Here is a 60948-nt window from a genome sequence, read left to right as displayed (position 1 = left end):
GATGCGAGCGCTACGGGTGGTCAGTTGGCCAACTATCAAATTTTTAAATTGACCGTTAAATCGGTGTACGATGGGAATTATCAGAGTGTTACGTCTGTTTGTCTGTGCTACATACATTCTCACGATTATTATGTGTAAAAATTGTGGAAATCCATTCACTACACTGGGAGTTATCATGTCATAAAGTTGAAAACCCATGAAAAAGTGTATGAAAAAGCCCCGCATGACGGTATTGCGCATTGCGCAGTTAAAAGTGCGACGAGGAAGTGCGGAATCTCAAATAAAAGTGCGATTTGGTGTCAGATCGTTTCGGTGTCTTCATCGCACTTATTCATTAGCTCATGATGAATAAGTGCGGTGAAGACACCGGAACGATTTGATGCAATATCGCACTTTTATTTAAGATTCCGCACTCTGTCGCAGTCCAGTTGGCAATGCAATATACTATATATCTTTGTACTGCCACATATCGCCCCAAATTTGACTAGCACACTATTTTTAGTATTAATCTTGGAGGTTTGACTATACACAGGGAAAAATTTCTACTCAGTGGCTGAGTTGGTCTTACTCAGAAATCGAAAAATCCTTTGTTTTCTTACTAAGTTTCCTTTAAAAGTGGGACAACCCATTGCCAGTCATTGAGTAGAAATTTTTCTCGGTGTATGCTGTTCTGATATTGGTTATTGCAGGGACGCTTAACAAAATAGTTTTCACACGATCCGTTAATTTGTTTTCAATTTCTTACAGTTACTTTACTCCTGTCAACCATGGTTCTTTCATCATTCCAGTTATCATGGCACTTAAATAGCAAGCCACATCATCATGAACTTCAACATCTTGTTCACCGTTTTGGACTAGCCCCAACAGCAACCATATTGTTATAATTTTCATATTTTTATGTATCAGTTTGGCAAAAACTATTAAAATCACAAGGGAGGGGTGAGGGGTTCTCTTTACCTGGATACTACGACACATCCGAAAATATATTAACTGGTTAACCATGTCCTCTCGGAACTGCAACGTAATGCAATGCAGGTCTTCCTTAATAATTTTGTTAAATTCATATTTGAATAGGTTCACCATGTCCTCCCAGAACTGCAAGGTGATGCAATGCAAGTCTTCCTTAATAATTTAGTAAAATTAATGGTTGAATAGGTTCACCATGTCCTCCCAAAACTGCAAGGTGGTGCAATGCAAGTCTTCCTCAATAATTTAGTTAAATTCGTAGTTAAGTAGGTTCACCATGTCCTCCCAGAACTGCAAGGTGATGCAATGCAAGTCTTCCTTAATAATTTAGTTAAATTCATAGTTACAAAGGTTCACCATGTCCTCCCAGAACTGCAAGGTGATGCAATGCAAGTCTTCCTTAATAATTTTGTTAAATTCATAGTTACAAAGGATCACCGTGTCCTCCCAGAACTGCAAGGTGATGCAATGCCGGCCTTCCTCAATAATTCAGTTAAATTCATAGTTAAATAGGTTCACCATGTCCTCCCAGAACTGCAAGGTGATGCAATGCAAGTCTTCCTTAATAATTTAGTTAAATTCGTAGTTAAGTAGGTTCACCATGTCCTCCCAGAACTGCAAGGTGATGCAATGCAGGCCTTCCTTAATAATTTAATAAAGTTAATGGTTGAATAGGTTCACCATGTCCTCCCAGAACTGCAAGGTGATGCAATGCAAGTCTTCCTCAATAATTTAGTTAAATTCGTAGTTAAGTAGGTTCACCATGTCCTCCCAGAACTGCAAGGTGATGCAATGCAAGTCTTCCTTAATAATTTTGTTAAATTCATAGTTACAAAGGTTCACCGTGTCCTCCCAGAACTGCAAGGTGATGCAATGCAGGCCTTCCTTAATAATTTAGTAATATTAATGGTTGAATAGGTTCACCATGTCCTCCCAGAACTGCAAGGTGATGCAATGCAAGTCTTCCTTAATAATTTAGTTAAATTCATAGTTACAAAGGTTCACCATGTCCTCCCAGAACTGCAAGGTGATGCAACGCAGGCCTTCCTTAATAATTTAATAAAATTAATGGTTGAATAGGTTCACCATGTCCTCCCAGAACTGCAAGGTGATGCAATGCAGGTCTTCCTTAATAATTTAGTTAAATTCGTAGTTAAATAGGGTCACCAATCAACTTTCCAACTTTGAATTATAGGAAGAACTTCTGATTCTAAATCTTTAAATTAATGTAGGCTTGTTTCTACACAAGAGCAGATCTAGATGATTTCTAGACCAACATTTGAAAAGGGCGGAAGAGCCAAAATGTAAACAAATCACATTTTCTGATATTTCAAGAGAACATATCAAAAATAGTTGTCTCCTCTCGAAATTTCCCTAAAAATATTAATCCATCATCGTTGAAAGCAAATTAAAATAAAGGCGTAATTCCACACTACTATCGCTTGTCGGTAATGTGTTGTTCCGCCCAAGATATTTGCATTGGATAAAAATGCTTTAAAATGCTTAAAATGGTAAACAGTTGTGAAAGAATAGCTAAATCAATCTATTTATCATTTTAGTTTATCATTTTTTTTTCAAAATGTCAAGTTCTTATTTATATTTAAATTACAAATTGATTTTACTCCCTCATCGAAACGCATGCGTCATTCCGCCCCGCTTCATCGCCTGTTGAAATGTCAAAGTGGAAATCCGACGTGCACTTATTACTGTTGTTGCTCCCAGTTTGTTGTTACGCCCGGGTAATTTTATTCGTTTTTTGTTCATTTCATTACGTTCGCGGCCCATCAATGATGAATTTCGGTGATAATATCCCTTCGCCGTGTCTTCGAATTCTGGAATCCCAATCCAGATGCCAAAAACCAGATATTCCTCCGCGGGCAGGAGCTTCCGTTTGTTTGCATCTGATGAAAAAAAACACCCCAACAGCAGCAGCACAAAACTGAAAGCATCCTTATGCTCCTCCGGTAAGTGAATCCCATTGACCAGGTAAATTGGAATCAGAGTGATTATTGTTACTTCGTCCGGCCGGTGGAACGACAGGTTCGTAGGTGCACTAATCGATAAATAATTACTAATTAGGTATTAGTACATACAGGTATCGAGAGAAAGATTTTGAATGACAGATGGAACTGTTCCGAAGTAGAACTACACTGCATATGATCGCATATCAGTCCCATATTTGCTGGCTTTCCTATGGGACAGTTATGCGATCACAGGCAGTACAGGAATGGAAATTAGATATACCTAGTGCGTTTGAAATATCGTATTTCACTGCTAATTATGTAGAAGATATTTTAAACCTTGACATTCTGCTGGTCTGCCGGTCGCTCGCCACACTCGGAAAATATGTTTGTTATTTTCCAACGTTAATTTAATGCACTCTGCTAGTTGTAGTGTTTATAATCTTTCTATTAACTTAAAAAAGTACTCGGGCGTAACAACAAAAGGAAGCGGCAGCAGGTACTAATTGCCGGGCGTAAATCCAGTGTTGGCTGTCAAGCGGCGAAGCATGTTAGGCGTAATGACGGAAAACTTTCAATGTGGGTGTAATGCAGTTTTCTTTAATTTTCTACACAAATATGCACTTTTTGGTAGTTTTTGACACCACATCAGATAGAAAGCATTATTTTCATTGTAATTGATGAATCAATCATAACTATTCTCCATAAATTGTAAAATAGGAATAAATTTTCGATTGAAAAACTTTGTATTGCATTTTCTCGATTCGAAGATTTTGGAAATCCGCCTTTTTCACATGTTGGTCTAGATTTATTTTAGCTCTCAATTGTGTGCCCCAATTTTCAGACTTTTCATAGGTTTGAATTTGAAACAAACACATTGGGGCGCTATCAAAAGCGGCTTTGAGAAGCACTGGAGAAAAGCATTAATGTGTACTGGTGCAGGGCGTGATATCACAAACAGTTGCTTTACTGTAGATACACGGGTAACATATAAAATAAGGTCACAGACAAACAGACGTAACACTTGCGAAATTTCCATCGACCACGCTTTTAACGATCATTTTAAATTTTCATAGTTGAGGCTTTCACAACCAGAGGCGCGCGCATCGTTTTTCTATGCATTTGACGTTTCAAACTAGCGCCTTCTGTTGACGATATGGCACAACACAGTGATTCGTGCAACTTTTCCACCAGGTGATGGTAGTGTGAACTGGGCGATGGATTTCCATGAAAATCGTTCAAGGTGTTACGTCTGTTTGTCTGTGATAAGGTCATTTACGATAATTTATTTATTGATTAAAGCCTAGTACTCAGATCGTAAGAAATGAGGTCAAGGAAAAAACAGCATTTTTACCAAAGTAATTTTGACAGTCGATCTTGAGAGAGAAAAAAGAAAAAAAAATCGACGAAACAACTTGTTTATCAATTTTGTTTATCAACAATGAATCTACGCTCATACTCACTTGGTCTGGAACGCAGCACAGTGGAAGATTGACCAGCATTGTGACCCGTTGATATTCCGGCCGGACAAGCGCAACCGGAAGAAAGGTTATATCATGATTTCCAGCTGGTGGTGCATACGGTGGCGGACATGTAAACCAGTTCCCTTGCCTGTGGCGAGGTCGGATCATTTGAAATTGTGATGCAGTTGGTCAAGTTCGAGTGGAAGCTGACAATTACTCCCAAGAATAAAAATCCATCGGGATTACGGGATGAAAATAGATGGATTACCAGCCGCGGAAAATAGCTGCGAAAATGTATCTAAAGTTTGCTCAAATATAAGCTACAAATTCCCAGGAAAAAAAATGCGATTCGGTGGAAGTTCTTAGTGATTTGGCAGGGGATTTACTCCAGCAACATCTTCAGGGATTTCTCCGGGAATCCCTTCGAAAACACGTCCAGGGATCCCTCGAGGAATTCCTCCGGCGATTCCTTCAGGAATTCCTACGAGTATTCCTCTAGGGATTTCATCAGAAATTTCTCCGGGGGTTCCTCAAGCAATTCCTCCAGGAATACTTCCCGAAATTCCTCCAAGAAGTCATCCGTGCATTCCTCCAGGAATTCCTTCGAGGACTGCTCCAGAAAATCCTCTAGTAATACCTGAAGGATTCCACCGTAAATTCCCCAAGGAAATCCTTCATGAATTTCTCCGAGGATAGCTTCAGTAAGTTCTTCGCCTTTTCCTCCGGGGATTCCTCCAGAAACTCCTCCGGGGAAAACTGCAGGGATTATACATAAAAAAAATCCTCCAGTAATATTTCCAATAGTTCTTCCTGGATGATGGTTATACCGCCAGGCTTACGTTTATGATAATAAATTACAATTACAATAACAAAAAAATCCTCCGGGAATTTCTTTAGAAATTCTTCCAGCCATTCCTCCAGAAATTCTAACAGGAATACCTCCAGAAATTCCTTCCGGGGAATCCTGCATGAATTCCTCCGGGGATTCATCCAGGAATTTCTCGGAAGATTCCTCCAGGAATTCCTCCGGGGATTCCTCCAGGAATTCCTCCGCGGATTCCTCTAGAAATTCCTCCGCGGATTCCTCTAGAAATTCCTCCGCGGATTCCTCCAGAAATTCCTCCGGGAATTCCTCCAAGAATTCCTCCGGGGATTCCTCCAGGAATTCCTTCGTGAATTCCTCCAGAAATTCCTCCGGGAGTTCCTCCAGAAATTTCGCCGGGAATTCCTCCAGGAATTCATCTAGGAATTCCTCCGAAAATTCTTCTAGGAATTCCTCCGCGAATTCCCCCAGGAATTCCTCCGCGAATTCCCCCAGGAACTCCTCCGCGAATTCCCCCAGGAATTCCTCCAGGAATTGCCCCAGAAATTCCTCCACGAATTCCTCCGGGAATTTCTCCAGGAATTCCTCCGCGGTTCCTCCAAGAATTCCTCCGGGAATTCTTCCAAGAATTCCTCCGGGAATTTCTCCAGGAATTCCTCCGGGAATTCCTCCAGGAATTCCTCCGCGGTTCCTCCAAGAATTCCTCCGGGGATTCCTCCGAGGATTCCTCCGGGGATTCCTCCAGCAATTCCTTCGTGAATTCTTCCAGGAATTCCTCCGTGAATTCTTCCAGGAATTTCTCCAGGAATTTCTCCAGGAATTCCTCCAGGAATTTCTCCGGGAATTCCTCCAGGAATTTCTCCGGGAATTCCTCCAGGAATTTCTCCGGGAATTCCTCCAGGAATTCCCCAAGGAATTCCCCCAGGAATTTCTCCAGGAATTCCTCCAGAAATTTCGCCGGGAATTCCACCGGGAATTCCTCCAAGACTACCTCCGGAAATTCATCCAGGAATTCCTCCGGAAATTCATCTAAGAATTCCTCCGAAAATTCATCTAGGAATTCCTCCGCGAATTCCCCCAGGAATTCCTCTAGGAATTCCCCCAGGAATTCCTCCGGGCATTCCTCCAGGAATTCCTCTGGGGATTCCTCCGGGAATTCCTCCAGGAATTCCTCCGGGAATTCCTCGGGGGATTCCTCCAAGAATTCCTCCGGGAATTCCTCTGGGGACTCCTCCGGGAATTCCTCTGGGGATTCCTCCGGGAATTCCTCTGGGGATTCCTCCAAGAATTCCTCTGGGGATTCCTCCGGGAATTCCTCTGGGGACTCCTCCGGGAATTCCTCCGGGAATTCCTCCAGGAATTCCTCCGGGAATTCCTCCAGGAATTCCTCCGGGAATTCCTCCAGGAATTCCTCCGGGAATTCCTCCAGGAATTCCTCCGGGAATTCCTCCGCGAATTCCTCCAGGAATTCCTCCGGGAATCCCTCCAGAAATTCCTCCGGGAATCCCTCCAGGAATTCCTCCAGGAATTACTCCAGGAATTCTTCCAGGAATTTCTCCAGGAATTTCTCCAGTAATTCCTCAAGGAATTTCTCCGGGAATTCCTCCAGGAATTTCTCCGGGAATTCCTCCAGGAATTTCTCCGGGAATTCCTCCAGGAATTCTTCCAGGAATTTCTCCAGGAATTCTTCCAGGAATTTCTCCAGGAATTCTTCCAGGAATTTCTCCAGGAATTCTTCCAGGAATTTCTCCAGGAATTCTTCCAGGAATTTCTCCAGGAATTCTTCCAGGAATTTCTCCAGGAATTCTTCCAGGAATTTCTCCAGGAATTCTTCCAGGAATTTCTCCGGGAATTCCTGCAGGAATTTCTCCGGGAATTCCTCCAGGAATTCCTCCAGGAATTTCTACGGGAATTCCTCCGGGAATTCCTACAGGAATTCCTCCAGGAATATCTCCAGGAATTCCCCCAGGAATTTCTCCAGGAATTCCTCCAGGAATTTCTCCAGGAATTCCTCCAGGAATTTCTCCGGGAATTCCTACAGGAATTCCTCCTAAAATTCCTCCGGAAATTCCTCCAGGAATTCCTCCAGGAATTTCTCCAGGAATTCCTCCAGGAATTTCTCCAGCAATTCCTCCAGGAATTTCTCGAGGAATTTCTCCAGGAATTCCTCAAGGAATTTCTCCAGGAATTCCTCCAGGAATTGCTCCAGGAATTCCTCCAGAAGATTCCTCCAGGAATTCCTCCGAAAAATCCTACAGGAATTCCACCGGGAATTCCTCCAGGAATTTCTCCAGGAATTCCTCCAGGAATTTCTCCAGGAATTTCTCCAGGAATCCCTCCAGGAATTTCTCCAGAAATTCCTCCAGGAATTCCTCCAGAAATTTCTCCAGGAATTCCTCCAGGAATTTCTCCAGGAATTCCTCCAGGAATTTCTCCAGGAATTCCTCCAGGAATTTCTCCAGGAATTCCTCCAGGAATTCCTCCAGGAATTCCTCCAGGAATTCCTCCAGGAATTTCTCCAGGAATTCCTCCAGGAATTTCTCCAGGAATTTCTCCAGGAATTCCTCAAGGAATTTCTATAGGAATTCCTCCAGGATTTTCTCCAGGAATTCCTCCAGGAATTACTGCAGGAATTCCTCCAGGAATTTCTCCACGAATTCCTCCAGGAATTTCTCCAGGAATTCCTTCCAGGAATTCCTCCAGGACTTTCTCCAGGAATTTCTCCAGGGATTCCTCCAGGACTTTCTCCAGGAATTCCTCCAGGAATTTCTTCAGGAATTCCTCCAGGAATTTCTCCAGGAATTCCTCCAGGAATTCCTCCGGAAATTCCTCCAGGGATTCCTTAGGGGATTCCTCCAGCAATTCCTTCGGGGATTCCTCCAGGAATTCCTTCGGGGATTCCTCCAGGAATTCCTTCGGGGATTCCTCCAGGAATTCCTTCGGGGATTCCTCCAGGAATTCCTTCGGGGATTCCTCCAGGAATTCCTTCGGGAATTCCTTCGGGGATTCCTCCAGGAATTCCTTCGGGGATTCCTCCGGAAATTTCTCCAGGAATTCCTCCAGGAATTTCTCCAGGAATTTCTCCAGGAATTCTTCCAGGAATTTCTCCAGGAATTCTTCCAGGAATTTCTCCGGGAATTCCTCCAGGAATTTCTCCAGGAATTCTTCCAGGAATTTCTCCGGGAATTCCTACAGGAATTCTTCCAGGAATTTCTCCAGGAATTTCTACAGGAATTCTTCCAGGAATTTCTCCAGGAATTCTTCCAGGAATTTCTCCAGGAATTCTTCCAGGAATTTCTCCAGGAATTCTTCCAGGAATTTCTCCAGGAATTCTTCCAGGAATTTCTCCAGGAATTTCTCCAGGAATTCCTCAAGGAATTTCTCCGGGAATTCCTCCAGGGATTCCTTCGGGGATTCCTCCAGGAATTCCTTCGGGGATTCCTCCAGGAATTCCTTAGGGGATTCCTCCAGGAATTCCTTCGGGGATTCCTCCAGGAATTCCTTCGGGGATTCCTCCAGGAATTCCTTCGGGGATTCCTCCGGGAATTCCTCCGGGGATTCCTCCAGGAATTCCTCCGGGGATTCCTCCAGGAATTCCTCCGGGGATTCCTCCAGGAATTCCTCCGGGGATTCCTCCAGGAATTCCTCCGGGGATTCCTCCAGGAATTCCTCCGGGGATTCCTCCAGGAATTCCTCCGGGGATTCCTCCAGGAATTCCTCCGGGGATTCCTCCAGGAATTCCTCCGGGGATTCCTCCAGGAATTCCTCCGGGGATTCCTCCAGGAATTCCTCCGGGGATTCCTCCAGGAATTCCTCCGGGGATTCCTCCAGGAATTCCTCCGGGGATTCCTCCAGGAATTCCTCCGGGGATTCCTCCAGGAATTCCTCCGGGGATTCCTCCAGGAATTCCTCCGTGGATTCCTCCAGGAATTCCTCCGGGGATTCCTCCAGGAATTCCTCCGGGGATTCCTCCAGGAATTCCTCCGGGGATTCCTCCAGGAATTCCTCCGGGGATTCCTCCAGGAATTCCTCCGGGGATTCCTCCAGGAATTCCTCCGGGGATTCCTCCAGGAATTCCTCCGGGGATTCCTCCAGGAATTCCTCCGGGGATTCCTCCAGGAATTCCTCCGGGGATTCCTCCAGGAATTCCTCCGGGGATTCCTCCAGGAATTCCTCCGGGGATTCCTCCAGGAATTCCTCCGGGGATTCCTCCAGGAATTCCTTCGGGGATTCCTCCAGGAATTCCTCCGGGGATTCCTCCAGGAATTCCTCCGGGGATTCCTCCAGGAATTCCTCCGGGGATTCCTCCAGGAATTCCTCCGGGGATTCCTCCAGGAATTCCTCCGGGGATTCCTCCAGGAATTCCTCCGGGGATTCCTCCAGGAATTCCTCCGGGGATTCCTCCAGGAATTCCTCCGGGGATTCCTCCAGGAATTCCTCCGGGGATTCCTCCAGGAATTCCTCCGGGGATTCCTCCAGGAATTCCTCCGGGGATTCCTCCAGGAATTCCTCCGGGGATTCCTCCAGGAATTCCTCCGGGGATTCCTCCAGGAATTCCTCCGGGGATTCCTCCAGGAATTCCTCCGGGGATTCCTCCAGGAATTCCTCCGGGGATTCCTCCAGGAATTCCTCCGGGGATTCCTCCAGGAATTCCTCCGGGGATTCCTCCAGGAATTCCTCCGGGGATTCCTCCAGAAATTCCTTCGGGGATTCCTCCAGGAATTCCTTCGGGGATTCCTCCAGGAATTCCTCCAGGAATTACTCCAGGAATTCTTCCAGGAATTTCTCCAGGAATTTCTCCAGTAATTCCTCAAGGAATTTCTCCGGGAATTCCTCCAGGAATTTCTCCGGGAATTCCTCCAGGAATTCTTCCAGGAATTTCTCCAGGAATTCTTCCAGGAATTTCTCCAGGAATTCTTCCAGGAATTTCTCCAGGAATTCTTCCAGGAATTTCTCCAGGAATTCTTCCAGGAATTTCTCCAGGAATTCTTCCAGGAATTTCTCCAGGAATTCTTCCAGGAATTTCTCCAGGAATTCTTCCAGGAATTTCTCCAGGAATTCTTCCAGGAATTTCTCCAGGAATTCTTCCAGGAATTTCTCCAGGAATTCTTCCAGGAATTTCTCCAGGAATTCTTCCAGGAATTTCTCCGGGAATTCCTGCAGGAATTTCTCCGGGAATTCCTCCAGGAATTCCTCCAGGAATTTCTACGGGAATTCCTCCGGGAATTCCTACAGGAATTCCTCCAGGAATTCCTCCAGGAATATCTCCAGGAATTCCCCCAGGAATTTCTCCAGGAATTCCTCCAGGAATTTCTCCAGGAATTCCTCCAGGAATTTCTCCGGGAATTCCTACAGGAATTCCTCCTAAAATTCCTCCGGGAATTCCTCCAGGAATTCCTCCAGGAATTTCTCCAGGAATTCCTCCAGGAATTTCTCCAGCAATTCCTCCAGGAATTCTTCTTCCTCCAGCAATTCCTCCAGGAATTTCTCGAGGAATTTCTCCAGGAATTCCTCAAGGAATTTCTCCAGGAATTCCTCCAGGAATTGCTCCAGGAATTCCTCCAGAAGATTCCTCCAGGAATTCCTCCGAAAAATCCTACAGGAATTCCACCGGGAATTCCTCCAGGAATTTCTCCAGGAATTCCTCCAGGAATTTCTCCAGGAATTCTTCCAGGAATTTCTCCAGGAATCCCTCCAGGAATTTCTCCAGAAATTCCTCCAGGAATTCCTCCAGGAATTTCTCCAGGAATTCCTCCAGGAATTTCTCCAGGAATTCCTCCAGGAATTTCTCCAGGAATTCCTCCAGGAATTCCTCCAGGAATTCCTCCAGGAATTTCTCCAGGAATTCCTCCAGGAATTTCTCCAGGAATTTCTCCAGGAATTTCTCCAGGAATTTCTCCAGGAATTCCTCAAGGAATTTCTCCAGGAATTCCTCCAGGATTTTCTCCAGGAATTCCTCCAGGAATTTCTCCAGGAATTCCTCCAGGAATTACTGCAGGAATTCCTCCAGGAATTTCTCCAGGAATTTCTCCAGGAATTTCTCCAGGAATTCCTTCCAGGAATTCCTCCAGGACTTTCTCCAGGAATTTCTCCAGGGATTCCTCCAGGACTTTCTCCAGGAATTCCTCCAGGAATTTCTTCAGGAATTCCTCCAGGAATTCCTCCAGGAATTTCTCCAGGAATTCCTCCAGGAATTCCTCCGGAAATTCCTCCAGGGATTCCTCCGGGGATTCCTCCAGGAATTCCTCCGGGGATTCCTCCAGGAATTCCTCCGGGGATTCCTCCAGGAATTCCTCCGGGGATTCCTCCAGGAATTCCTCCGGGGATTCCTCCAGGAATTCCTCCGGGGATTCCTCCAGGAATTCCTCCGGGGATTCCTCCAGGAATTCCTCCGGGGATTCCTCCAGGAATTCCTCCGGGGATTCCTCCAGGAATTCCTCCGGGGATTCCTCCAGGAATTCCTCCGGGGATTCCTCCAGGAATTCCTCCGGGGATTCCTCCAGGAATTCCTCCGGGGATTCCTCCAGGAATTCCTTCGGTGATTCCTCCAGGAATTCCTTCGGGGATTCCTCCAGGAATTCCTTAGGGGATTCCTCCAGAAATTCCTTCAGGGATTCCTCCAGGAATTCCTTCGGGGATTCCTCCAGGAATTCCTCCGGGAATCCCTCCAGGAATTCCTCCAGGAATTTCTCTAGGAATTTCTCCAGTAATTCCTCCAGGAATTTCTCCGGGAATTCCTCCAGGAATTTCTCCAGGAATTCCTCCAGGAATTCTTCCAGGAATTTCTCCAGGAATTTCTCCAGGAATTCTTCCGGGAATTTCTCCAGGAATTCTTCTAGGAATTTCTCCAGGAATTCTTCCAGGAATTTCTCCAGGAATTCTTCCAGGAATTTCTCCAGGAATTCTTCCAGGAATTTCTCCAGGAATTCTTCCAGGAATTCCTCCGGGGATTCCTCAAGGAATTCCTCCCGAAAATCCAGCAGGGATCCCTCCAGGAATTTCTCCAGGGATTCCTCCAGGAATTCTTTCAGGGACTCCTCCAGGAATTCCTCCGCGGGTGCCTAATAGAATTCTTGTGGCATACCTTAGGTCAGGAAATTTTTCGGTGTTTCCTCCAGGAAGTCTCGGGGATTCTCTGAAAATCTCCTGAAGAATGCATGGAAGAATCCCCGGAGGAATTCCTGGAATAATTTTCGGAGGAATTCCTGAAAGAATTCGTGTAGGATTCCTCAGGAGGATTCCAAGAGAAATCCCCGGAGAAGTTGCTGGAGGAATCCCCGGTAGAGTTCTTGAAGCAATCCCCAGAGGAATTCCTGAAGGAATCATCTGGAATAGGAAGAATTTTCAGAAGAAATCCCGTCGAACATCAAGAAGAAATTCTGAGGAACTTCTGGAGAATTTTCCGAGAAACTTCTGGATGAATTCCTGAAAAAATCCTGGATAGATTCCTAGATTTCTGGATTAATTCCTGGAGTAATTTCTATCAGAATTCCTGGAAAAATTCTCTAGGAATTCGTGGCTGAATTCCTGGATTAGATCCTGCAGAAATTTATGGAGGAATCCTCGGAGGAATTTCTAAAGAATCCACGGTGGAATTCGTGGAAGTATTTCTGGAGCAGTTCCTGGAAAATATGGATGAATTCGTGGAGGATTTCCTGGAAGAGTTTCTGGAAGAATTCCTGAAGCCATTACTGAAAGAATTACAGGAGAAATTCCGGGAGGCTATCCTGGTAGAATTCCTGGAGGAAATCCAAAAATATTTCCTGAAAGAATTTCTTGAACAATTCCTGGAGAAATATTTGGAAGTGTTACTGCTGAACTTCCTGGAGGATTCCAAGGAGGAATTTTTATATCAAATTCCTGGAAGAATTGCTGGAAGCATTCCTGGAAGATTTTATGAAGGAATTCCTGGAAGAATTCCTAGTGAAGTAAATTCCTGAAAGAATTCATGGAGGAATTCCTGCAGCAATTCCTGAAAGTATTCCTGAAAGAATTTCTTTAGGAATTCCTGGAGAAATCGCCGGAGGAATACCTGGAGGAATTCCCGTAAGAAATTTCAGGAAGAATCCCCGGAGGAATTCCTGGAGAAATTCTCGCAGGAATTCCTGGAGAAATTCTCGGAGGAATTCCTGGAGAAATTCCCGGAGGAATTCCAGGAGTTATCCCCGAAGAAATTCCTAGGAGAATCCCCGGAGGAATTTTTGGAGGAATCCCCGGAGGAATTTTTGGAGAATTCCTGGAGGAATCCCCGGAAGAATCTCTGGAGGAATTCCTGGGAGAATCACCGGAGGAATTCTTGAAGCAATTCCCGGAGGAATTCCTGCAGCAATTCCTGGAAGTATTCCTGAAGGAATTTCTTGCGGAATTCCTGGAGAAATCGCCGAAGAAATACCTGGAGGAATTCCCGAAAGAATACCCGGAGAAATTTCAGGAGAAATCCCCGGAGGAATTCCTGGAGAAATTCTTAGAGGAATTCCTGCAGAAATTCTCGGAGGAATTCCTGGAGAAGTTCCCGGAGGAATTGAAGGAGTGATCCCCGGAGGAATTCCTGGAAGATTCTTCGGAAGAATCCTCGGAAGAATTTTTGGAGGGATCCCCGGAGGAATGCCTCGAAGAATCCCCGGAGGAATTCCTGGAGGAATCCCCGGAGGAATTCCTGGAGGAATCCCCGGAGGAATTCCTGGAGGAATCCCCGGAGGAATTCCTGGAGGAATCCCCGGAGGAATTCCTGGAGGAATCCCCGGAGGAATTCCTGGAGGAATCCCCGGAGGAATTCCTGGAGGAATCCCCGGAGGAATTCCTGGAGGAATCCCCGGAGGAATTCCTGGAGGAATCCCCGGAGGAATTCCTGGAGGAATCCCCGGAGGAATTCCTGGAGGAATCCCCGGAGGAATCCCCGGAGGAATTCCTGGAGGAATCCCCGGAGGAATTCCTGGAGGAATCCCCGGAGGAATTCCTGGAGGAATCCCCGGAGGAATTCCTGGAGGAATCCCCGGAGGAATTCCTGGAGGAATCCCCGGAGGAATTCCTGGAGGAATCCCCGGAGGAATTCCTGGAGGAATCCCCGGAAGAATTCCTGGAGGAATCCCCGGAGGAATTCCTGGAGGAATTCCCGGAGGCAGTGGCGATTCCCTAACCTCAAATCTACCTGTTCAACGAATGTAAATTCTTGAATTTTCTCAGCAAATTAGCTTGTAAATAGTAGAGAATGACAAGAAAAGTCGTTTCCATCCATTTTCAATTTGATTCTGGTTCTGAATTCTCCGCAAATGCAAGTTTTAGGGTCGTTGAACAGGTAAAAAGTGAGGTTACGAGACGCCACTGCCCGGAGGAATTCCCGGAGGAATTCCTGGAGGAATTCCCGGAGGAATTCCTGGAGGAATCCCCGGAGGAATTCCTGGAGGAATCCCCGGAGGAAATCCTGGAGGAATCCCCGGAGGAATTCCTGGAGGAATCCCCGGAGGAGTCCCCGGAGGAATTCCTAGAGGAATCCCCGGAGGAATTCCTAGAGGAATAACCGGAGGAATTCCTAGAGGAATCCCCGGAGGAATTCCTGGAGGAATCCCCGGAGGAATTTTTGGAGAATTCCTGGAGGAATCCCCGGAGGAATTCCTGGGAGAATCCCCGGAGGAATTCTTGAAGGAATTCCCGGAGGAATTCCTGGAGGAATCCCCGGAGGAATTTTGGATAATTCCTGGAGGAATCCCTGGAGGAATTCCTGGGAGAATCTCCGGAGGAATTTTTGGAGGAATCCGCGGAGGAATTTTTGGAGAATTCCTAGAGGAATCCCCGGAGCAATCCCTGGAGGAATTTATGGGAGAATCCCCGGAGGAATTATTTAAGTAATCCCCGCAGGAATTCCTGGAGGAATCTCCGGAGGAATTCCTGGAGGAATCCCCGGAGAAATACCTGGAGGAATCCCTGGAGGAATTTATGGAGAATTCCTGGAGGAATCCCCGGAGAAATTCCTGGGGGAATCCCCAGAGAAATACCTGGAGGAATCCCCGGAGTAATTTCTGGAGGAATCCCCGGAGGAACTCATGGGGAAACCCCAGGAGGAATTCCTTAAGAAATCCCCGCACAAACTCCTGGAGGAATCCCTGGAGCAATCCCCGGAGAAATTCCTGGAGGAATCCCCGGAGGAATTCCTGGAGGATTACCTGGAAGAATCCACGGAGGAATTCCTGGAAGTTTTCATGAAAGAGCTCCTGGAAAAAGTCATGGATGAATTCCAGTATTCCTGGAGGAATCCCTGGAAAAAATACTTGAATGAATTCCTGGTTGAAGTTCAGAAGGAATACCTGAAAGAACTCCTGAAGACATTACTGAAGGAATTCTGGAGAAATTCCTGGCAGAATTCCTGGAGGATTTCTTGGAAGAATTCCCGATGGAATTTCTAAAAGAATTTCTACAGAAATTCCTGAAATAATTTCTTGAAAAAAAAAGGAATTCCTAGAAGAATTTCTGGAGGAATATTTGGAAGTTCTCCTGCAGAAGTTTATGGAGGAATTTCTTTAAAAAAAATCCCCAGAGGAGTTCCTGAAGGAATCGCCGGGGAAACCACGGAGGATTTTCTAGAAGTATTCCTGGAAAACATACGGATAAATTACTGGAGGATTCCTGAAAGAGTTTCTGGAGGAATTCCTGAAAGCATTTCTGGTGGCATTACTGAAACAATTACAGGAGAAATTCCGTGAAGATATCCTGGGAGAATTCATGGCAGTAATCCTGGAGGAATACCTGGAAGAATTTCTAAACGAATTCCCTAAATAATTCCTGAAAGTATTTCTTGAACAATTGCAGGAGGAATATTTGCAAGTTTTTCTGCAGAACTTCTTGGAGGATTCCTTGGGGGATTTTTATAGATATTCTTGGAGGAATTCGTGGGAAAATCCCCGGAGGAATATCTGGAGAAATCCTCGGAAGAATTCCTGGGTGAATTCTTGGAAGTATTTCTGGAGTAGTTCTTGTGGATACATGGATGAATTCCTGGAAGAATTTCTGGAGTAATTCGTGGTAGGATTCCGGGAGCAATTCTGGAAGAATTCCTGAAAGCATTCTTTAAGGAATGCGTGGAAGAATCTCTGGAAGCATTTCTGGAGAAGTTTAGAAGCATTCTTCGAGAAATTCCTAGAAGCATTCCTGCAAAAAAAATCCTTGGAGATTTCCTGGCAGCATTTCAGTGGAATTTCTGAAAGAATTCTCGTAGGAATTTCAGGAAAAATTCAAGGAAGAATTCCAGGAGTAATTTCTGGAAGTATTACTGAAAGAATTTCTGGATGAATTCCCGGAGAAATTCGCGGAGCACTTCCTGAAGGACGCTCCGGAGGATTTCTTAAAGGAATCCCTGGGGGAATTCTCGGAGGACTTCCTGAAGGAACCTCGGAGGAATTTCTAAAGGAATCCCATACAGAAATTTTACGAGGGATTTTTTTTTTTCATCTCAATGTGTATTTTGACAGATGCTAGTTCAGGGGGCTTAAGAATTCCTGGAAAAATCCCATAAGAAATTCCTAGAAGATTCCCAGAAGGAATTACTGGAGGAATCCCAGAAGGAACTCCTGCAGCAATTCCAGAAGGAATTCATGAAAGAATCCCAAAACTAATTCCTGGGGGAATCGCAGAAGGAACTTTTGGAGCATTCTCATAAAGAATTCCTGTATAAGGAATTCGTGGAGGAATCACATAAGGAACACTTGGAGCAATCCCAAAAGGATTTGCTGAGGATACTCCTGGAGGAATCTCATAAGAAATTTGAAGAAATCGAAAATACTTAAAAAAAATCTCATAAAGAACTACTGAATAAACTTCGAAAGAATATTAGAAGAAAAGCCTGAGCAACTTCCAGAAGTAACTCCTGGATGAATCTAATAATGAATCCCTGGAGATATAAATTGGTGTTTCCAGTTAGCCTAGTACATAGTTAAGGCTATGGATCGCCAATCCGGAGACGGCGGGTTCGATTCCCGTTCCGGTCGGGAAAATTTTCTCGAGTCCTTGTGTATCATTGTGCTTGCCTCACAATGTACAAATCCATGCAATGACAGACAAAGAAAGCCCTTCAATTAATAACTGTGGAAGTGCTCTAAGAATACTAAGTTGAAGAGAGGCAGGCCAAGTTCCAGTGGGAACGTAGAGCCATACAGAAGAATAATCCCTGGAGAAATCTATGAGGAAACCCTGGCATGATCCAGAATGATTTGCCAATGAAACTCTTGAAAAAATATTTGGAAAGACTTTTAAAGGAGCACTTGAAACACCTCCCCTCTCCTGGAGGAGTTTTCGAAGAAACTCATATACTGATTCTAGATAAAAATTCTGGAGGAATTCCTGTTACTTCAAAGCAGTGTATTCTGTATTGTAACAATAAAACATGGAAGATGTTTAGGACCGATTTTCGATGGAACTTTCGAGCGGTGTTTTGCTGCTGCATTTTAATGTCACTTTGCTGCCAGAATCTATGTTGCGGATTACCCATCTGCTTTTCCAGCAACAACTTCATTTGCGGTTTTTTTAGCTCGTTTTATTCGCCGCCTTGTCCAAATCGGTGCCTAATTCCGGCAAATGCTGCAACTCGATGCCGGCTCATAGTCACACAATCACAGGATCTCTAATTACTTTCGTCCCGAAGCTGACATCGTTAATGTTGATTCTGTTCTCCCCGGTGGCCTCATTTTCTCCGAATCCTTCTGGCGCATTGGCTACTTATGCGGGTGGACCGTCTGAACCAAATCAATAGGGTCACTTATGCTTCGCCAGCAGGACAAATCGATAGATCCAGCTCGGGGTGCAGCCGGCAGCTTATAATCCGATCCTGTCCGCCACTAGTCTGGAACTATCTCAAAGTACATAATGCGTCCGTCGTCGGCAAATAATCAATATGTCTGGTTCCTAGAGCCAGTTCTGGCAAAATGTATCGGGTTTGGTGCACTATCAAGCCGATGCGGCCAGGTTGACCGTGGAGCAGTTTGTGCCGGAGACCATGGACATTTGCGTGCCGCAATGATTGCTGTTCCGAGCAGGTTCCAGCCACTTCCTAATATTTGACCTAATAGCAATTGAACAGATTTTATAATTAGAAACCACAAAAACTATTTTGTCAAAAACTTACTTTCTAGTAAATGACTTGCTGAGGAACAAAATGTAAATAAATAAAATTTAATAAGCTCACAGTCAGTCAAGAATGTCACTTTACTTGCGGAATAATAGGTCGGAGCATTTTTCCCACAAGGAAAAAGTGACAACTGGTTTGATCGACACAATCATCACCATCATCATTGATCATCAAGTTCATCGATTATTCTGTTCCAGCTGAGTACGGCTCAAGAAATTTTGACAGAAAATCGTTTCTTGACCGTTTCTTGGCCTATCTTTTTCTACAGTACTTGCGAGGTCAGTACCGCCCCTAAACAATGTAATCGAATCACATTTTAGCGGGGTTGAAAATTGCGTAATTTAATTTCAATATAGGTAACAAATATTGATCAACACGACACCGTTACTGGTTTCATCGACGATGCCAACAACCGTTGAACTTCTTCCCTTGATAGGCAGTATTAGTCAGCATAGTTGGACACTTCTCGTAGACCGCATTAACTTGGCATTGGCCAATTTGGTGCTGTGGCACGGTTTGGCTGCGATTCGGCTCCGCGAATCAGTAACACTATCGTATCCTCCACTGAGATACAAATCGCAAACCTTCATGACAATGCTGGGCCAGTAGTCCGAACGATTTGCCTCAATAAAACGGCCAGGTTGCTTGAATTATCCGGTTCCAGTCACATCACGTTTTTTTCCGGACGCTTGACTGCTGTCCCGTGATAGGCCCACGTCGTTCGTGATGTTCGCTTTGTCGACACTCCCATAAGCCTCCGCCGTAAATAAATCCCAAAATTGTACTCGGCAGCAACCGCTCACCTTCCTCCTTTTTTGGGCAGTCAGGGCAGCATCCACTATGATGTATTGATTGATGCACCAAGCGAAAAGAAGAAGAAGTTTTGACATCCAAGCGGTGTGCCGTCGATTAGATCCTCGTCGCTGATTGGTCGATGGGTGTAAACGGCACACCGCTTGGATGTCAAAATTCTTCTTCTTACCGCTTGGTGCATCAATCAATAGGCAACAAAAAAGTTTTCCGTCTTTTCGATTCCGCAAAACTTTTCTTCGTAAATACGAAGAAATAAATAATTTTGTTTTATTTGCAGGCACCGGCACCTGAGCTGCGGACTTTGACGTTTCAGAATGTAAACAAACATACCGACATAGGGCTCCCAAGATGCGCTCATTTTTTTAGAGGTGAAATAAAAGTTCACCATGTTAGGGTTACTAAAAACTACTTCGCATGGTGATTTTTGCTACTAAAAGTGGTGAATTACCCAGTTTTTGAAAATTTGTAAGAAATTCAGTAGCGCATATAAAAAAAATCTGAAAGCGTCAAAAGTCATCAAAACTGGATATCTTTCGGAAAAAAATAAAAAAAAGGGGGGTTAGGTCAGACGGGAATAGTCTATAGAAGGATGTTTTAATGAGCCTCTGCACGAATTTGCCCTGTCCTGCTCACTCCCACAGAAAATTTGAAAACAGCCCGCACAGTAAAAGTCACATTTGACTTTTACTGTGCGAACTGTTTTCAAGTTTTCTGTGGGAGTGAGCAGTACGCCAGATTCGTGCAGAGGCTTATAGGGAGCCTGTACCAGTTATCGCACTACCTACACTCAGCGAAAAAAACTAGCGAAGTTCATCAAAATACCTTATGAAAATTTGCTATAATTATTTCTTATGTGATATGTTCTTCAGTGAGAACGGGATTCGAATGACTTGACAAGACTTTTTGATTAGAACGTTTATTAACTTAAAGTGCGTAACAAGGAATGAACCATTTCCATTTGTTGGCCGACTTTTATAGGCCACCGACCAAGCTGGTTGCTAAGGTTGCTATGGACTGATGTTGTATTGTTAGGGTAAATAATGAGTTGCTGTGATCTAACGATTAATTGATGAGTTGCTGTGATCTAACATCTCCCCCCTTTTAAGCCATCCAATAGGATTGGAATCTTGATGGTAGCCGAATCAGTCGTCGATCTCTCTCAGGTATGGAAGCCAAAACTGGTGGTGCAGGAGCTTCATCTTCAGACTCCTCCGTCAGATTCCTGAGGGTTACCGTTTGGAATGGGGATATGTGGGTGTACTGCGATAAACTTGCAGAAATACTTGTAGAGTATCCACAAACCGCTCTGCCAAGCCATTAGATTGAGGGTGGTATGGTGCTGTCCGAATGTGATTGATGCCGTAGTTTTCACAGAACTTTTGGAAATCATAACTGGTAAATTGTGTCCCGTTATCTGAAACGATGGTTTCCGGAACGCCGAATATTGAAAACGTCAGGTTTAGTAGCTTGATCGTCGTTTTGGATGTTGTTGATCGCGTTGTGTAGACATCTGGCCATTTTGTATACGGATCGACTATCACCAGGAAGTATAGACCATCTACAGGACCTGCGTAGTCTATATGGATACGCGACCATGGTTTGGCAGGAACAGGCCATGATTCCAGTGTTGTCTTCGTTGGGCATTTTCCAGCAGTAGAACAGGGTGTGCACCGCTAGACGAAGTCCTCAATGTCCTTATCGATACCGGGCAAGTAGATGAAACTTCGAGCGATTGATTTCATTCTGACTATTCCTGGATGTCCACGATGAAATTGTTTCAAAATTTGATGTCGAAACTTGCCTGGAACTACTACTCTGTCGTGGAACATTATGCAGCCGTTGATTAGACTTAGTGATTCACGCCTCTGGTAGTAAGGAACAACATCTGGATCAGGAATTGCAGCTGGACTGTTTGGCCATCCTTCTTGAATGTACTTCAAAATCAGCTGTAGTGTTTTACTAGACTTGGTAGCTTTCTGTAGAGCAGCAAACGATATTGGTACCTTGCTTATAGTGTCTGACAGGATGCTTGACATGTCCTCTTCAAGAGTAACTGCAGCTACCACGTATTCTTCTTCTGGTCGAGTACTGCGGTCGATGAGTCTGGAAAGCATGTCCGCACAGCCAAAGTCGTTTGTTTGACACATGTTCGATCTTGAAATCATAGTTCAGGAGTATCAGTGCCCATCGTTGTAGCCGGTTTGCAGTGTGTAGAGGTATTCCTTTCTTGGATCCGAATATCGACAGTAGAGGCTTGTGATCCGTCTGCAGCGTGAAACTTCGTCCAAGTAAATATTTGTGGAATTTCGTAACAGCATACACTAGAGCGAGTCCCTCCTTTTTCGGTTGACCGTAACTTGTTTCCGCTGGTGTAAGTGATCTGGAAGCATGCGTAACAAGGAATGAACCATTTTCATTTGTTGGCCGACTTTTATAGGCCACCGACCAAGCTGGTTGCTAAGGTTGCTATGGACTGATGTTGTATTGTTAGGGTAAATAATGAGTTGCTGTGATCTAACGATTAATTGATGAGTTGCTGTGATCTAACATTATGGATGCCATAAGAATACCTCGAGGAATACCTTATGAAAATTGATCGGGCTTGCTATGACAAATCTCATAAGATAGACTTATGAAAAGAACAAAAAAATCTTAAAATGATGCAGACTGGATTCGATCCATTAACGTCGGGATCACTGAGCCCGTGTTTTATCCACACGGGTACCGACGCTTGAGAATATCATGTTGCTAAACATAAATAAAAGCCAAGCTGTGAGACGATTTCACGTCATAGAGTGACCTCATGAAATTCATCCGAATCATTATGAATTATTTAAAGGCCGTTTCATGAGTTGGGCCTTATGGAAATCTTAAGGTTATTTGGCTGAGTGTAAGAAAAACTATATTTTTATAAAGATAAGAAGAAGACTATCGAATGTCATCGATATGTCAAAAGATTGATTAGTTTTCATACTTCACAGAAAAAATATAGAAACGGGTCCAAAACAACTTTTAGTATTTATTACGGCGTGTGCCAAGCCAATGATAGGAACCCTACTTTGGACTCGACCCTTGAATCATAGAGAAACAGACGTAACACTTAGAACAAATTTCATTAAAACACAGACAAACAGACGTAACACTTCGAACATTTTCCGATTCAAATTATAGTCACGGAAACACATTCGCCCAATGCTAAAAGGACTGAGTTTGGCCGACTATCAACTAGGTGGCGGTAGTGGGCAAACGTCAAACTCGAACAAAAACGATGCGAGCGCTACGGGTGGTCAGTTGGCCAACTATCAAATTTTTAAATTGACCGTTAAATCGGTGTACGATGGGAATTATCAGAGTGTTACGTCTGTTTGTCTGTGATTAAAACATCGTCACGAAAACGTAAACGCCCAATGCTAAATGTACTGTGTTTGGGCGGGCCGCCACTAGATAGCGGTAGTGAGCAAACGTCAAACAGGAGCAAAAACGATACCAGCGCCGCGAGTGGTCAATCGACCTACTACTGAAAATTTGAATCAACCGTTAAAAAGGTGATCGATCAGAAGAGAGTATGACGTCTGTTTCTCTGTGCTTGAATCTTGAAACCTTTTGACATCAATGCAGAGTTTTCAGTGTACTTATTCAAAAGGCCTTTTTTTCATCTCGATGAATTATTTCAATAAGCGCGACGCGGCGCCGCCTTCACCAACTGTCAAAAATCACATATTGCCAACCCTCCCGCTCAAAACTTCCAAGCTCATTCTTTTCCGGTGTTAAGAGGTGTCAAAATTTGTGAAATTTTCGCTAGTTACCACAGTTAGCAAATTTTACCTCGAATTAGCCACCGAACCGTGCTAGAATGGCTAAAAAGAAAGGCGAGAACTACGATAGTGATGGGGGCGATGACCAAGACTACGATGAGGAGCCGAATTTCGACGATCCGGAGGGTTTTGTGGACGACGTCACCGATGAAGGTAGGGTGCTTTCCCATACAAGTGTTTTCTTATTCTTACTAGCGGCTTGTCAGGCGGCGGCAAGCTTCAAATAGGGGGGAACGCTAGAAAAGTGTCCACGTAGCCAAAGGATAGTGACTAGATTGAATCGTTTTTTTTACGTTTTCAGAATTGCTCAGTGATTTTTTAAAACAAAAACCTTGCGAATCGGATGGTGTTGAGAATGTTATTGTCGTGGATAATATTCCTGTGGTGGGACCGGCTCGATTCCCCAAGTTGCAAGGTGTATTGGAGAAGCTCTTCAAGACTGCCGGTACGATAGTCAACATCCATTATCCCAAGGACGAAGAGGAAAACACGAGAGGCTATGCCTTCATTGAATTTAAGAACCCGGAGATGGCTGAAGAAGCTGTGAAAGCGTTCAACAACTATCGTCTTGACAAGTCGCATACGCTGCTGGTGAATCTGTTTTCCGACTTCCAGAAATACTCGGACATTCCCAAGGAATGGAGTCCACCAGAGCCCCAGCCTTACAAGATGCAAAATGATCTGTATACCTTCATGACTGAACCGGACGCACAGGATCAATTCTGTGTGATAGCTGAATCGTCACCAGGGGCGGTGCAAGTTCAATTTTGGCAAAACACCCAGCCCGAACCGGTGGAACTCCTGACCCGTGATGTAAGTATTGTTTTTTTTTTTCAGAGAGGGGTCGTCCATAAATGATATAGCATTTTGGTGGGATGCCTTGGGTCATACCAATTAAGGTGGAAATATAATGTAGGTTTTCATTTTTTCTATTGCAGCGCTTCACTGAAACCTACGTCAAGTGGTCTCCCCTCGGAACGTACATCGTGACGTTCCACAAGCAAGGTGTTGTAATCTGGGGTGGTTCCAACTTCATCAAGATCAACAAATTCCCGCATTCCGGTACGCAATATGTGGACTTCTCACCCTGCGAGCAGTATCTGGTGACCTACGGTCTGAACGGCCAGAAGATCGTCATCTGGGACATCCGGACTGGAACGGAAAAGCGTTCTTTTATGTCCGAAGGAGGTTCCAATATGTCGATGTTCCGTTGGTCCCACGACGATAAGTACGTAGCCCGGATGGGCGATAATGCTATCCATGTCTATGAAACGTCCACCTTCTACCTACTGGATAAAAAATCCATAAAGGTTCAAGGCATCCGCAACTTTAGCTGGTCTCCTACGGATAACATTATTGCCTACTGGATGTCTGAAGATCTGGAAGCTCCCGCTCGTGTGACGCTTTTGGAAATCCCCAAGAAGATCGAAATCCGTAACAAGAATTTGTTTAACGTGGCGGATTGTAAGATCCATTGGCAAAAGTCGGGAGACTACCTATGCGTGAAGGTCGATCGGTACTCCAAGTCGAAGAAAGACAAGAAGGACGCCGATGTGAAGTTCCTTGGTATGTTCTTCAATTTCGAAATTTTCCATATGCGAGAGAAGGATATTCCCGTGGATTCCGTGGAAGTAAAAGAGACCATTCTGGCGTTTGCATGGGAACCAGTTGGATCGAAGTTTGCTATCATCCATGGTGAACCGTCGGCCGCAAACGTGAGCTTCTACGAGGCCAAGAAGGGTCAGGAACCCACGATGCTGAAGAAGATGGAGAAAAAGGTTTGCAGCCATTTGTTCTGGTCCCCACGGGGGCAGTTCATTGTATTGGCCAACCTTCAGTCCGGCTCGTTTGAATTTGTTGATACCAACGATTTTACTATTATGAAGAGCGGAGATCATTATCGTGCTTCTGAGGTGGAATGGGATCCGACCGGCCGATATGTGGTGACTGGAACTTCTGGAAAGGTCAGTATGTTTATGTGTAATCATCAAAGAGCATTATGTATTATTATGGAGAGCCCATTTGAGATTACCAAATGATTGATTTTCTCTTAGTTTGCCTCCTAGATTAAAACTGGTTTAATTTTTTTCAATCGTTGGCAAATCATGTTTCAACGATTGCATATTAAATCAGAACATTGCTTAATGGTCCCAATGCTGTATTTAAAAATTCTTTAAAACAAAGAACACAGCTATTTTTTAACTAAATACCTTGATCTTATTTATATTAGATATCTAGGAATTCATACCGTTTGCTTTGGGAAAAAATGGCTGAGTTTTGGTGAAACTTAACATGTAATTTTATCTGTATCAAGTATATAACGAATTGATTTGTGCACGAAAACATTGATAGCCTAGAATTATCAAGTTTTGTAAACCCTTCAAATGAGCTCATTTATATCTCGAGAAATACCTACAATTGCGGGACCATTTTGCACCTGTACATATATTTATAGTTTGAATAGAAATTAAGCACATAAGTTTCTAATACATATAAATTTCCCGTTTTCTAGGCCAAGGAAGATCACGGCTACTACATTTGGTCCTTCCAAGGCAGGATATTGAAGCGGGTGAATTTGAAAAACTTCATCCTCTTCCTGTGGCGTCCTCGACCGCCCACTTTGCTGCCCGATGAAAAGCAGAAGGAAATTCGCAAAAACCTTAAGAAGTACTATGCACAATTCGAGAGCAAGGATCGCGTCCGCATGACCCGTGCGTCGAAGGAACTGCTGGAGAAGCGTGCCAAACTGCGCGAGCAGTTTGTAGAGTACCGCACCAAGCGTGTGAGCGACTGGGAGGAGCAGAAGTATCGTCGTATTCAGCTGAGAAACAGTAAGTTTATACGCGGAATAATGGTTAGTTCTTCTAATGCTTACATAACTTTTTTTTTCTCCCCAGACACAGACACCGACACATTGGACGCTGATCCAGATAATGTCGAAGAAGAAATTGTAGAAATTCTAGTACGTGAAGACACCACCTTGCTCGAGTAATCCGTATAAGGCAACCTGCGTTCCTGACTTCTATGCAGATTTTTTTCTCATGAGATAAAGTCTGCATAGAACTCGTTGCCTCATACTGAAATCACGCCAAGATCCGCGTTCCGTTCGTGAGCACTGAAAACAATTATAATTCGGAAGAAAGTGTAATCCTTTGTTCTTGTGGCGAAAAGAAAATTCCAGAAAATTAAAGCATAATAGTCTTCAGCTCAGTTAAGAAACACTGAGAAAGTATAAAACAATAGCACAGTTTTCTTATTAGGCCACGCGTGTGGAAGTTGATTCATAAGTTGTATTTCAAATTGTAATATGAGGCACTTAACTAACCGTATAAATTATAATAAATGGTTCATAGCTTATCATAAAACTGTTTTCGTTTTCTTGGATTTACCAAAACAAAAAAAATAGAACATGGTTTGTTCGACCCCGCTCGATGTCATTCTACTCTGAGTGTTGAATTTCTAAAAATCACGAATTTGTAAGCTATATAGGGACCAGTTGGGCTGGGGGACCTATTTTGGGCAGTTGCTGCTATAACTCAGTCAATTTTGAACCAATTGACTTGATTTTTTGAACACTTACAGTATTTAGCAATGTACAAAAATTGAAGTCAATTGGTTAAAAAACTGACTTAATTATAGCCCAAAATCGGTGTCTGCTCAAATGGTCCAAGACCTTATGTGTACCGTGAGACAGCTCGACTGGATTATCAAATTTATTGTAATTTGATATGTACTCCTTACAGCCCACCACTTCCGACATTGTGTCTAACGCAGCGGAAGTAAAAAAACATGTCGCTAATTCGGTTTTGAACCGAAATGATAATGTTTTTGACTCCGGTATAATGGAAGTTATCCATTTTTTTCCCATATTAATGACACGCCTATACCAATAGCATTGAGTAACAGTAGAGACATTCGATACCGGACCCATTTTCGTTTGATCAACGCATTTTGGGGCCATTATAACAAAAAAGATGTAGACAACAATGCATGTCACTGGGCTGTTTTGTGAAAGTCTGACAAGCAATGTATTGAATAAAGGAAACCCCAGTACGAAGGGGAGGGAGGGGGTCGAAAATTTCCAATTTTAGCGTGACGTACTTAATGGATGCTCCCTAGAACCCTGTAACAGTTAAAGGTGTGTACTTGGAAGTATTCTTACTGGCGTTTTTCATTTCTGAATACACGATAGTATACCTTCTGGCGCTTCTGATGAGTCCATTGCTGAGTGAAATGTTCCGCATATTTACAATGGCTCCTGAGGAAACTTCTGTAAATTGTTATTCCAGAATGCTCAAGAATCTCCTTATGGGATGAACATTTTCTAAATCTTTGAACATCTTCTAAATCTAAACTAACTCCGCCAAGGATGATTCTTTTATTCTGGAGATACACTTGTGTATGTTCAGAATTAACAATAATCATTTTTGCCGGTTCCAAGCCCGGGTAAAGGAGGAGGATATATGTGGTGATGACCGTAGCCACACGAATGCCTAATACGGTCTAACCCCGAATTTACGGTGTAATGCGACCCGTGCCTATGGATGCATGGCTGGGGGGTGAAACAAATACTCAGTCGCGAACGGAGCCTGTGGGGTACCAGGGAGAACCCCACAGTATTCATCCCTTGCTGCGTTAATGCAGGGCTCTGGCGCAGTCGACCTTTACTTCCCGTGCGACTCGTGGGAACAACAATGAGCAACAACAACAAACAAAATAAAACAACAGTTGTCAACTGCCTCTCTCAGCTGGAAAAAAATGGACACTGACCAGGGAGATTCGCTGGAGCAGCTCGAAGCACAGCTAGATAGTAAATCACTGGAAAATCTGTCCAGTTTTTTTTTCCTCCCCTGTTGGGGAAATTAAGCCACTGCGTCCAATAGGATGAACTTTTGTGGCATAAATTTGGATCGATCAATTTGGACACTCCAAAGAACTCCGAGATGGAAGACAGTGACGAGGACGATCGAGTAAGCGTCACTATCAAGACATCAAGGGGATCAACCGTTGCAAATCTGGAACAATCTCAGCAAATGGACCGAATCAAGCTGAGTGGTGCCGGTAAAAAGCGACTGAAAAAACTGCTAGATCAGGGCTATGACAAAGACGAGGCCTATCGCCTTGCCTACAGGCCAAGCGTGCAGTCAGAACCATCGAAAAGGCCTAAAGATGACCTATCGAGTGGTGAGAAGCCACAACCCAAAAAGACAAAAGGGACATCAACACCCACGGGAAGGCCGCACAAAGACCATTCTCGAAAATCCCTAGCCACATCATCGGTGAACATCCGGCTGCAACGGCAAAGAGATCCAAACTTCCAAGATGGAAGGGCAGAGGCAGATGCTGTCCACATGCAACCCGGTACCTCGAAAGTTGCGAACAAGAAGACAAACGAAGACGCTGAACGCTCCAAACCCGGGAAACTGAAAGTCCCAGGTAAACAGGCTGAAGCTGGAAGTTGCAGTCAACTCGAGAATACGAAGGTCCCAGATAGGAAAACAGAGGCAGCATCAGGGCGAAGTCAACCCGGGAAACCGAAAGTCCCAGGCACGATGCAAAAAGCAAAAACTGCTCATACTCTACCCGGGAATATTTAAGTTCCTGGTAAGGTGGCATTGGCAGTAGCTGAGAGTCATCTATCAAGGAATCTAAAAGTCTCAGATAGGAAAACTAAGCCCACTGCTACTCAAAATCCGCTATACACGGAGGTTGTGAGTCAAGTACGCATAGGAATAATACCAAAGGACTATCCGACTACAGCTCTAACAACACAACTGCTAATATTGGTACAAGACACCATTATTAACAAAGTAGTGGAAAATCGGGGAACAGATGTAAAACCGATTTTCAGAGGCTGCACCATAAAAACAGGCTTCCTTGTTATCAACTGCCACGACCAGGCTACAGCGAACTGATTAAAAATATAGATAGTAGAGTAAACATAGATCCGCTAAGATGAATCCGTTGTATCCAAACGAACTGTCAAAATCTGTATCCAAACGAGCATGACGTCACGATTTGGACAACATCAATGGAACGCATGACGTCATATTCAATCGTCGCACTTTTGAAAATTACTACTTACACGCTTGAAACATTTTAGTCAGCGGTGTCCGCGGATCTATGTTTACTCTACTATCTATAGTTAAAAAGGATAACTCCGAGCCTACTTGTATGCGAGGGAGTTGAGTTGATAGCAGTCGACGAAAAGAACATTCCTAGATCGGAAATCTTGGTAGCTTACCTGCCGAAAAGCGCCACTAAAAGCAACGAGCAAATAATGGCATTCATCGAGTCACAGAATGACTTGGACACGGATTCCTGGAGAATTCTGCAAAGATCTTCCCCTAACGGGAATGATGTTGAGCTGGTTCTCACAGTGAACGAGGACTCAATGCAGAAATTGACAAGATGGGGATTTCAAATCAACTACTTGTATCACACTGCAAAACTACGTCGGGTCAAGAAAAGCAGGACAGTAACACTGACTGTATAGAGGTTCAGGATATGGCAATGGAAACGGAAGTCGCCAGTATGATACAGGGCAAAGACCTAGGGAACACGCTGCCGGGCCCTCAAGTGGACCAGCAGCAATAAATTCCTGGGCCAAGTCCGGTAAATACTACTGATGATGAATGTGAAAGTTCGTCTAAAACTGAATCCCAAGAAGGAACTGCTAAAACGAATCCGAAAAAGGATAACAACCGTGGTGAGAACAACAGTAGTTCACTGGGAATGCAAAAGAAGGTCCCAGAAATCTCCAAAGAGTCCACCACAAAAGGCACAAAAACTAAGCCGACGATCCGCCAGTCACAAAAAAGCAGATCGTCAACGCAATGACCAACATAAAATTGGTTCAGGCAAACCTACAGCATGCAAGAGGGGCATCAGGCGTACTTTTGCAAAGGTTTGCCAAAGAAGACCTCGACCTGGCGTTAGTACAGGAACCGTGGGTCAACAATCATAGGGTGATGGGCCTTACTACACCAAAATGTAAGTTACTCTATGATGATAGCCATCCTTCTCCAAGGACAGCTATCTTAGTAAATGGAAGGATTAATTTTACTCCCATTACAGAATTTATCAAACGAGACATCGTAGCCATCAGGATGGAGGTTCCAACAGCCAGGGGTAAGTCTATCGTTAATATAGCATCAGCTCACTTTCCTGGTGATGAAGAAGAAGCTCCAACGTCCTCAATCTGCGAATTTGTCACCAGCTGCAGACAACAAAACCAGCAATTTATTATCTGCTGCGATGCCAACGCTCACCACACTATATGGGGCAGCAGTTACATCAACAAACGAGGTGAGTCCCTTTTAAAATATATTTCTGCTAAAAACATTGATATATGCAACAGAGGGGACAAACCAACATATGTTAACTCTAGGCGACATGAAGTACTAGATTTAACACTTTGTAGCCAAATTCTAACAGATAGAATTACCTCTTGGGAAGTATCTGACGAGGTATCTCTCTCAGATCATAAGCATATCACCACAGAAAAACAGACGTAACACTTAGAACAAATTTCATTGAAAAACATCGTCACGAAAACATAATCGCCCAATGCTAAACGTACTGTGTTGGGCCGGGCCGCCACTAGATGGCGGTAGTGAGAAAACGTCAAACAGGAACAAAAACGATACCAGCGCCGCGAGTGGTCAATCGATCTACTGCTGAATATTTGAATCAACCGTTAAAAAGGTGATCGATGGGAGGCAATGAGAGTGTGATGTCTGTTTCTCTGTGATATCACCTTCTCAATAGAGAGGGGAGAGACCGTGAGGGAATTCTATCGAGACCCCAGGAACACCAACTGGGATCTCTACAAGCAAATTCTTGCGACCAAGCAACCTTTGCTGAACGAAAAAATAAGAACAGCAGAGCAACTAGAAGAAGCTTCTAGGATAGTCACTAACAAAATTATACAATCATACTACGAAAGTTGTCCACACAGGGAAAAGAGTTCAAACAGGAAAGTCCCTTGGTAGAACAACGCTCTACAAAAAATGAGGAGGAAAGTAAGGAAACTCTTCAACAGAGCAAAAGCAACTTCGGATTGGGGCCAATATAGAAAGGCCCTAACCGAATATAGCACTGAAATAAGGAAAAGCAAACGAAGACATTGGAGATTCATGTGTGAAAACATCCAATACACTTCAGAAGCGGCCAGGCTTCAAAAAGTCCTTTCTAAGGAACACTCAAATGGCCTAGGCAACGTTAAGAAGGATAATGGCACATTCACCAGAAGTCCTTCAGAAACATTGGAAGTACTGATGGAAAAACATTTTCCAGGCTCATTTGCTGTTGATGAAAATTCATCGGGACAATTGAGGACAAATTCTGAACGCAATATGAACAGAAAAGATGCACTCATGGAATCCCGAAAAATTTTCACAGTGGCAATGATGGACTGGGCAATAAATTCCTTCGACCCTTTCAAATCTGCTGGAGAAGATGGCATTTTTCCGGCGCTAATACTGCACGGTAGAAACATAATCATCCCTGCTTTAGTTGAGATGTTTATTAGTAGCATGACACTGTGCTACATTCCCAGTTGGTGGAATAAGGTAAGAGTGATATTCATACCAAAAAAAATAGAGGTAATAAACTATAGAGGAAGAATGTCGCTGGCGTCGCTGCCGGAACATCTTTTGCTGGCGGGGATAGGCAGGGATATAAATGTCAAAGCGAAAAAGTATGCAGTTTGACAGGGACAGATACCCGGGATGTTTGCGAAAGAGAACAAAGGGAACAACAGCGACATTCGTCCTCTATAGTTTTTTAACTCTATTCCAAAAAACGGCAAACGGGACAAAACACACACAACACAAGGCTCGTTTTTAAAAGCTCACAAGCTAAATAAATTCGACAATGATTTTTCTTAAGGGCCTAACTGACTTGATCGATTTCTCTTCGTCGACTCTCTCTTTCGCCAATAACTTGATCCAAACAAACAAAATCATTATTTTTTTTTTTTGTTTCTATTGCAACATGTAGTCGTCTTCTTCGCATTTCAACCAAAAAATCTTTGGAAAACTCAATACACATTCTGTGGTAACACAAAGAGAGGATCGATGAAGTGTAACCGTTTGTTACAAATCTTTAGTTTTATTTTATTTCGTGCTTTTGTCCTGGAAACTGTCACGTCTCTAGTGTTAAATGTTGTTATGTTAGTACAGGATTGGTAGAGAAGCGACGATAAATGTCAGCTCGGGCAAATCCCCTAAAAGTCAAGGAGCTTTTCCCCTCTCGGCACGGTCATTCCGGTACCGTCCTGGACCGTGTCGATTGCCGTCAAGGAGGGAGGACGCCTAGCTTTCGGTCAAGACACCGAACCCCCACGGCAAAACCGTATAGTTGCCGAGAAACTTACCACCTGTTCGCCCAAAGACCTATCCTGTCAGCAGCATCAGCGAGCGCTCGCGGAACCTCAGCAGATCGTCGGCCGCCAAGAAGGAGAAGCAGTAGTACCGGTACGTGAAAGCTTGTAAATTCCGCACACCCATACCCACAATAGAAGTAGAGCTCAATAAACTTAATCCACCCTCAACCCCACAATAGACTAGCTTGTTAATAAAAACCTAGGTTTTCTATTCAAATCAATCTTTTAATAGCTTTTCACAATAGCACTAGTCAGGTGACCGTACTCTGCACATCTTGTTCGCGTAGCCCCTCAGCTTACCCAGTAGCAAGCCGACCCTGAGACCCAGTTCGAGGGGTCTCCTGTTACTGTGAGATTGTCCGGTTCAATAAATAGTTACAGAAGAGAACTCGAAAATGTCAGTTAGGCCCAAATGAAAAATCAGTGTCGAATTACATGACACAAACAAATAGAAAAAGGCATCAAATACAAGGAAGTAGCGTACTGTGCATTTCTTGATATTGAAGGTGCGTTTGATAACGCTTCACACGCTTCAATCAAATCAGCTATGAATAAACGGGGCTTTCATGACTCAATCGTTGACTGGATCACTGCAGCGCTGAGAAATCGATGTATTGTCTCCAGACTGGGCGAATCAACCATTAAAGTAAGTACGTCTAAGGGATGTCCCCAAGGAGGTGTACTTTCACCATTGCTGTGGTCTTTAGTACACTGAAATAAATTTTGTTGTCGAAACTACCGATTCCATAGTAAAATTACTAACCGTACCTATGATTCTCAACCGACAACAAAATCTGTTAAGGTAACTGAAATATGCTTAAAATTACAATGCATTGTAGTAAATTTAACTAAAAGCATAGTCGTCTCAACAACAAAACATTGTTAATTTTTCCAGGACACGCATTTTACTACACATTATGGTTAAAAATACAATGCTCATTTGTTAAATTAAGACTATTTTTGGTAATGTTAACTGCACTGCTAGTTAAGTTGACAGTGTTTTAGTGGAATTAACTGGAAATTGTTGTCGGTTGAGAATCATAGGTACGGTTAGTAATTTTACTATGGAATCGGTAGTTTCCACAACAAAATTTATTTCAGTGTATAGATAGTAGAGTAAACATAGATCCGCTAAGATGAATCCGTTGTATCCAAACGAACTGTCAAAATCTGTATCCAAACGAGCATGACGTCACGATTTGGACAACATCAATGGAACGCATGACGTCATATTCAATCGTCGCACTTTTGAAAATTACTACTTACACGCTTGAAACATTTTAGTCAGCGGTGTCCGCGGATCTATGTTTACTCTACTATCTATAGTCTTTAGTTGTTGATGACTTGCTTAATAGGGTTCATTCAAATATTACGTAACGCAAAATTTGACCATTTTAGACCCCCTCCCTCCCCCACGTAACAACTTTTGTATGGAGCATTTTGGAATTTTGTATGAAGCGTAACACAGAGCTAGACCCCCTCCCTCCCCCTATGGCGTTACGTAATATTTGAACGAACCCATAGTTTAGTGGCAATGGGATTCGAAGTCATTGGTTATGCAGATGATATCGTGATAGTGGTAAGAGGGAAGCATGATGAAACGCTATCAAACAGAATGCAAATAGCGTTAAACTACACTCTTGCCTGGTGTAAAGGAGAGGGACTAAACGTAAATCCTTCAAAAACTACTCTTGTAATTTTTACAAGAAAAAGGAATGTCAATATAAAGGCACCGTCCTTGGATGGGGTACAGTTGACATTCTCCTCCAGGGTGAAATATTGCTTATCCAGAGAAATCTTCCAACCTGGCGGAGTGAAGAAGACAAAGAGGACCTGTTCCGCAAACGTCAAACTGCTGCACACTTCAAAAAGTATGCACACAAACTTGAAACAAAAATAAATAGTTGAAAATCTAAATTATGTTCAATGGCGTACAGTTGCATACTAAAGTGCTAAAACTACACCTAATATAGTTTAGAAATAAGTTACATGTTGTGGCAGCAATTGCCATTACATAAACCATAAATGAAACAATTTTCATTATTTTTGAATTTTATGGCAACCAAGTGAGTGAGAGCTTTTTAGCGTGAACCGAGCACTTTTGACGTTTGCGGAACGACTGCGGCGGTCGAAACCACCGCAACCCCGTTGGATTTTTTCTATTTTACCGCAATATTTAGGAGTCATATTGCTGACTGCACCCCAAATTGGACTGACACAATAGTGTGCACACACCTTCAAAGTGTGATTACAGCGCAGGGATACGTCGGATCGAATTGAGGTCTTCGGTGCACTTATTCCTTGTAAATGGAGGAATAAGTGCACCGAAGACGTCGAGACGATCCGAGGCAAATGTGCACTTTTATCACACTTTTTAGGCGTACCAAAAAAAAGTGTGATAGTCCAATTTGAGATGTAGTCTGCAATACTAGATAAAAAACTGAACTGGAGTGAACATCTAGAGCATGTAGTATTGCTTATCCAGAGAAATCTTCCAACCTGGCGGAGTGAAGAAGACAAAGAGGACCTGTTCCGCAAACGTCAAACTGCTGCACACTTCAAAAAGTATGCACACAAACTTGAAACAAAAATAAATAGTTGAAAATCTAAATTATGTTCAATGGCGTACAGTTGCATACTAAAGTGCTAAAACTACACCTAATATAGTTTAGAAATAAGTTACATGTTGTGGCAGCAATTGCCATTACATAAACCATAAATGAAACAATTTTCATTATTTTTGAATTTTATGGCAACCAAGTGAGTGAGAGCTTTTTAGCGTGAACCGAGCACTTTTGACGTTTGCGGAACGACTGCGGCGGTCGAAACCACCGCAACCCCGTTGGATTTTTTCTATTTTACCGCAATAAATAAGGCAACAGCTGCTCTTTGGGCCTGTCGGAGAGTGATCGGGGGAAAGTGGGGGCTAAAACCCAGGATATTTCATTGGATCTTCCTGGCAGTTGTTAGAGACAAAGTCTCTTATGCCTCTCTAGTCTGGTGGCCTAAAACCAAAACCAAAACAACCCAACGAGTGCTGGCTAAACTTCAACGTTTAGCAACATAGTCAATAACAGGAGCTATTCGAAGTACTCCTGCTTCAACACTAGATGCCTTAATGCATCTGCTACCCTTGCACCAATTTGTGCAACTAGAGGCGAAGAAAAGTGCCTTGAAGTTAAAAAGATATAAGAACATCGTAGAAAGCGATCTAATAGGACATTTGGAAATCTTAACCAATGTTACTGTAAATCCACTAGTAATACAAAATGAAGACTGGATGGAACCAAAATTCATCTTAGATTAGATATACCATACAAAGTTTCGATTGATGATCGGAGCGTATGGGAATCAGGAGGACCAACGGTTCGACCAGGATCTATTGTATTCTATACGGATGGATCGAAAATGAGTGATAGAACTGGGGCTGGAGTATATGGACCCAGGACTAAACTCGCCATACCAATGGGTAAATGGCCAACGGTGTTCCAAGCTGAAATTCAAGCTATTTTGGAATGCGCTGCCATATGTCTTAAAAGAAAATATAGACATGCGAATATCTATATCTTTTCAGACAGTCAGGCAGCTTTAAAGGCAGTTGAATGTTATTCTAAGCTAGTATGGGAGTGCTTTACACTACTGAAGGAACTGGCTGGAAGGAATACTGTAAAATTATTCTGGGTACCAGATCATTGTGGAATTGCAGGCAACGAAATTGCGGACCAGCTAGCTAGGGAGGGATTTCTGGGTGCCTTGTATGGACCGGAACCCTTCTGTGGAGTATCATCAAGTGCTCTATCGATGGAGCTAAAAAATTGGGAGAAACAGAGCGTAGGAGCAAACTGGCATACTGCACCTGGAATATCCCAGTCAAAGAGATTCATCGTGCCAAGCGTGAAAAACACGAACACACTACTGAAACTTAGTAAACGCGAATTAAGTGTGTACACAGGATTGTTAACCGGGCACTGCCCATCTCGACAATTTCTATTGAAGCTCAAGAAGATTTAATCAGAAGAATGTCGGTTCTGTGGTTTCAACTCTGAAACCTCGGAACATCTACTTTGTGAGTGTTGTTTTCTCTTTAAGAAGAGAGAACGTTATTTCGGTGGATGCATCATGCATCCCCGAGATATCTGGTGGAATATAAATCACAAGAAGGTAGTGGCTTTCATTTTGGAAGCTAGCTATTCCAGACTGGGGTATAATGCAGGCCTGAAAAAAAAAACAATCGCTAGTTCTTAATACTAGTGAGTGTACTAATGTACTGCATAAAGCAACTGGGTCTTACCACAATAAATCAATTAATGGTTGCAGTGGTTGTGTACCCCTACAGGAAAAAAAATCTAAATTAAGGAGTTCAAAAACGGCATATGAATGCAGGTGTTGTCTATCTGTCCTCCCGTCACGAATAGTAAAGTTTGACTGAAATGTTTCAAGTATATTTCGGTGGGCCCCCTGTTTAACAAATGTTCAAGAGTTTTCCAAACATAATGAAAGTTCTTGGCTTGGAATACAAAAAAACTTAACCAAGAAGAAAAATAAATTTCTGGAACATCCTACAATATTCTTTGAAGGAATCAATATGCTTTATTCCATTATTGGGAGAAATTTTCCGGAACTATGTAAAACAAGGAAAAGAATATTTTCTAGGACATATTTCGAAGGAAGGACTTCGAATTAAAATAAATTTCTGAAACTTTCCTGGACGAAGAAGTTGGAGAAGAGGATCGAGAAGAAGATAAAAATACGCATGTTTTTGGAATATTCATAGAATTTCAAACACTAAATCTTTACAGAAAAGTAATCTTGAAAAGTAAAGCTTTTCAAGAGTGGATAGCCAAGTAGTAGGTAGTAGAATAAAGGAAACACCATTTTTAACGTTTGAACGCGCAGGATGTTTATTTGCCAACTACTTGGAAGCATTATGAGTAATCTAATGCACCTTAATTTAAACTGTTTATCAAACCATACTAATGTACTAATACCACAGCAATCAGATGAATGTTGTTGATTCTAAGCTACTGCTGATCTCGAGAACCTGCTAGCCATGATTGTCCTAGGCCGAAGGTGCGCACGTAACTCCAGGAATGCATGGCTTCACACAGTTGACCGATGGATCGCAGCATGCCAACCAGGGCCAGTCACATACGAGCTTTACATCGTTGAAATGTAATCCGGGTGGGCATACAAACTCGCAGGCCAAATTTGATCCTTCCTTGCACTTGTAGAATTTGCCACACTCGTGGTGAGGCAGGAGGATTGCTTCTTTACCGGATCCAGTGGTGCCGACACAAAGTGCATTTTCATGGCAGTTGAAATTGGGGCACCCAGTGTCACAATTATCAGGTCCTATGAAGAAATAAAATTTAAAGTTATGCTGAAATGGGATTCGATCGTAGCGTTATAAACTTTTAAATAATTCTAGTTCCTGGCAACTAGCGCATTCTAAATTTTTTACATTTTTTCGTACCTCCATAAACGTAGAAACAAGTGTACGTGGGAGGAGAGGAGGGATGAGATTACCCAAAATCGGCTGCTTACTGAATTCCTATAATATGCTACATTTTGCAACACTTTTCTGTTGCATAATGAAATGACGAAAATCAGGCCGTTATGGCACACTTTAACGTGGAGTAAACTAGCATATTACGATTGATTGTTGCAAAAATGTATCACAGAGCAAGAGCATGTGAAAATCACCATTCTGCAACTCGTTGCATAAATAGCTGTTGCTATAGCTAGAACCTTAGAGCATGTGGTTAAGGACAAACGTCTAGAAATCCCAGTTCAATCTAGCGTCAGAACTTCAAATGCACAAATCTCAAGAAGTGAACCTTGTGTAGATAGTGTAATTTTTATTTTGTTCTTGCTCACTTGTAATAAGCTTATAATAAGAAGATTCGGTGCGCTGGTTTTGTTTTTAATGGGATTTGTGTGCTCAAAATCGTGAGTAGGTGCAAAAGTCGGCCATTGTGGCGGCCATCTTGAAATCCTAACGAGTGTGTTCTTAACATGTAAAAAGTTACGATTGCATGTTTTCATGGGAAACATATGTTCGGAAGTCAAAAGTGGTGACTGTAAAAACCAAGATGGCGGACCAGAATGCAAAATGGCGACTTATTAATGATATTTTAGGTTTCTAAAATCAAGTAGTATGAAAATATTTCATTCGAAATTTTATGAAATTTAAGTAAAATCTAAAAAAAAACGCATATGACATACATACCTGTGGGATCTGGGGTCGGAGCGGGTGTCGGAGCAGGTGTCGGAGCGGGTGTCGGAGCGGGCGTCGGGGCGGGTGTCGGAGCGGGTGTCGGAGCAGGTGTCGGAGCAGGTGTGGGAGCAGGTGTTGGTGCGGGTGTCGGAGCAGGTGTTGGTGCCGGTGTCGGAGCAGGTGTCGGAGCCGGTGTTGGAGCCGGGGTAGGTCCTGGAGAGAAGACGGGAATGAATAGTGATAAGGGTTTGTTTCTCATTATTGGGCCCATCTGCTTCAGAATTTATGAAAAATAACAAACATTTTGTAGAACAAATCCGGGTTGGGTTATGTTCATAAAAGTTCAGTTAAAAGCTTTGGTTCTGAAAATCATTACTCACTCAAGATCGAAGCTACAGAGGCTTGTAATATTTTTTTAGTAAAATATGCAATTTTTTACGATAACCCGCAAACAACATAAATTGTTTTTTTTTTCACAAAATCCTCCACTCTTGAGGAAGACGTAAAAAAACAATAAAAAAAATTGAATGTCACGGCAATTATTAAAACATATTTTAATGAAAATGAATTTCGTAACCATAAATATAAACAGCTATACACTACCCGCCATAGAATCGCATATTGATATACTTACAACAAATATTGTAGCACCTGAAAAGTTTTGCATCACCCAATGCAATGTGATTACAGTAGGCGTCCTCTCGGTGCAAACGCTTTAACTGCAGGGGGATGACGAAGGGCCAGAATCATCTACCCAGCATTAAATTCAACATGGCGTCCAATGTTTTTGTTTTGATTGCTTAATTCATGGAAAAAATGCGCTGGAAACATCGACACTGCTTCGCTGCTACTTTTAATATCGTGCAAAGTAATATTATAATAATAATAATTAAATATAATAATAAGGAAAGAGAAACAATCATCAAAAACAACGATTTCGTTTGAAATGTGTAATTTCTGAAATAAGCACTAGCAACACACGAGCCACACACCCGAAAATCAGGAGCAAGTTAGGGTAAACCGACCAGAAAGTGGGTACCAAAACGCGCCGTACCAAAAATAATGTTGGGTGGAGCGGCGATGTACCGAGTTTGACAGCCGTGTCACCCCACTGTTAACTGCAATTCTTTTTAACTGCAAGTTCGCTAAGTGCAACAATTTTGCAGTTGCGATGCGATGTTTTTCGCATGCACTTTTGATGCAGTGCGATGTTTTTAGAATGCACACTACTGGCTGCATTTTGCAGCAACTGACAGTTCTTTGACGTCTGTCAGTTGTTGCAGTTATCGAATTTCATTCGCTAAGTGAAACGTTAACGTGTTGCAGTGAACGAACGTCTTCTGTATTTCAGGTCTTTGAGACACAAATCACTTATGACCCCCCTATTTCTCCTTGAAAATGCAACTTATACCCACAACCTAATTGGTTCTAGGTTTTCTCTATTTTTCCTCCTAGTTTTGGGTGATGCAAAAACTTTTGGGTGCTGCAATACTGAGGGTCTGTGTCAATTGGCGAATTAAAATTAATTTTCACTTAAACTTGACAGTTCGATAATTATTTCCTTAGGAAAACTGTCAAGTTTAAGTGTCGAACTGTCAAATTTAAGTAAAAATTAATTTTAATTCGCCCATTGACACAGACCCTGAGTATTCCAACAATGCCGTATTATTGGCGGGTAGTGTAAAGCCTGGAACACATAGCGTCCGTTCCGTCGAGGTTTGCGTTTTTTTTGACAGTTTTCCCATGGGAAATGTGTCAAACTACTGTCACGCACACGCAAACGCATGCATTGTGTGGGGCACATAACAAAATTGAAATTTACTAACACTTTGGGTTTAAATTTAAAAAAAATTCCAACGATATCGTATTATTGGCGGGTAGTGTAACAAAATCGAAATTTACTAACACTTTGGGTTTAAATTTAAAAAAAATATTGTTTAAATTTAATACTAAAGTAAACTTTTTCTGAGCCACTACGATTTTTTTTAAATTCTTAGAAATTGATTTTGATATATAAAATAAATTTTGAAGTTATTTTTTGTATCACCTTTTGACAGCTGTTTTTTCCGCTTTAACTTATTTCCTTTCAAACCAATTGAGTACAAGTTTTATATATGGAAACGTATCTCACCACGTAAAAAAATGGTTTAAAATTAACTGAATTACAACGGAAAGTGCCCTAAATAGACGCCCTGCCGAAATGGTTCCACTTTTTTCAAAACTAGAATCGGGACCTAATGAAAACTCTGAGTAATGAAGTCTTTTAGTATACTCCTATAGAGAAGAAAAACTGCAACCGCAATTCACAAAACAAAATAAAATATTATGCATTGCAAGAAAAATTACCACGCAAAGTTGTGCAAAACCGCTAATAGATATGCGCGGTTGCATTTAATCGTTTCGGTGTCTTCTGCACGGTCAATTCTTAGCTAATCTCCGCACTTATTATAGAAGACACGGACATGGTATGATGTACGGGCGACGATCTATGAGCGATTTTGGACATTTTTGCGCAACAATCTACGATGAAACGCACAATAATAACTAGGATTGAATCTTACCTGTTGGCGGACATGTGTTGATATCACATGGCTTTTTGCATTCTACCGTAGGGTCGCAGCATGCTCTCCATGGCCAATCACAAGCCAAATCGTCCTTATTGAAGTGTAGACCTGCTGGGCACAGATATGGACAGGCCTCTCCCCGATCACACTTGTAGAATTTACTGCAGTCTGGATGCGGCAGAAGAACGGTTTCCCAAGAGCCGACACCAACGCATGCACTATTGGCAACGCAATCCCTGCCATTTTCAGCGTCGGGCCGGCAGTCCACATGTGGGTCACAGCAAGCAATCCACGACCATGTGCAGATCTTTTTAACACCGTGGAAATGAAGTCCTGCCGGGCAATCGAGCGGACATCCATGTCCGCTTTCACAACTGATGTATTTGCTACAGTCTGTAGGGTGGCTCAACAAAGTTGCGTTGACTCCATTTACGGCAGGACAACGGGAATCGATTGGACAAGACTGCCAACAGGAATCCGTGCATGGAGCTTGGGCCTGTATAGACACCCCGAAAAGGGCTAAGGTCAAAATAAAATATTTCATTTTCACTATTCCCTATGATCAGCAAATTTGTAATAAAATTAGGTTAACTAAACTGTGGACTAGACAACTCGTATGTGACTGACCATCGACACTCCTCACAGCAAATATTTATACCACCAGAAGTTATCTTTTTGGTTGTCACTTAATGGTAGTTCCTCATTCACATCATCTTCTCAGGATAGCGTGCGGTCTCAATGTTGTAATCTGCGAAATCTGCAATTGTTCCATTAACATTGCGCTGCTATCGGGCCGTATTGGATCTCTTACGACGTTATAACATTTGTACTGATTGTGGCAAAGTATCGATTATCTTGACTGTTTGTATTTTGCTCTTCTTATTCTTCTTCTTCTTACTTATAACAGCACAAATAATCTTCTAATGATTTTCAAAGTATGTAAGTTACAACTAATACCAATGAGCAACTACATATTAGATTTAAAGAAAATGCTGGTTCTTTGTCTAAAAGAAAAGTAACTATTTGTAGATCTTCAGTTTCTGAGCAGATCATTCCAATTTTTTATAGCGCGATGACGGAAGGATTCTTTTAAATAATTGGTGGAACACAGAAGAACAGTCAGTAAGAACACAATAGAATAGCAGAATAGAATACAGATAGAATAGAAAGAAACAGAATAGAATAGAAGAACAGAATAGAATAGCAGATCGAGAATAGCAGAAAAAACTCTCTAAATAAGGTGGAGGATTGTTTAAAAATTTGAATGCATAATCTAAATTTAAAGTGGTCCGTTAAGCTACATCCAAGTATAGCATTTTTGTAATTCGAAATATGGTCATACTTTTTCAAATTGCATACATATCTGGTATGCGAGATTTAATTTCTTTAGGTTTTGCTTAGAGACAAGTCCAAACAAAACGTCACAGTAGTCGAACAAGGGAACAATCAATGATCTAGCAAGCTGAAGTCTAATATGTTGTGGAGTAAAATGTCGTAATGTTACAAGAGAATGAAAAGCATTATAAATTTTACTGCAAACAGAAGTGACTTGGCTGTTCCAGTTTAAATTAGAATCCATCAGAAGACCAAGGTTTTTAACTACTTTTGTGTATTCAATCAGTTCATTTCCAACTTTGATTTGTGGAATATCAGCCAATGTTGAACGTCTTCGCATTTAAAGACAATCCATTTTGCGCGCACCATCTTAAGATGCTACGAACATCAGAATTAATTTGTTCTACGATACCAACAATGTCGTCAGGCTTTCCAGAGATGTAAAGTTGGCAGTCATCTGCATATAGATGAAATTTACAGAATTATAGACAACGCGGTAAATCATTTATCTACATTAAAAAGAGAAGTGGTCCGAGAATAGATCCTTGTGGTACCGTTAGGTACTTGGATCGTACCGGATTTTTGCTTGTCAAATTCTACGTATTGAACACGGTTTTCCAAATAAGAGTGTAAAAGTTTAACAGAAAAATGAAAATTATTCCTTAGCTTGTTACACAATAAATGGTGATCAATTGTATCGAAAGCTTTGCTGAAGTCCAGAAAGGCCATAATAGTAAACATTTTCTTATCTAGGGCTTCCCTAATATCATTTTCAATCTTTATCAAGGCAGTAGCAGTGCTGCATGCTTTACGATAACCAGACTGTAAAGGACATAGAAGTTTTTTCTGGACTAAATACTCGTTGAGTTGATTTGAGAGAATTGATTCAAATACTTTTGAGATGGCGCTAAGAATACTAATTGGACGATAATCTTTTTCTGTAGTGGGATTGTCGATCTTTCCAATGGGAATGACTTTAGCAATTTTCCAGTCAGTGGGGAACTTAGAAGTTGTGATACAGCAGTTGAATATATCTGTAATATGAGGAAGAATGACACACAAGGACGACTTCAGAATGTTTAATGGAATATTGTCATTACCAATTGCATCACATGAAGTGGAAGTGAATTCTGTAAGTACTTCATCAGAAGTTACACACCGGAATGAAAAATTGGACTCGCAGTCTGAAGAAACTTAATTTAGATTAAAGGAAATGGGAACATTGTGTGAAACGAAAAATGTATTTAGGGAATCGGCACATATATCGCCACCGCCTGCAGTTGTGTTGTTTTGCTTCAATCCCAGCCGCTTTATGTTTTTCCATAATTGCTGTGCTGGAAGATCGGCACTGAGTTTAGAGGCAAAAAATTCTCGCTTAGTACGTTTTACTTCGCGGTTGGCAAGATTTCTGAGACATGTAAAGTTTTTCCATTTCTGAGGATTATTTCTATCTCGCTTTCAGCATTCGTATGCATCTGATCGGTTTTTGAATAGTCGCTTAATGTGATTATCAATCCAAGGGCTATTCGGGTTGGTTATTATTTTCCTTTTAAGTGGAGCATATCGATCAAAATTTCTAAAAATAAATCATTAAAACAGCGAAGTTTTTCATTGGTGCTGGCACAATTGAAAACATTATTAAGGGCAGTTCTACGGAGGTCTGATGTGAATGAGACAATTTCAATTTTATGATATTCGCGTGTCCAATAAACATGGGAAGCTTTGGGATTCTTGAATTTGTAATCAAGACAGATCAAGTCATGATCACTAAATCCACCTACGGAAGATTGATACACGTTATTCACATTACTAGTGCAATTCCCAGAAAAAATATCAATAGTAGACGAAGAATCAGATTTGTGACAAGTGGAGTTAGTTACTATCAGTTTGAACGATAAAGCACTCAGGTGATCATGAAGCTGTCGAGTTTTATATGATTCAGCTTTAAGATTTATATTAAAATCACCCATAATTAAAATATTTGGCTCAGTAGAAGAAAGTTCAGACAGAAGCTTGAAGATCTGGTCCAATTTAGAATCATTAATATCAGGAGGCTTATACCCAACTAACAATTGCAAGTCACAAACAAGGAAGCTTGCTGAATTGTTGCTTAATAATGGTAATGATAGCTGAACTAAAATTATGCTCTACACATTACTGTTAAAATGATTTTTCAATTGAGAAAATAGTCAATGTTCGACTTTCCTCATCGGCAGGCCCGGATTAAGGATTGTGAGGGCCCGGGGCCCAAGCGGATGTGGAGGCCCTTCTGAGAGATGACCAAAAATGTTTTTCCTTATTTTCGAACAGTACTTGAGCAATATGAAAAATAAAGCTAATGTTAGCAAGCAAAAAAGGTTTTTGTGGGGGCCCCAAAAATGTGGGGGCCCGCCCCCCCCCCCGCCCCCTTAGATCCGGCCCTGCTCATCGGTATCAACAATGATAAATTAGAGCACTTTTCAAAAGTTTAACAAAAAAATTATTCGAAAAGCATTGATTCCTTAACAAAAGAGTTTAACAAAACATTTGTTTGCATCTTATTAAGCTGATGTATCGATAATCATATGCTCCTGAACAATGTCCTTTTCACTTGTCAAATAAACGCCTTCAGCCCGTCATAGTTTGACTCGGAACTTTGTTCGGATTATGGGATAAAACATGGCTAAAACTGTTTAGACAACCAAGTTATTAAAGAACCAAAATTTTAAACGAATCACATAAAATGAAACAGAATAGAATTTTATAGTTTAACATTGAGTGCCAAGAGACGTAATCAACGTAAAAATGAGGCATTTATTTATTAGTCTGTGACAAGATATCTTGTACCTTGATTATTATATTTTTTATCTTCCGCAGCAGTTCGATTGTACGAGACGCTTGGATCGACGTCATTTCAGTGCTGTCATGTTTACTGAATATTGTTCCCACAGTCACCTAGATAATCAAACAGCATTCAGAAATCGACACATTTCAAGTATCCCTAAACATCCTTATGCACTTTTTATTGAACATAATATCAAGATTCCATGACAAAAGCATAAATAAAAAAAATGCTTAACGGATCTTCGACTGAGCATGAGTAGATTACCTGAACAGATGATGTGAAAGCACCATATCCAAGACCATACCGCACCACATATTGTCATACATTTTTAAAGATCGATATTGAATAATAAAAATAAAAACATATTCATATCGCAATTAGTTCGTCTGGAAACAATATCTTCAATAAGGACCAACACTTTTTGGCCGCATTCGATACAAGTTTTCTCACCGTGCGATAAAAATACTGACAGCGAAATCAGAATGGAAAACACGTGTTTTGGGCTGAACAGCTGTTGAAGTATAAGGCGTTGTTCAGTTGATTACTTCGTGCTGTGCTAATTCACCACTGCTGAACACAAGTTCAGGAGTGATCATTATTGAGTCATGGGAAGATTATGTTTTGCTTTGGGCGTTGCATTTCACCATCTCTAGGATGGCGCAGATAGGAAGGCATGCGGCTGGCAATCGACAGGTCTCGAGTTCTAATCCGAATTTAGGTAATTTTATATGTCATTCTTATTTCATAATAGGTGTTCTCAATAAGATTGCAAATAATTACTCTCGTGAGAGTTCAACATTTTTGCATTTTATTTATTTTCAGTCATTTTTGCCAAAGCTTAATAACAACTTTCTTGTACATTTGTAAAACGCTTTGAACAACAAAAAATTAAGTTGGTGCACAACATGATGCTTTATAACTTCTTCAAATTTGTGTGAACAAAACCCGAATATAGGTTGTACGTGAAAATAATTCAAGTGTTATTCAGCATTATGTTGAATTAATTCGTCATAATGGCGCCTGTTAAATGAGTGATTGTTAGTTGAGTATACAACGCCACACACTAAGTTAGCTTGTTTTAACTTTATGAACAAATAATCAATTTCCGATTCACCGTCTGGTTTGGCAATAATAGAGTATTTTACGTTCTTTTTCAAATAAAACGCAACACCTCCACCTCTAGTTTTCTTTTTGTTATGTCGATCAGATCGTACAATTGCATAACCCTCGAGCCCAACTGACATGTTCGTGTGGGATCGCTTTAGCCAAGTTTCTACAATCGCCAAAACATTCAAATTTGAATTTTCTATTAAAGCACGATAATTTTTAATATTGCTAGTAAGAATACGCGCATTATGGAGCCCAATTTTTAAAAAATATTAAAATGTTTTGCGAATACGTGTTTGAGTTTATCGTAATCTAAGTAATGCAACTTACTCTTGACTTCATAAATTGATTCATTGATTTGGGAATCAGGCAAAGAAACAGCATGTAAAGAAGATATAGGAATGTATGCTACATTGGTTTTAGTGGTACTCACGCTATTCGTATCGAAGCTACACGGTTCTGGATAATCCCGTTTTTTGGCTGAAATTCACGCACTTCTACACCTTCAGGTCAATAAAATGGATCGCTAATTACAGATACTAAATCTTCAGAGACAGATAACTTAAACGATACAAATGATAGTTAGTTGACATTTTTGTTACGTGGTACTAATTTGACACATTTCAGAGTGGAATTATCAACATTAATGGTTTCGCGCAAGTCTTGGCGCAAGTATTCTGGTCTATTCTATTGTATTAAGTTACGATGAGAATATTCCAAATATCATGTTAGAATTTAACATCAACTTCTTAAAATACTTAGACAAACCTTGAGAGTCCAAAATAGTGGACCAATTTTATTTTATTTCGTTTAACTGATTCTGTTGGGCACAGTTGGTGAAGTACTAGATTTGTAGCTTATTTTTTGTTAGGTGAGATGATAAATTCAATTCGGTGGAAAAATTACCGAAAACTTGATTAAAATTACAGATTTACGGTGGAATCAAAGAAATCGCCGAAAAAATAATGAAATCAGCAAACCTACAGGGAGACTGTTAAAAATGTACCGGAAAGGACAGTAATACGTCTACGTTGACGGACTACTTTGGAAAGTGATCAACAGGGATTTAGTATGTAAAAATGCACCTACGGGTAGCGCTCAAAACTTTTGTCTTTTAAAGAAAGGCATAATGCAAGATTTCAGTTCACTCGGACTTCGTTGAGGAGTTGACCAAATCGGTCAAAGTTTGGCTGTTTGAAACACGAAAAAAGTCCCAAGGATACATGAAAATTTCAAAATCGTTTTTTATGCCAAATGTTATCGAAATGCATGAAACGTCGAGATCTAGTGTTATCTCTAAAAAAATGACTTCAGAAAATTTTTGAGTTGGGTAGTGAAATAAATTTGAAATGGTCGATTTGAATTAACTGAAATATTTATGGCAATAGTACTGAAACCTGTCTTATATCATCGTTGGGAACTGCTAGCAGCATGTCATACAGGGGGTGGCCAAAATGTTTGGGATAGACGACTTCTTTTTCTCTCACAAAAAAGTTCAACATGCTGTAACTTTTCATAGAGTGTTAAAAAATTCTCAAATTTTGAATGTTTCTCAAGCTATTATATGTGCATCATTGGTACAAATTTGAGCTTGATCGATTAATCTTTCGCGAAGCTAAAACTATTCTCGTGAAACACTATTTTTTAAACAACTAATTTTTGAACGGTCATATCTCGAAGACCAGTGAACCGAAATGAATGAAATTTTGAGTGATTATCAACAATATATTAATTAGCGTGGTTCAAAAAATCGTTTTTACTCCACACCGCTTATTCGATTCGTAACCAGATTCTATATGTAGCATATAGCATATATAGCATATATGCCTTCTCCTAAAATTTGAGCTCATTTGGTTGAACATTGAGACTGCAAAAACCCTTCAAAGTTTTATGGAATGGGGCACGTTCGGTGAAGTACTAGAATTGTAGTAATGAGTTTGTATGATGAGAAGATCAATTCTCCATTTTTGCAATAAAATGATTAATAAAGCGTGGGTAATATGATTCCTTGCCTAATCTGATGCTGTTTGAGCAAAACTTGGAGTAACTGTGTTGTTTAAGTTGCAAGAAATGGAGAAATCAACAATACAGTTACCCAAAGTTTTGCTCAAACAGCACACAATTTGGCTTGGAATAATAATACCCACGCTTTTTCTACCATTTTATTGCAAAAACGGAGAATTGACCTTCTCACCATAAAAAAAATTAGCTCAGAAGTTACCTCCCAAGTAACACAGAAAACATCTTTCAAAATGAAATTATCGAATTTTGTTTTATTAATGTTATATAAGTGGATGGAAATACATCTTATGCTGTAATAAAGCTCTATTTGTGGTGACCTGAGAGAGAGGAGACAGCTCACTGGCAGCCACGATGTTTACATTTCTTCTTCTTACTTCTTTTTACAATTTTGTGCGCCGCACAATGGTTTGAAAATATATTGTTAGTCAAAAATGATTTGCATATTGAGTTCGCTGCGACAAAGCATGGAAAATTAATTGATTCTTTGCGCTGATTGAGGGAAACTAACCATCATTATTTTAACATATGCGATCACAACAAACGGAGCCATATTTTAAAAAAATCTTTTGGATATTTGGCCACTACGCACCACCAATGTGCAATTTTAGCTCGGTTTTCGGTGACAGTTTGTGACAGGTCCTCCTTGACATTAGGTAGCACGCAATCGAAGCCAGCTGTCTCCTCTCTCTCAGGTGGTGACTGTTGACTAACCTCAAAAAAACAATCATTTGCTTTCCCAAGTATGAAGTGTGTTATTTCTACTACTCTATGACCTTATTAGAGCATCAATCACATTAGCAATCGTAATATATGTCTTGACTTATGTTTACGTTTACACATTAGTATGCGTCAAGATAATAATGTCGCAGTCTTGGTCGCAGTTATTCTCATAGAAACTCTCAGCGAGTATGCTGGAGTGCCATTTGACATCCAACTGGGAAGAATGCTTTATTCCTGGCCCAGTTCCCAGGAAAAAAAGCTTTCGTTGAAGTTGAATCTACTGCCTACTGGTCCACGTTAAGTCCGTGCTGAATCAACACTGTTGATTGAAAACCTCTTCCACAAAATGGTCAACATCTACCAATTACCACCGCACTCTTCTTATACTCTCTAGGAAAAGTAGATTCGCTATTTTTTTTCAATCCGGTGCTGTTCACACGAAGGCGTTAATCGTCATTCTGCCTAAGAATCGTTCCGGCACTGCTGATATCTGGCCTATAATGAACGTAATCGACCCCTGGTTTGATCTTAACCAAAATCTTATATCAGAGGTGCAATAAGGTACGTCGTAATCCATTGCGCCGAGCTGCTGGTCTCTTTGAGAGCACCAATTTATACGCGCAATCTCGTGGACTGTGTGACGGCGATTGATTTCCTTCACGGATTGATTCCAGGGAATTCATGAGGATTTCAAAATAATCTCATAAATTTGATTTGTTTATGATACATTATTTTACCCAACTAAAAATGGCGCATGGAAAATAAGAAAGTAAAATCAGAATGTTCACCGCAAATCTTGAACCGCATGTAAAACAGCCTGATCATCAATGAGTGTAACCCATTATATAATTTGTTATTCAAAATATGATGTTTGACTTGATTACCAGCAAATCTTTTTCGGGATGCATAAGCAGGTAAACAAATTGAATCATTTATTTATTATATCTTTTTTGTTATTTTCGTTTTCGCGTCTGCTACTATGCCTAACATCCAGTGCGGAGTCTTTTTTACTTGTACTATAAATGGTACCAACAAGTTATATAATTGACAAAAACTTAGTTTTATATCCATATGGATGTGATGTGTATTATAAGTGTTTCCTGCTAGCTAGATATAATTAAAATAGCTATATTTCAATTTAAAAATTGGAATGTATTATAAGTGAATTTTGCAAGCTTGAGTTAGTAAAAGTTGACTTGATAATACCTTATCAATATATGAGGGTTAAGTTAGAACGTCATTATTAGTTGTACACGTGTCTTAGGATACATCTTATCTAACTCGAAAGATGTTTTATAAGCCGCCATTTTTTGCGCTGTTTTGATTATATAAGTGCTTGATATTAAGTCAAAACTACAAGAAAAAAACACCTGACCATGTCTGAAATGTGAATTTTAAACTTTTATATAACAAATTGTGTTACTTGGGCTAGATTTTTTTTCAGAAATTGGTTTAAGGTTTTCTTCTAATATTTTTCTAAGGATTTTATTAGATAAACTTCCATAGTTTCCATAAAAAAAATCTTTCGTGGATAAATTTGGAAATTTTCTTCAAGATACCTTTAGAAATTTCTCCACAGATTCTATAAATTTTCTGGAGGTTTAAGCTTCTATTTCTCCATACTTCTATTTCACATTTTTTTCCTTTCTTCCTAAAGAAAATCCACAGAAAATCCTTTAGAGATTCCTTTACTGCCCATATTCGCATAGTCGATGTAAGCGCTACTGTAGTTTTCAATACACTTTTGAAATTTAGAGTATGAATGAAACGAAGTTTAAGATTGTTTCCATATTGACACCTAAATAATGGTTAGATCTTGTACCCTATTGAAGAAAATTGGTCATAAATATGCACAGGCGTTAGATATTGGCTTGCGTATGCTGAAATTGTCAATGGTGGTTACATCGACTATGCGAATATGGGCAGTTTATAAATCCCACCCAGGATTTTTTTTTCTGAAATGCCTATGAGAAGAAATTTCTCATATCGCTTAGAAAATCTACCATTGTTTTCTTCCAAAATTATTCCATTTTCACTAAAGATTTCTCCATAAATTTTCTGCTGGAGTCCCTCTATAAAACCACGAGTTTTGCAATAAACTCCTCCAGAAAATCATGATCTTGGATTTTTTTTTTCATAAATTTCCCCAGGTATTCGTTAGAAAATCCGCTATTGATTTCATTCAAAATTTCTCCAAAGGTTTTTTTTTTGAATGGCTTACATGGATTTCTTCAGAAATTCCTCTAGGGATTTCTTCGTAAAACCTTCTGGGGATTTTTAGAATATCCTCCAGAGAATCCTTAAGTTTTTTTTATCAGGAGTTACTTCAAAAATTCTTTCAAAAACATTTCCAGTGGGTCTCCACAAATTCTTACAGGCAATTCTTCACAGACTGTTTTAGGATTTCCATGAATTGAAAATTCTTGCTGAAATGTTTCCCGGGTTTTCATCAGGTATTCCTCCGAATATTTCTGCAGGAACACTTCCAGAGTTTCAGAAGTTCATTCAGTTATTCCAGCAGGAATGCTTCTGGATATTCCAACAAAAAACTTATAAAGAGAGTTCTACAGGAAATTTTCCCGGCATTCTTCCATGTCCATGGTGCGTCTAATGATTACTGAAAATTCACTTTTTTCTGGGAAATATTTTGATTAAACTTCAGCAGAAGCCATTGGTAACTTTATTTGGTAAAGCAAATTTAAATTTAAATAACAATATATGTATATAAATTCAAAATTAAAAAGGTCGTTTCAAACTCCTGAAGAAATAAACAACTGAAAAATACTCTAAGAAAAAAGAAAAATTCGGGGAAAATCTGTTTCTTCTGAACACCAAAATCCAACCTTTAAAGAAAGAGCCACTATGGTTTTTTAGGATTTTTAGAACTTTATGTTGGTACCTAAAATCAATTTCCGACAATTTTTTAAATTACATTTTGACAGCTGGGCAACTGCTTGACAGCTCCGCTCCTTACAAAATGCAACGAGGGGTGATTCGACAAATCGAGCCCATTCAAAATTCGAACTGATTTTTAAATAGGTTCTCGACCACTAAAATTCATGAAAATTTGGGTTTCGGCTCAGTTTAACATGTAGATTCAGGAGTCATCTCAACACCGCTAAAGAAGCCAATTGTCGTGGGGCTCCCATCTGAATGCTTGCCAAGAGCGCCATGGGACCACGCTACGGCTCTGTATATACAGGTCGGACTCGATTATCCGGGTAACACCGAAAAAAATTCCCCCGGATAATCGAATTTCCGGATAATCGAGCCAAACTTTTTTTATATTATTTTTAAGATTTATCAATCAAAAACAGTTCGATAAACATAGAAGCAAGCTTGTATGATGTTGTAGTCCTTAAACTGGCAAGATTATAACCCTATTTATAGAGAATAAAAATTTAGCCGAAAAATTCTCAAATAGGCTGAATATATTTTATAGGTGTTGTATTTGACATTTGCTACATCTTTTGACATATTGCCATCTTAAATTGTGCAAACAAAAAGGTCCCCGGATAATCGAGCCATTTTTTCCGGATAATCGAGCCCCGGATACAGTCGGAACCCGCTCGTTGAGCCATAACTTCCATCCAACCAACGAATTCGATTCGCTAGTTGGATGAAGTGACAGCAGCACAAGGGGCGTGCGCATTGTTTTGTTTAAATCATGTTTAGGTTGGAAGTAAAAAGTAAAATTTCTCAATTTGTCTTATATTTAGAGCAAAACTGATATGTTTTGCAAGATACATATATGCCCAATGCGAGAAATAATTATTTTCACCCATTTTAAGCCGGTGAATATAGATGTTTATGAAACCACCCGGACCAAAATGCAAGCACAAAACGCTTTCAATGATCGACAAAATAAATATTGCCGATGTTTTGCATTTGTTTCGAAGTAATTGTACATATTGTTTTTTTTTAAGAAATATGAAATAGAAATTCTTCTCGATTATCAGTAAAGTATAAGAAACCAAAAACTCATTAGCTCGCCCCTCGGAATTACAGATTGGTTGTCATTTTCAGTTTGACATTAAATTATGACATCCAGGTGCTTTTTAGTTGACTGACAGCTCAACTAACGGAGCCCCAACTAAAAAGCCACCCAACTATTAAGCCCCCAACCAGCGGGTCGTGACTGTAATCGGGCCCCCGGTTAATTGAACCCCCGGATAATCGAGTCCGACTTGTATAACCTCTTAATCCGTTGAATAGAAACGAAACTCAGTCTGTACAAATTTAGAAGTATTGTGTATTTAAATTGACCCTCAGAATAGTAATTTCAACCACAAGCCGCCTTTAGTGTAGGTATTTTCCAACTGACCATTTTGAAACATATAAACTGATGCCCACTGGGACACTTCTTCAATAGGATGAAATGGTATTCACTTTAAATTTGACGTTATCACTCGAAATATAGAAATAAAGAATGAGTGAAACCTAAATTAGCGATTCCTTATAAACTAAACTCATCACCGATTGTCATAACTTTTAAAAATTAGGTTTATTCCTTATTTTTGTTTGTATTTTAACCCGCCCGCATAAACGATAACCATGAGAAGTAAATAAAGAATAGTGGTTTCAAACTATACAAAAAAAAATGACGGATAATTGTTTTAAAAATATTTTTTTCTCATTTTCCATCTCAAATAATCACCTACATGACACCTACCAACAAATAAACCACTCTAATAAAATATTGAAATGATAAAGGGTTATGATAATACAAACAGGTAAAAAAACCTGTAAAATTATGAGGATTCAAATGTCATATATGATGGAAATTTTTGTGCAATCTTAAAATTGGTCGGCGTTCAGTCAGAGTAAACTACGCGATTTTTTGGGCAGGTTAAGAAGATAAGCTGAGGAATTCGTTAAACCTGGACTTTTCGACGTTATTTTGATGCTGTTGTGTCATTACATAAAAGAAAATAAGTATTCTTAAGAATAATGCTAGAGATTTTAAATTTCAAGTGCTTACAGGATGTTTTCTGGAAATCATTAAAAAACAGATGGTCCGCATTGCAGATATATGTACGAAAATATGTAGTAAAATTGAGCTCCGATCGAGAATCGAACTCAGATCCTTAGGAGAGCGGGGATAAACACGAGTGAACGGAAAAGCTTGGTTTCGCTGATGATATTGATATTATTGCTCGTAAAGTTGAGACTGTTGAGAACCACCGGATTGTCTCTCATGCTTTCGCCTTTCTGCGTGCTCGACGATAGCTCGACGAGGGTGTTCAATAGACCAGTGGTGCTCATCCTGCGGCCCACGGGCCGCATGCGGCCCTCCAAGCCTTAAGATGCGGCCCGCGGAGTAGCGGAGTACTTTAAGACGAATTGAAAATTTTGAACGATTATTTGAAATAACTCGTTAAATTGATTAAGAAATCAAACAAAAAAAAAATGCTGATCAATTTTCACAAATTAAATGATAAATAAACAAAAAGAACAATCCGTTCTGGTATGATTTGAAATCGCAACTCCGAAATATTTCGGCATTTCAGCTAAGTCACGAAGCCAGCTTATAGTTATTTATAAGTGGTACGAATCAAATGAAAGTTTGTTAAAAATGTAATCTTGAATCATTTAAAAATTAGTTGCAGTTTTTAAGCGCAGTCACATTTCGCCTTTCCGAAGAAAATAAAAACACAAAGCACGGAGTTTTTGACAAAATTCTCAACAAATCTCAACTTGGTTGCCAACTGGCATTAAACAATTAATATTGTTTAATTTTCACTGTTTGTTTAAGTTTCTATTATAAGACTCACACATTTTTCGAAACAAAACTTAGGAATCCAATTTGAATTGTCCAAGCGAAACTCCTGAACGAACTTAAAGAAAAAAAAACTCAGGCGAGATTCATGAAGCGTCTTCTGTGTCCTTATGGAGAAACTTTTGGATACTTTTTTGGACAAACTTTAGGAAACATTATTGGAGAAAAATTTTAAGCAACTCTAAGCGAAATATATGGAGAAACTCAAATCATTCTGGAGAAAATAAACCTGAAGAAACTCAATGAAAAAGTTGTAGCGATACTGCATGGAAATTATAGGAGCATCTCCTAGAAAAATGTTCTGGTGCCCCTCTTACAGAAATTTCTTAAACAACTCTAGAATAAATTCCTCGAGCAACCAAAAGAGAATTTTCAGGAGTAACTACAAACAAGATTCCAGGACCAACTACATCAAGACATAAAAGATGCCTAGAACGCCTGGAGAAAATTTGAACAATAAATTTGAAACAACTTATGCAGCAACTTTAGAAGATAATGTTGAAGAAACTTCCGGAACCAATTGTTAAAAATCTAATTTTTGAAGAAATTTAATGATGAAGTATTTCATTAACTTTAGAAGAGACTTATGGAAAGAATTTGCAAAAATCTTCAAGAAACTCCTGGAAAATTTTCGGAAAAATCCGAAAGCTATTCTAGGAGAAATTCTTGGAAACGATTAATGAGGAATTCCTGAAGTAACTTCAGGGCAGTTCCAGAGGCAAATCTAAGAGGAGTTCTTGGAGGTGTTCCAAGAGAATTCTAGAAAAACTAAAAGAAACTTCATTCTCGAAAACCTTCTGGAGCAACTCCACAAGAATTTTCAGGAGAAAATCCAGCAAACCTTTTTGGGGCGATTCAAAAGAAATTCTTGTTAAAGCTGCTTGACAAATTCTTGAAGTGGCTTCAAGGCAATTCTAGGGGCAACTTCTAAATTGTTTGTTTGAATTTCAATTTGAAGCTCAAACGTTTTTCTCAACCAAACTTATGAATCTAAATTGAACAGTTCAGATTTTTAATAAATATGCTTTAGAATTGTTGTTTTTGTGCATTGTTGTTTTATGCGGCCCGCAGGTCGATCCCGAGTTGCAAATTTGGCCCGCGGTATCCTCCAGCCTGAGCACCACTGCAATAGACAGTTATGTCTCTCGGCCACCCCGAACTCCAGGACGTAACAGAGACGATAGCGGAAACGTACATCCGACTAAAGAGTGAAGCCAGGCGAATCGGATTAGTCATTAATGTGTCGAAGACAAAGTACATGATGGCAAAGGGTTGCCGGGAGGAATCACCCTGCTCGCCACCCCGAATTTCTATCGACGGTGATGAAATCGAGGCGGAATTCGTGTACTTGGGCTTACTGGTGACCGCCGACAACGACACCAGCAGATAAATTCAGAGGCGCATTGTGGCAGGAAATCGAGCTTACTTTGAACTCCGCAGAACTTTACGATCGAACAAAGTTCGCCGTCACACGAAGTTAACTATCTACAAAACGCTGGACCGGTAGTCCTCTCTATGGGCATTGGGCACGAAGCATGGTCCCTACGTGCAGAAGACCAACGCGCCTTTGAAGCTTTCGAACGGAAGGTGTTGCGTACCATCTACGGCGAAGTGCAGATGGAAGACGGGACTTGGAAAATCCGAATGAACCACGAGCTGCATCAACTACTGAGAGAACCAACCATCGTCCACACTGCAAAAATCGGGAGGCAACGGTGGGCAGGTCACGTCTTCAGGATGTCGGATAGCAACCCGAATAAAATGGTTCTCGAGAGTCGGGACACGCAAAATATAATCTTTTCAAAAAATGATCATCTAGCTGTAACAAATCTCAAATTTTTACTGTAAGTTGATCAACTAGTTGCCTATCAATGGTCCAAATTTGAGGAAGATTACGATATTACGATTTACGAAATTAGAAAGGTTCTAATAAAAGGCGTAATTATTCGATAGCCAACTTTGTTCTGTTATATCTACGGATTCATTGAACCGAATGCAAAGAAATTTTGAGCATCCATGGCTTATATAAAGAGCTTTGAAAAATGTTTGACTTATCATTAAATTGTCTTTTAGAAAAAAAAAAAACTTTGAAGCGATGTTGAAGTTTTTGCTAGTTTGGCGTTTTATTAGAAAAATAACCTTATTGCTATAAATTTCTTCGGTGTAAATGATTTTAAGGTAAGTCAAAAAAATTTTGAAATTCATTATATAAGTAATAAATTTTCAAAATTTCATTACATTCGGTTCATTAAATCCGGAGATAGGGGGAGGCGGGGCAGTATGGACACCCTAAGGCTTTTGCCAACTATACCTGTTAAGATGTCAAAAAAGTTTAGTTTTTTGATACATGTATACTTCTAAAGTCTATTTAGCAGCGATGGCATAAGAGTGTTCACGAAAAAATATGATTTTTCCACTTCAAAAAATGTTTCGAAAAATGTTAGTTTTTCATGACCGTCTTCAAGCATACGGGGCAGAATGGACACCCCCATGGGGCAGAATGGACACCCCCATGGGGCAGTATGGACACCATCAGTAGGTCGGCTCCAGAGGCACGTTCTCCTCCATTTGGGAAATTTGTGCCATCGACTTTTACGAATTTCGTACACCTATGAAGTTATTTAATTACAAAACAACCATACTATGGGTGAATAAAACGCCAAAATAGTTTATTTTTGTTCAGTTAATTTAAATTCAGGCTGTTTTGGATAAAACTTTGTTTTTGTCGTATGTACAGCTGTGTCTAGAACAACTATTTTCCACTGTTGTCGTTCATTGACGAATTTGTTTCACTCTATGTCTGCTATAGTGAACTTATAACCGAAAATATACTGAAATGGAAGAATTTGGTTGGTTTGTGATTTAGGTTATATTTTTCCCTTGCCACTTCTATCAAAAAGATAAGTGCCCATTTTTTTTATGTTACTTTTCGAAAAGTTACAGCTAGTTGACCATTTTTTGGAGAGAAAATTTTGTCCATCCCCTGTACTGCCTGTGATCGAATATCAGTCCCATATTTGCTGGATTTCCTATTCATATGGGGCAGTTATGCGATCATAGGCAGTGTAGAACGCCATACTGAGAAACAAACTTTATGCAAATTGGGGCATTACACCAAGAATCAAACGAAGACAGTTACAATAGGATGCTAAATCGGCTAACAACAAGCATGCTTTAATTCACTCAATTGCTGTGCTGAAGTGAAACTAGAATGTGAAATTGTGAATAAGCAATACAAAATCACTATGATAACAAAACCACTAAATTTCATACATACATACATTTATTGCAATTAATATAATATACATTTCTTTTTTTTAACATTCATAACTGAGATTTGGGGTTCCCTTTCAACAGTTGATTATACAAAACACATGCTGTTTTATTTAATAGTCTAACTTAAAGTTTAACTCGGAAGGAAAAATTTTCTATACAAAAAAACCTTCAAATTAATAAATAGGAAAGCACTAAATTTCCTATTTCTTCGTTGATGACCTCTTGCTGGTATGACAACAGGGTTACAGTCTCAAAGTCCTGAGTGCTGAAATGTGCTGAGGTAAGAATACAATGAAATGTAGCTTTTATCGTGCCAAAACGTACGATCAAAGATAAGAACTTTTTCAGTAACTTTTGAAGGTTCAAAAGATAGCGTCATATCGTAGTGCTCATATACAAGACAATATTCGTTCTACGTCATGAAGTGACCTATTGATTCCAGGAAGAGCTAAAAACTTATCAGATTTCAGCGTCATTCTTGAAAAATGAAAATGATATCATTCTAGGTTTCGCACTACAATCAATGAACATGAACTTGATTTTGGTTCTTGACAGCCGATTGATTGATGATTAGCTCAATTACATAGAGCAAACAGTGTGTATAAAACGAGCAGTAGATCAGATATCCTTCTTAGTAGCGTTTTATATTTTCCATCATCGACTATCCTAAGTGAGGCTGTTTCAACGAATAGTGTTGTTGAAAATGTTTAAATCGGTGGTGCTACTTGCCATTGTTGGCCAAGTATTAGCCCAAGAATGCGGAGTATGCCCCCCCGGGCCGTGCCATGCAGATGACAGATGTCGAGGAGCACAAGATCCCATGAATCCTGTTAAATTGCCACATGCCGATTGTGGAAAGTTTTACAAATGCAGTGGAGGTAACGCCTGTGAGATGAGTTGTCCAGCAGGACTGCACTGGAGTACAACACTCAATCGTTGTGAATGGCCTCATATTGCTTGCTGCGATAGTACAATCGAATGCCGTCCGTGTCCAGAACAATGTCCAGCTCCTACTCCGGCACCAGGTACTACGACTACTACAACGACTACTACTACAACCACTACTCCTGCTCCTACTCCTGGTCCATCTGACCCGTGTCTCCCATGTGTGACGCAGTGTTTCGATGACGCCAGATGTCCTGTTGCTGAAGACCCTATGAATCCAACGCTTCTGCCACACGAAAATGATTGCACAAGATTCTACAAGTGTTCCAACGGCCAACGCTGTCTGATGGAGTGCCGTGCTGGAGAACATTTCAGTAACAAGCTACAAAGATGTGAATGGCCCAACTATGCTTGCTGTGATCCAACCATTCCGTGTGAACCTTTCCCGGACCCAACTGACCCGTGTTGGCCAAATCCGTGCCCAGTTCCAGACTGCCGTCCGGATATTGGATGCCCAACCATAGATGATCCTATGAATCCGATTCATTTGCCAAATCCTAATAGCTGCCTATCTTTCTACAAATGTTTAAAAGGAGAAGCGTGCCTCATTTCCTGTCCAGTAGGCCAGCATTGGAGCCAAGCTTTGAAACGTTGCGAATGGCCAAACATAGCCTGCTGCGATAGTAACGTAGTGTGCTGTGCTCAATGCCTTGCCAACAGACGACAGGAGCTGGCCCGAGTTTTCGGTATTAAAATGTACGAATAATTTATTCGTTATGTTCCTTTCTGAAAGAAAATCTGCACATATTCTAATTTATATCATACACAATATTGAATGAATTATAAATGTTGTTCAAGCCGCAATCTCTGTTACTAGGCAGTGGATCATCCAACATTGGTATTTTTGCACAAGAAAGAAAGTCGACGTCCGAGTCTGTAATCCCATGGGTACCGTATCTAACAAAGCTAACTAAGCAAAAGGCTAGGACCTAGGACCTCTACTCCATGCCTGCGTTGCGCCCTCTCTTTTCACTGTTAATATTGAAATTTCAGTTCCAGCTTGTGGGCTTCGTGGCCATGTGATTAGCAGCGCCAGTAGTTGAGGCGTTTCGAAAGCTTCGGAGAGTGGGTTCGATTCCCGCTCCTGTCGGTGAAATATTTTCGCCAAACGTAAAATTCTACGACTAGCCCATTGCACATTGGAAAAAATGGTATAAAACGCGAATAAATTCAGTAACTCTGCTCGGAATGGATGGATTCGAATGAATTTTTGACACAAACTGCAAAAATTCTGTAGTTTCAGATAAGGAGGGTGTCATTCGCCGGACGTGCAGCATCGTCCGGCGAATGACACCCTCCTTATCTGAAACAACAGAATTCAATCAGTGTATTGAGCTCGTTTTACTCCGCTCTCTCTCTCTCACACGCCTTTTTGAGATAATTATCATCACTGAAGAATTACCGATTGGCGTGCAAAAAACTTATTTAACTCATATTTGTGTAATAACTTCCATAGTATGGGCAATTTGACATAGGGTTGGTCCTGCTCTTATCGATTGCGTTTCCGGGCGGAGGTAATTGTGAAAGTTCAACGAAATAGGGGATATCGGAGTTATTTGAAGATATTTCAATTTTTAAGGCCGTGTGATATGCTAAACAAGCTCCATTCAATAGGAAACGTCCATAAATTATTTACGTCACGCTTTGAAGGGGGAAGGGGGGGGGGGGGGGTCCAGCAAAAGGTGACAACCCATACAAAAATTTCAGAGGTCTCAAGCAAGCAAAGCAAAGATAACCGTACACATCGTAGTTGCTACTCCGTGATTGACCAGAACAATCGAAGTTGCACAGAGATCCAATGAATGGTACTTGGGAC

The 60948-nt window shown here is 41.0% G+C and overlaps 3 protein-coding genes across 3 annotated transcripts; 2 read left to right on the top strand and 1 right to left on the bottom strand.

Moving 5' to 3' along the window:
* Positions 1-22892: 22892 nt before the first annotated feature.
* LOC109433182 (eukaryotic translation initiation factor 3 subunit B) lies at positions 22893-26103 on the top strand. Its single transcript, XM_019709587.3, has 5 exons — positions 22893-23108; positions 23257-23768; positions 23894-24919; positions 25468-25786; positions 25853-26103. Exons 1-5 carry the CDS (start codon positions 22994-22996, stop codon positions 25945-25947), a joined length of 2067 nt encoding a protein of 688 aa, XP_019565132.3. The 5' UTR covers positions 22893-22993; the 3' UTR covers positions 25948-26103.
* An 11114-nt stretch (positions 26104-37217) lies between these two features.
* Positions 37218-41765, bottom strand: LOC109433215 (keratinocyte proline-rich protein). Its single transcript, XM_019709621.3, has 3 exons — positions 41122-41765; positions 38573-38773; positions 37218-37695 (listed from the first exon to the last, which is right to left on the bottom strand). The coding sequence occupies exons 1-3, from the start codon at positions 41666-41668 to the stop codon at positions 37403-37405; spliced, it is 1041 nt and encodes a 346-aa protein (XP_019565166.3). The 5' UTR covers positions 41669-41765; the 3' UTR covers positions 37218-37402.
* A 17049-nt stretch (positions 41766-58814) lies between these two features.
* On the top strand, positions 58815-59965 carry LOC109403440 (balbiani ring protein 3). Its single transcript, XM_019676260.3, has one exon. It carries the CDS (start codon positions 58891-58893, stop codon positions 59836-59838), a length of 948 nt encoding a protein of 315 aa, XP_019531805.2. The 5' UTR covers positions 58815-58890; the 3' UTR covers positions 59839-59965.
* The last annotated feature ends 983 nt before the right edge of the window (positions 59966-60948 follow it).

Source organism: Aedes albopictus, chromosome 3 (assembly GCF_035046485.1).
Source record: "Aedes albopictus strain Foshan chromosome 3, AalbF5, whole genome shotgun sequence".
NCBI classification, from domain to species: Eukaryota; Metazoa; Arthropoda; class Insecta; order Diptera; family Culicidae; genus Aedes; species Aedes albopictus.
Note: the sequence above shows the minus strand (reverse complement) of the source record. Positions and strands in the feature narration are given on the sequence as shown.

What these genes read in the sequence shown, in the direction of transcription:
- LOC109433182 (XM_019709587.3), top strand. Translation starts at nt 22,994, where the DNA reads ATGGCTAAAAAGAAAGGCGAGAACTACGATAGTGATGGGGGCGATGAC. An exon ending in TGGAACTCCTGACCCGTGAT is followed by an intron (nt 23,769 to 23,893) that starts GTAAGTATTGTT and finishes TTTCTATTGCAG; the next exon opens with CGCTTCACTGAAACCTACGT. An exon ending in TGACTGGAACTTCTGGAAAG is followed by an intron (nt 24,920 to 25,467) that starts GTCAGTATGTTT and finishes CCCGTTTTCTAG; the next exon opens with GCCAAGGAAGATCACGGCTA.
- LOC109433215 (XM_019709621.3), bottom strand. Translation starts at nt 41,668, where the DNA reads ATGAAATATTTTATTTTGACCTTAGCCCTTTTCGGGGTGTCTATACAG. An exon ending in CAACACATGTCCGCCAACAG is followed by an intron (nt 38,774 to 41,121) that starts GTAAGATTCAAT and finishes TCTTCTCTCCAG; the next exon opens with GACCTACCCCGGCTCCAACA. An exon ending in TCCGACCCCAGATCCCACAG is followed by an intron (nt 37,696 to 38,572) that starts GTATGTATGTCA and finishes ATTTCTTCATAG; the next exon opens with GACCTGATAATTGTGACACT.
- LOC109403440 (XM_019676260.3), top strand. Translation starts at nt 58,891, where the DNA reads ATGTTTAAATCGGTGGTGCTACTTGCCATTGTTGGCCAAGTATTAGCC.